We start from the raw sequence: 72,089 nt of genomic DNA on the forward strand, positions 1-72,089 counted from the left end.
CTAGCTGCACTTCTGCAGCCGCGTGATCTCAGACTGGCCACACATCAGCCCATCATTGTACTGTATATCAATCAAGTGGCATAAATATCCTAGACTTAATAACTAATAGAAAAGGCTTGTGACCAATAAATGAGGTGATATCTCAGAGGGAGGTTTCAACATTTTATCAAGAAACTGAGGCTGAGCCACCAGCTGGGTTTACAAGGAGACAAATATTCTGATTAGAATCAGTTTAAAAAGCCAAACTGAATATAAACGCTCCATATGAACACCTCCGTCAGAATAAACAGGCCCAAACAGAATTAAATTTCACTGGGCAGTGATGTTTCCACAGGTGAAAATATGTCTTTCTGGTCTTCAGATGGCTGTTCTGATTAAATGTAGTGGTACATGTTAACACCAGATAGGAATAGACCACCTCACATGTAAACAGTTGACTCGAAACCTTCAGTCGGAATGAGAATTTGTTGGGACCAATTACTGTTTATACTATGGACAAACCCATCGTTCCATCACCCATTGGATTCTGAACCTTGAAAATGAAACCAAAAGTGGCCCCTGTGCAGCAGTCATGAATTTATTGTACCAGGCTGTAAACATGTTTAGTAAAAGTTGCTGTAAAGTTGGGCTTTTTAACATGGAGCTCTGTGGGGATTTGCTCCTTTTTGGAGCCTCTAGTGGCCACTCGACGAACTGCAGCTTTTTGCACTTGTGCATGTGTTCAGACCTGAAGGTTGGCGCTTGGTTGGAAACCGATTCTGCTCCTGCAAAGATTTGCAAGGCCAATCAGATCGTGTGGGCGGAGCTTAATGCGGTCATGGACAGAAGACTAACATGTCCGTACAAGTCATATTTAGTCATTTACGGCTAAATATTTCTGATTAGTTTGAAGACAGTTGAGATTTTCTGTACTGGCTGAAACATGCACCATAACTCCAGCTTCTAATGCGCATGTTTGCATCGTCTTATTTTAACCATCCTTTAACTCCTGCATTTCTTCTGAGGCCGTTGTTGCATTAATTAGATTAGAGGAGGATTACAGGTTGTTTATCATCAGGCGTGTCGGACAGAAATACCTTCTATAGGGTGTTGTGTATCAGAATGTGTGATGTGAGTGTGTGTGTGTGTGTGTTGGGTTACAGCAGGTGCTAGTTCACTGCACCTGAACTTTGACCCCTGTTTTTATGAGGATGATCACATGGACACACACACACACACAGCTACCCTGTGACCTTGAGCCATATACATATATACGCTTCCATATACATGTGCCCGTGCGCACACGTGTGCTATTGTGTGTGTGCATATTCTGAATGTGAACACATCTGCTCTCTCTCCGTCTATTAATACGCAGCAGAAGCTTCTCTCTTAAGCTCTATTAGCGCTCGCACAGGAAGTGTTTATGAGTGTGCATGTCGGGGGTGAGGGGGTGAGGGGGGGTGTGAACGGGTCCCATCGGCCTCATCGAGGCTGACCTCGTTCTTACACTGGGGTAAACTATTGCATTGCACACAACCAGTGATGTTGGATACCATCCTTTAAGACAGACTGAAGTATCGAAAGTATTCATATTTTGATTTGAGAATCGATTTTAGGGCATAAAGACCTGGTATCGGAAGTATCGATATTTCAGTATCGATCTGCACATCACTAGTAGAAAGAAAAACTCAATGCAGTTGGTTCAAATGGTTCAGGATGGATCACAGTGACGTCTGCAAGCACATGAGATGAAGAAGAAGAAGAAGAAGAAGAAGAAGAACGTGGAGTCATGCAGCTGATGAAGTTTCTGCATCCGTGCACCTCAAAGTGCATTATAAGAAAAGAAAAAATTTACAGGAAGGTTTGTTCTGTTCTGTATCGTCTGGACTTTTTTTAAAAAGCCTTGACACAAATGAGACCTGATGGGATTACTGCAGCACGCTTTGGGGCAGATTCTCCTGAGAGACTCTCGTGGTGATAATGTGGGTTGTAAACATGAAGAGGAAGGACGGATGTAACGAGTTTAACTGACAGAAATCAGTTTTAAGGCAGATTTCAGAGGAGGACGTCTCTTGCATCCACCCAGTGATGTTAACAAGCGTGACTCACGAATAAAATCCGTGCTGAACCGTAGACCCCGTAGACATCCCTGACAGCCAACATGATAACGTTGCTCGGCAACAAATAAGTTATTTTCCAGTAAACCCAGTTTTGTTCGGTGCTGCTAAGCAACAAACTTTATTTCCATGAGTTGTTTCCTGGAGGGAACACCTGAACCAACAGATCCGTGAGCATCAGTGTTGGCAGAACGCGTAAAACACTGAAATGGAAATTGTCCTGTGGAAGAGGAATGATGGGGTTTATTCAGGAAAACTGCATCTGCCTCTGTGATTTTATTAAAAGACAACGACCAGACAGTCTGGTGAATTTACCGTCCTCAGGCTCAGTGTTAGAAAGAAAGAGATAAACGAGAAGTGACTCCAGGCTTCGGAAATAATCTGCAGTTTGAGATTATTAAACATCTCTTTCAGTCAAAGCTAAAAAAATGAAAAAGAATAATGTTTGGGATTTATTTTAATCCCTGGAGGACACTGATATATTCTCTCTCTGTTAGGATAGGCCTAATATGGTGATTGACAGTAACAGTAGCCATACACCTAATCTGAATTAGTTTCAATTAAATTATCTTTTATTATCTCTTTAATCATAACTTTCACCAGTCACATCTTATCGTGCCTTATTGTTTCGTCTCTTATCATTTTGTATCCTTGTCTTATCTTATCATAACTTATGGTACTTATTTCATTTTGTCATATCGTATCTTTACATACCTTAGCATATTGCAGCATATCTCCCTTAGCATATTGTCCTTTAGCACATCATATCATACCTTATTGTATCGTATCTTATTGTACCTTAACATATTGCATCACATAGTATTAATTGGTACCTTAGCATATCGCATCGTACCGTAGCATATTATATTCTACATCAACATATCATATCATATCTTATTGAACCTTAGCATATTGTATCCAACATTAGCATATTGTACCTTAGCATATTGTGCTTTAGCATATCATATCGTACCTTATTGTATCACATCATATTGTATAACTACCTCATCATTTTGCATCACATCATATCTTATTGTACCTTGGCGTATCGTATCGTACATTAGCGTATTGTATCATATTGCACTTTGGGATATCGTATCGTATCTTATTGTACCTTGGCGTATTGTATCGTATCGTATCGTACCGTATCGTCACGTATCGTATCGTATCGTATCGTATCGTATCGTATCGTTTCATATCGTATCGTATTGTATCGTATCGTATCGTAACCTAACTTTTTATCATATCATCCCTCCTCCTCCATCTTCTCGCGAGTGTCTTGAGACAATTTGTGTTGTTATTGACGCTAAATACAAAGAACTGAATTAAACTGAATTAAATTGAGGTGTGAGTGTGAGTGTAAATGGTTGTTTGTCCCTGTGATAGACTGGAGACGTGTCCAGGGTGAACCCCGCCTCTTGCCAGCTGGAACAGACTCCAGCAAACGCCACGACACTAGTGAGGATAAGAGGTAGTAGAAGATGAATTGAATATGTATATGTATTACTGTATGTGTGATGGAATATAGAGGCTATGATGAGAGTTCAGTCGACCGTACATACATGTAGAACCGAGCCAATGACCATCTCTTTGTCTCCTTTTCTTTTCAGCATAAAATCACCTTTAAATCCGTTTGCTGTCAGAGTTACAGCTCTGTCAGGCGAATGGCTGGCGGACAGTGTGGTGGTGGTGGTGGTGGTGGTGGTGTGGGGGGGCGGCTGCAGAGGCTCCAGGCTCTTGTCAGAAGGCAAACAGTGTTGTGAATTACGACCGGACGGTTTGTCTCTCTGAGTGAAGGATTATCTTCATACGATGACACCCTCGTAAACAGTGCGGGGCCGCCGCCATCGATCTGACAGATGCAGCACCCCCTCACCCTCCGCCACCCAAATGAGGATAGCGGGTGAGAGGAGGATTTACACGGCTAATAATAGAGTAAACTAGATATATTTCCAGAGAAGGAATTCTCCACGGGTCCTATTTATAATTACAGAATCCTATGATGTATCCCTCGGGGTTTAATGCCAAACCAGGCTGCCAGGACGCCTCTGACCAAGCTGCACACACTCACATTTATAAAGATAGTGTCATCCTCACACTCTCCTTCAGCCCCGCTGACAAATATTCTAAAGATATGAGGTGTATGTGCTTAAGTGGAGGGAGTGGCAGCTGAAATAGGCTCGTGGGACGTTATTTTTAGGGCCTGCACCTCTTTTCATTTAGTCACACTGTCGGTACCAGGCACTGATCGAAACAAGATGATATTTCTGTTCCTGTTGTGCTCAGCATCACGGAACAGAAATAACCGGATGAAAGGTTGTTGCTTTGTCGTCTTGTCTGTCCACAGCTGCTGGTCATTAATGGAGGACAGGAAGTTCTCGTGATGGTTATGAGACTCCGACGTCTCCACTGGTCTGACGCAACCAGCTGAAACGCTTCCTGACACTGTAGCTGCTGCTGTGAGGTCACATGGCTCCTTCCCTCCTCTCTCCTCCACAGGTAACGATGGATTGGGTTGATGGTCAAAGGTGGCCTCTTCAACCCTTTAGGTCCTCAGCATCTTTCAGGCTAAGGACCCCAGACTGATGGAGAGGTTAAGTAGCGACCCCTACCTACTATATGTGATGATAGCTCTGCCTAGTATGTATAAACCAGTGTCTGGAGACACTAGGGCAGTTGGTTGGTGCCAAACGTTAGCACGACACTCATCGCGTCCACATGACTGCTGAAATCTTAAGTCCACATGAAAGTTGCAGCATTGTGACTCTGCTGAACTGCCTGTTGCGTTGTCGCTGTCCCCGGAAACCATGAGATCCCATCATCTGCATCCACGCGGCCTCCATCCGGGATGTGTTTGGAGTGAAAAATGACCAGCGTTGGGAGTAACACGTTACAAAACTGATACAAATACTGTAACACCCAAAATTAATTAAATTAACTGAGAAAAAGAAGACATGGGTCTGACTGATGGACAGATGCTCATTATTTTCAGTTAGGTTCAGTTTGTGTGTGAAACCAAAAGATCTGTCACGAAATTGCTCAAGTAATTTAAGGAAACATGTAGCGTGGTGCATCTTTCTTCAGGTGTTCGGTTACAATATACAGCAATAGCTTCAAGCTACTAGCTATTTCAATATGAATACACCTAAATTTACAGCATCTCTATAACAATATGTATTGAACCATGAACCATAGCTGCTCCATTATATTGTACTGTTGTTAGCGTTAGCCTAGCTTAGCCATTCTACTGGATGTGGAAATGAGCTGCACTGAATGTAATAAGATCCATTGAGGAGAAAAACAACAATCCATGTTTCCAGTCATTTTGGTGAAAGTAACTTAAAAGTAATGTAATGCCTTACAATACAAAGACTTGTACTATTATGATGTAACTAATTACTTATTACAGTAATAAGTAATCCATACTTGCCCAACACTGAAAATGACCTGATGAGTCTTGACTTATACTCAGTTATGAGATTTACTGCACACATGACATGATTTATAAAAGAAAATTGAATTCATTTTGAATCTGTCATCATGTTTTATGCAGTGTTTCTAAAAAAAATAAAAATAAAATAAAATAATGGGCTTGCAGATAAGTCGTCTTGGTTTCATGCTCAGATTTTGTCATTGACGTCTTTATGAAACATCTACTGACCGTCGCTGGTGTTCGACCTTAAACCATCTTCTTCAGACCCCACGTCAACGTCCGTCTTTTATATCCAGTTAAACGTTTTGTGTGTCATGTTTGTAATAAAGAGAAATGTTTGGGAATGTTTAAGTGTTTTCTGCTTCGTCAACGCCGCGTCTTGTGACTTTTATTTTTTCATCCGACTAAGACGAAACACCTAAACAGAAGAAAAACGTCTCCTCTTCTTTTTGTTCAGAGGTCAACGTCCACATCGGCTGAGGCTCCGCCCTCCTGCCAATCATCATGTTTAGGTTGAATATAAATGACGTGAACACGTCTTGTGTTCTGGATTCACTCTTTAGTCACTGTCATGATTTCCTTGGGTCTAAAACATGACACCATTAACAGTACGTGTTATTCCAGATCTTAACGCTTTGGGCCGTGTCTCTAATCTGGGAGAGGTGTCGTATGAATAATAGCGACGACTCGGACGAAGCTTTTAACGTCTATTTCAGCCACAAGGTCGATTTCAAAAATAGCCCCCGGTTATGAATTCAGCTTTGAGAAGGACTCGGTGCAGACGGGATGTGAGCCACAGTTTGATCTGAATGTTAATAGTTGTATCATTCACTGGCTGCAAACTGGACTCCTCTTCTGTCTCATTATTATGTTTTTATAATTATCACTGATCTGGTCGACTTTAACACAAAGTAAAGGATGATGTGCTTAAAGAGGGAGTCCAGGAGATGTTTCAGGTCAGAGTCGGTATCAGCTGAGACGGGAACCAATGCAGAACAAAGACGTAGAAAAGTAAATTAATGAATAAATCCATGGAACAACCTGAAATTAATATTATTAGTCAACGTAAAACAGCATCATGACGTGCTCATGAACAACCTTGAAACCTTAAATATTGTGACCATGTGTTTCTGGTTATGTTTTTAACTTTTGTTACTTTCTTCTGAATCATATTCGATAAAACTGTATCTCAGTAACGACGATAGACACAATAAGCCAAGACTTCAGCCTGCACCTTCTCAGTCAGTGTATATTTGTATATTTGTATGTTCAGAATCAGAATCAGCTTTATTGGCCAAGTATGAGTTCACATACAAGGAAAAGCACTTAAATACGGGGATAATAAATATGGTTAGTGTGTACATACATACATATGTGTGTGAGTGTGTGTGAGTGTGTGTGTGTGTGTGTGTGTGTGTGTGTTGTATTGGTTGGTTCTACTGACTGAAATAAATAAATAAATAAATACAAATTACAACACCAGCCTCTAACAGTGACTGTGTTGTCATGTGTGACATGTGAGACATGTGTCTCCTGACGGATGGAGACCAGTGTCCTCACTCTCACACTATGTGCTGTATGTGTCTCTGTGTAATATCAAACATATTTACCAGAAAGACTAAATGACGAGCACCTGACGTGATGTTCCCGACGGACGGACAGTCATTCATTCATTCATGCAGGAGTGAGTCGGCCGGTCTGCTGACCTCTGACCTCCATCTGTGACCGGAGGCTGTGACAGTTTGACTATTTATTCCTGGACCACCCTGAACCTCCTCCTCCTCCTCCTCCTCCTCCTCCTCCTCCTCACGTTGACATCACTGAATGTCCAGGGACACATGACGAGACGCCCACAGAGATTGTCTGAGTTTGAGGGGACGTGTCACTACGCATCGAATGCATTTAGCGTTTAATAACATTTAATAACATTTCCTTTTCAGATCAACAGAGTTTAGTGCACTTTAATTACTACCTTTAATTCTGGTCCTTTCGTTTAAATTAAAATCCGAGCCGACACGTTCTCTCCTCGACTCAAAAGCAAAAATAAAACCACGAATAAAACTAATGAATCTCACCTGATCTTGTTTTGGGGTGAACATTTGATCATTTATTAATTTGTGATTAAGTCGTTTTCTTCCAACAGGATGAATATGCTCCTTTTATACAGCATGTAAATATTCTTGTCCTTTTTATTCTTATTTCATTCACTGTTTGTATTTCACTGCTGTTAAACCTTCATTCCCTCACAGGGATTAATAAAGTCTTATCTTATCTTATCTTATCTTATCTTATCTTATCTTGGTCCTTAAAGCTACAGTCAGGGACAGTTATTATTATTATTATTATTATTTGTTGTGTTAATTTTCTGCACAGTTTCATACATTTTGTAAGTTCTTATGACTGTTCTGTTTCTGGACTGAGCATCATTCTCACCTGGATACGATGAACAAATAAAAACCTTTTACGTCTGTACAACACCACTATTTAAAATGTTCCCTTATTAAAACTGTACAAATGTTCATAGTGAAGAATCACCACCAATTAATACATTCTTATATATACTGCATATTACCAGCCTTCCACTTGCACTGCTAAGTATTTTTCTGTTCTATTGGAAACGTTTCTCTGCGTGTGTTTTAATGAACTGAACATCATTTAATCACGTCAGTAAAAACAGATGAAATAATCCAGCTGAGGCAGAGTGAGACCTCTCACCTGTGACCCGTCTTTGAACGGTGACACAGAGGTGCCCAAACTGGGCATGACTGGGGGGGGGACGGAGCGTGCCTCATGAGCACATGAGGACAGTAATGCAGTAATACGATCTGAGTTGAGTGACAGGTTTTTTTTTTTTTTTTTTGTTTTCTTTTTTTTTTCTGCAGAGGTCTGACGAGCTATAAAAGAGACGAGAGGCTCCGTCTGCAACAGAACAGACTCTGAGCATCACAGCAGACGGACAGACGTCCACTGGACTTAAACCTACCGACTCTAAAACATCCAGAAGAAGAAGAAGAAGAAGAAGAATGGGGCTGCACAGCGTTGAGGAACTGGTACGTAGCTGAATAACAGCAGAAAATTAGACGATGAACAATTTAGTTTCTGAAACAACTGAAGGAGCTTTGAGTTTCTCTCCGACTGAAATAATAAGAAGTAAATATACTTTATTATACTGTTACACTAAACTACAAATGGAACATTTTAATGAATCAGATCAAATATTTAAATAATTCTGAATTCAAACTAATGATTCTTTACTTTGACATGAGCTGATTAACTGAAGTTCAAGGTAATTAAACAGTGAAGTAATTAAGCACCAAAGTGTTTACTGCACATTTCTCCTCTGTGGTTTTATTAAATCCAGTGTTTGACAGCTACAATGACTCACAGACTACAGGCTGTTCAAACCATTATGTTCAATAATTGGCCGCAGAAGCAGCTGCAGCTCATTAAAGAGCTGAAGGCTGGCGTGTTCTCGTTCCTCCGCTCTCAGCGGGACGCGATGAGTTTTAACTCCGGAGCCACGGAGAAGTTAAACGCTCGCTTCTTCACACTCTTTGTTTTATTGTAAGTCAGGAGTTATTTGTCCTCGCTGAGAGGAGAGGCTTCTGGATCAGCTGAGATCAGCTTTGGTTTGCCGTGCAGGTTTAATTCCTACAAGGTGTTTGGGATCAACAGGACCTAAGACGTAGAAAAACTAAAATAGAAAACTGCTCATGTTCACACCTGAGCAAAAGCAGAATTGCAAACAATGAAGTCCCAATGTCCTCTAAGGAGAACTTAAAATCTGATGTGCCTGATGTGCCACAGAATGAAATGTCCCCATATGTGGACGCAGGGTCTCAGGAGGTTCAAAAAGACTAAAAATATTAAAAAATATAATCTTTGAAAGACGCTAGAAGCTGCAAGTGATGAAATTAAACACTTAAGTTCAAGCTCTAAGATCGAGCAGATGTTGTGGAAGTGATAACGAGATCTGATCTCAGAGGAAGAAACGTTTTGTTTTTTGTTTTTCCTCCTGCAGGTGACCGGTAAGAGGTCAGAGGGCAAAGAGGCGGCCGGCTTCCAGGGCGGCGCGTACGAGGCGGCCGTGGGTCAGGAGAAGCAGGACGAGCGCAGGACGCGCCGGGAGCTGGAGGAGAGCGACAGCGGCAGCGAGCAGGAGGAAGTCAGCGTGGCCGCTCTCAATGTGAGAAAACACGGCCGTGATGCTGGTTTTACATTTACTCACAGTTTGTGCCTGTGCGCAGGTGTGACCAAACATACCGTGCCAGAGCTCACATTAGACACAGAACCTAGACTTTAGTGCCTGTCAGCTGGTTCCCTGCTAAAAGTAAAACAGGACTTTCATCATAGTATCTTGAGCTCGTCAGCATTTCTTTGCTTTCTTCTAACCACTACGCCTTCTCATGACTTATTCTGTTGTTTGAACGGCAACAGGTAGATAGGCGGGTTAATTGTCCACCTTCTGCCCTCTAGTGGAGGAGGGTTTAATTGTTCTACCTTTCACTACACGTCACCGGCGTAGATGAACCAAGACTAATGATTTGCAGTAAATAAATAATACATTTCTGACCAGTTAAGTGACATAGCATTACTCTAAACTTTTACATGCTGAAAGTCCCAGATGCCTCAGAGGCTGAAGGGTTGAATGTTGAATGAGGCTTTGTGAGGTTTACTGTGAGCTCAGAAAAGACTGAGCCGCCTCGGTTTGAGTCCAGTGATTCTGGAGCACATAGAGAGCGTCCTAACATTTCATCTCTCTGCTTGGTCGGGTCACTTCAGCTGGAAGAGAAAGAACAAATTAAACGGGACTGTGAATCCTGGCAGATAGCTCCCGTCCTCTCTTTAATCAGTTTGAACCTGAAGTCTGGGAGGCTCTGCCTTATTGTATTTATTATCAAGTCTATGCAACGCTGTGTAATTTTACTACTGTCTGTCTCCTGTGTTGGTGAGCCCGAGACAATTTTCCACCTCAGTGGACAATAAAGTTTTATTCTATTCCACTCTCTGTCCTCCTCTCAGACGGACAAGAGCGGCCGACTGAAGCTGGAGACGGTGGACGACCTGTTCAACATCCTGCAGCTGAGGAAGAGGAGGAGGGAGAGGAAGGCTCCTGCGCACAAGAAGCAGCAGCCGGAGCCCGAGATCCTGGTACGAGTCTGAACCGAGTCGGCCTCTTTCGTTCCCTGCGCTCCTTCCCATCATTCCAGAGTCTTTCATGTTGTCTGGCTTTGAATCGTGACCCGCTCCGAGGTGGTGTCCTCCTTCCAGACACGTCTAATGAGTTTGTCTTTGCAGCCAGAGACGGTTTGTGAGCAGCTGTTCCTGACGGCGGCCATGGAGAACAAGCTGCCCGTGGTGGACAAGTACCTGAGCGACGGAGGGAACCCCGACGCGGCCGACAACGTGAGTGGAAATACGTGAAGGAGCAGATACTTTCATGCCGTGTGGTGATTGTGTGTGTGTGTGTGGAGGAGTTTTAATTGTGTTCTGCTGTGGTCACAGTTCCAGAGAACAGCTCTGCACAAAGCCTCCTTCAAAGGACACGTGGAGGTGATGAAGAGGCTCCTGGAGGCCGGAGCAGCCCTCGAGAAAAAAGACAAGGTGAGAGGTCCAAAGGCTGCTTCTTCTTCTTCTTCTTCTTCTTTTTTACCCTTTGAGGATAAATAAAGTGCTTGGACTCATGCACTGTGTGTGTGTGTGTGTTCCAGCTGGAGGCCACAGCGGTGCACTGGGCCTGCAGAGGAGGCAGCCTGCCGGCCTTACAGCTCCTCCTGGACCAGGGAGCCAAGTTCACCTCCAGAGACAAGGTGGGTCCACGTCCTGAGGTCACTGCAGGTCTGCTCTGCTCCTAGAGGACCCCATCCACAGGGTCTAATCTGGCAAAGTGCAAAATTACACTGGAGAAAAAGTAGGCAAACGCATAAAGCTCCAAAGAAAACATTTTTTTCCTCTGGCGCCATCTTGTGGTCATGACGGGCGCTGCACATCCCAACTCTGAAATTATGCACTCAGGTCCCGAATTATTTCACATAGTAACTACAATATATAGATACTAAGTAAACAGTGTGGTTTTAAATAAACAGTATAGATAAAATAAAGATAAATAAAGAATATAAATATAAATAAAGCTGCAACACACAAAGTTTGTGCAATAAAATGTGCAAAACATTGTGTAACATTGAGTTTCCTGCAATAATCAGAGTCTAGGTTAAAAAAAAAAAACTGAATTCCTTCCTCGTGTCCTCAGTTGCACAGCACCCCCCTCCATGTGGCCGTGAGGACGGGACACTGTGAGTGTGCAGAGCATCTCATTCACTGTGGAGCAGACGTCAACGCCAAAGACAGAGTAAGAGAAACACAAAACTTCCACAAAACAACTGTTGCTCCTGATTCGCTGACAGATTTGAAGCGAAAAATTCCCACTTTATGCACAAATAATGAAATCCTGTTTGCCCTGTAGGGGCTGTTGACTCCATATTCTGAATGTGTTGTGTTTTCCTCCGGGCTGCAGGACGGAGACACGCCCATGCACGATGCCGTGAGGATAAACAGGTTCAAGATGATCAGGCTGCTGATGATGTACGGCGCCAGTCTCAACACAAAGAACTGTGTAAGTAGGAAACGCGTGCATGACTCCACTCTGCAAAAACTGCATCAGCACAAAGACGCAAAAGATTCTTATATTCAATCAAATCATCTTAAGAAAAGAAATCTACACAGAATGTTGTAGAAATAAAAAGCTCACGACTTGAACCAGAACATCCTCAGTTTGCTTTTTTTCACCATATTTCTGTCCTGATGTTTGGGTGCTGAAGAGTAAAGTGGTGCAGCCTCTAAAGGAACCTCACTCTACTCTCTGAGCCTCCTGCTCCTTCATTCATAGTCTGCTCGTTTCCTCCGTGCAGGATGGAAAAACCCCGATGGAGACGCTGTACTCGTGGCAGAGCGGCGCCAAGAGCCTCCTGTTCAACATCAGCGAGGAGAAGCCGTCGCACTAGAACAGAACTTCCAGCTTCACCCGACACATACGGACTCGGGGGCTCTGGTCCCCTCAGGCAGCGTCGGGGGTTTGAACCCATCACTCTTTCTGTTTCTGTGGTAACATCTGAAGCGTCGGTGTGGAGGCGCCTTCGAGCGACAATGTGAAATCTAATCAGGATCTCGTTAATAATGTGATTATCAGCTCTGATAGATTCGCCAAATATTGCTGGACAATGTCTCGGCTGACGGGAGGAAGACGAGGGTTTTCTTAATTTTTACTTTAAGCTGAGTTGAAGTCAGCGGCACTGCATCGAGAAGGTGACTTATTTATTGATTAATGACGGTTCTCGTTATTGTCATGTTTATTAGGTTTGACTGAGGAGTTATGCTGTAGTTGGTTTAATGATTTTATTTTCTGTCTAAGGTCATATTTAACCAATTATTGATTTGATCTTCTTACTAACAGGAAAAACTTAGAGATACTACTTTAGGTTTTCCAGGTGTGCATCACCTGCTTTTCACTGTGGAGCAAATCCAGTGTAACTCATTTATTTAAAAGGGCTCCCTGCCCTCCCCCTCCTCCTCCCCCTTCCTCTCCCCCTCCCTTCCTGCTGTTTGATGACGAGTGTTGTTGAACATTCAAGTGAGTTTAACCGAGTTCTTCGGTCTTATTAACGTTGAGAAACGAGACGGAGCAAAGTAAGTCTGAGAGTCAGGTTGAGAAGAGTCTCTCCACTTCCTGGATTATTTCTGCTGGAGATAAAATCACAAAATACTGAGAAGCTTCTCCTGCAGCAACAAGAGTTTAAGTTCCATGAGAAGTGTGAGAGAGAAGCAGCTGAAAAGTCACTGTTGGTTTTCGAGGATGTTTGATAAGTTTTTACGTGGCTGAAACGAGTCTTTTTGATTTTTTTTAAAGGTGTTTGTTAATTTCTCTGTATATCTGAAAACTGACTAAATAAAAATGGTTTTTGAATTTCACCTGACTTCTATTGATGTTGTAAACTTCCACCGAAACGCTCTGCGGAGACATCGTGAAACAAAAGAAGAGAAACATTTTCCGCACACTTGGAATTTCTGCAGTTGTATCACTCTAATATTTTTAGGCTTTTCCTTCATCAGAGCGTTCACAGTCAGTGAAATACACCTGTGCACACGCTGCTGGAAGACGCCGCACCTTCTGGGAAGTGTAGTTTAATGTTCCTGAGGTGCTGGGAAATAAATACAGGGCGGGTACATTTTTACCACGGGACAAACGTTTTAGGCAAATAAACCTGTTTTTATTAATCATTATTCATCATTGACACGTTAGTGATTAGTCCCAAGGCAGCTACACAACAAAGACAGAGAAGACTTTAAAACAACAATCATACAACAGACACAGACAGAACCAGACACAGACAGAACCGGACACAGACATGGTCCGAGAACCCAGAGAGATGCATCACATTAAGAGAGATGAGACAGACATCCATAAAGACTTGACAGAATGAAAGTGAAGAGGTTGTAACTGCCTCCTTGAAGAGACACTTCACTTTCATGTCCAGGTTGTAAAACAGTAATTTATGTGTGAAAATATCATATGCAGCATCATGCATATAGACTTTAGCTGCTTTGGAGCTGTTTGAAGTTTGATAGATTGAATTTAATGGTGTTTGTGATGTTTTTTTTGTGATATTTAATAGACAATCAGAGCACGAAAGCTAATCACGACATATTAGAATAAAAAGGAGTTTGGTAAAGAAAGAAAAGATTGATTCTGCGTTATGAGGCTCACTGTTTTAAACTGTGCTTCAACATAAACAGTGATGTGAGAAATAAAGCTGCACCGCTCTTTGAAAACACATGAGGTCTCAGTGGGGAAAGAACAGCACGCTGGGTATCGCTACTGATGGTGACGGCGCATGCGCACCTTTCGCTGGATTCCCATTGGACAGTTAAGCCAATTTAGTAAATTTGTCGCCATATTTATATTTAATTTAGTTCTCAGGCCCAGGTTAAGAGCCCACGAGTGATTCTTTTTTCCAGAAATTAAAAAATAAAGCGACATATCCAGAGACCTTTTCGCGTTTTATTGGACTTTTAGGGAGATTTTATTCTTTTATTGACACTCATAGGTGAGTCAACGCTTCGCGCATGCGCAGTTCGTTGTTATTTTGCAGTTGGACGTGGACTTCTTCTGCTCTTTCAAAGGTTTCAAAGTTTTTTTTTTAATTTTTTTATTGTCACATGAGAGGGAATGAAACTTAATAGAAAACAAGAGGATAAAAAAATACATTTACCAAGATCAATAAACCAAATTAGACGAGATTCAACTTCATTATCATTGCATATAGTCCAGACATCTGCATGGAAGCACAAATAGCAAAAAGGTGCAAAATTAACCCGATAATAGACAACAAGCCATGACTGCTGTAAAGAGTATGACTAGACTAGACAGATAGATAGAAACAAGTGTAATACTAATATTAATATATGGATCGTATATGCAGCAGGGACAGTCACACCACGTGTAGCATATACAAGCACTTATATAAGCATGTCGTTAAATGTATACAGTGTAGAACATTACACAGTATTATACAGTATCATGTAAAGTGATGGTGTCCCAGGTAGGCAGATCACTGAATTATATATTTATATTTAAATGAGTGAGCATGTTTAGTTACACACAGTATGAACATGTGCCTGGGGACACAGTGGGTCCTCTCTGACCCCTGCCACCCCATCTAAAGACTATTTACACTCCTTCTGTCTGGAAGTAGCCTTAAATTTAACGTTTTTGCTCCATTTAGATCGTTAATGTGGATTGTTTCCAAAAAAAAACTGAAAAATGTCATGATTACTAAACCAAACTTAAGAAAACTACACTAAAAATCCATAAATTCACTCTAAAACCCTCGTTTTTCTATCTTCTGCGTTGAACCCTCTCATCGCTGTTTATTTATGTTACGCGATGACGTCACGTAGCAGCTTTCAGGTCAGCCAATAGTGACGCTCCTTACTGAGGAGTTAGCGGCGCTGCGATTGGTCCGTTTCAAACCGAGACCGCGGCGGCTTTCGTTGTTGTGTTTTACATAGCTCAACATTAGCAAGAGCACAAAAGAGCATTCTTCCGTCCCTAAACGTACTTAATGTCTCCGGTGCAACCGTCAGGTGAGTGTTTCTGTTCAGTTTTACTCCAGGTGAGAACGTAGACCCGTGTCTGGGCGCATTTTTCAAAAGATTAAGTTAATATTTGTTGAACTAAGCTGCGGATTGTTATCAGTTGACAGGTGTCGCTAGCCAGGTAACGTTTTTTTTTTTTTTTTTTAAGCTAACACGTTAGCTTTGTGGCACAAAGTAACTAAGTTTTCTAAATCAGCACTGAAGCTGTGTGAGTTTTTGTTTTAACGGGAGATATTTTTGTAAATTATCTGTTTATTGAATCCAGATCCGAAGCAGCGGTTTAGTTTTTTTTGTTTGTGTGTTTTTTTTTTTGAAGGGCGTAGACGCTGATAATCACACACGAATATCTAAATATTTACGTTCATCTATAATATGTAAACAGTGATTTTAAGGTGACGTTTCGATCTTTTAAATAATCAGCTGGGAAAAGTTGGCGAAGTGGCCTCATGAATTTCATGAAGCGCATATGCACCACACACCGATTAGCCACAACATTATGACCACCGACGGGACAAGTAAACAGCATTTAAACCATCTTGTGACACTTCATTGTTCTGCTGGGAAACTTTTGAACCTGGCATTCATTCATGTGGATGTTACTTAGACATGTAGCCCCCACCCCATAGCGATGACACCCCCAGAAACACCCAGCCACAAGGTGTTGACCTGGCCTCCAAATGAGCTAGATCTCAAACTGATCAAGTATCTGTGGGATGATCCACTGAGGAACCTCTGTTATGCCAAAGCGGTACTACATGTTGAATCCGTAAAGAAAATATTCATATTGAAATATCAGCAACAACACAATTGATTTTCTTGCTGTGACCTTTTTAGAATTAGCAAAAATGTAAAAACCCTTTTTTATATATATATATATATATAGGATGAAATGTAAATTTCCTTTAGTAAAGTGGTATTTTTTCTTCTTATATAGTCTAAAAAACAAACTTGAAATACCACAATGTGCACAGACCGTGTCTCAATCTCTGGCCAGAATAATTTCAGTCACGTAAAACGCAGCCACAGATAATTCCTCGTCTATGACGTCAGTTTCATTTTCACGTTTGCGATTGTGTTTCACAGGATGATGGACTCATCCCTGAGCTACAACCCTGACAAACAGGAGCAGGTGGAGGTCGACAGTTTGAAAAGAGTTGCGTCGCTGGAGCTCAGCACCTTACTGGACCCGCAGGTAAACGTCGACCGTGTCGAGACACTGTTTGCCACATGCAGCCACATTTATTATTATTATTATTTTTATTTTTCAATATGCATCAAACTTGTGTCTGTTTGCAGCATTCCTGCATCGAGGAGAGAGAACACCTTCAGGTCTACCTCCGAATCCGCCCCTTCACCTCAGCCGAGACCAGCAATGGAGAGTCTCAGGTGAAAACAAGAACAATTCACATGCATGGACTTGAACAGCTGACTAAAGAGGCCTCTTTAGTTTTTATTCATCTTAACAGGTTTTTTTTTGTTGTTGTTGTTTGTCTTGTCCGTTCCCAGGACTGTGTGACCATCGAGCTTCCCGACACGGTTCTGCTGAAGCCTCCCACTTTGTCCCTCTCAGCGAGACTTAGCTCCGACAAATCCCTCCCGCAGACCGGACAACGCTTCCAGTTCTCTCAGGTTGGTGTTTCCTGGTTGGATGAGTAATGTCTATCCACTTAAATAAGCTACTGGTACTTAAGATCTGAAGCTCTGACTGATTTTTTCCTTCTGTAGGTGTTTGGTCCTGAGACAACACAGAGCGAGCTGTTCGATGGAACCGTAAAGAATCTGGTCAAAGATGTTCTGGAAGGAGGAAACTCTCTGGTTTTCACTTATGGAGTCACAAATGCTGGGAAGACCTTTACATTCTTGGGTATAGTACAGTCCCTCATGTATTTAAGTTTCCTTTTAATAAAACCTATTACCTGTGCAAGTCTTAACACCGAGCCCTTTCATTGTGCTTTGGTAACTCCAGGTCCAGACACCGATGCCGGTATCCTACCCAGGTCTCTGGATGTGATCTTCAGCAGTATCGACGGGCAGGTTTTCCCAGGGATGAGCATCAAGCCTCATCGCTGCCAAGAGTTCACAAGACTCACCAGAGAGAAACAGGCTGAGGAGGCGTCCTTCAAGAAAAACCTCCTCCGGCAGCTTAAAGAGGTAGAAATAACCTGTTTGACCAGCAACTTATCAAAAAAATCATATTGCACCCAGGTATTTCATTAAGGGATCCCTAGATTCTTCCCAATTATGTCACTTTGAGTTGTTAAATTATAGTTTCTCCATGTGAATGACTGAAACAAGCTCATGCAGCCAGTTTCTAAAACAAGGTGGAGTAGGTGGAGCCAAGTCTTTGTCTGGAGATAGTTTTCAGTTACTTATCACAGAATATAATTGTGTTGTTTTGAATATTTTTTTTGTTCTTTGCCTTTTCAGAATGAGAAAAGTAATGCCAGCCTGTTGAACGTGACCAATAAGACTCTTCTTGAAGGTGAGATTTGTGGTCGGCTGCGTCCATATTTATATACAGTCTATGGAGGAGACGTGTTTAATTCATATTTATATACAGTCTATGGAGGAGACGTGTTTAGTCCGTATTTATATACAGTCTATGGAGGAGACGTGTTTAGTCCATATTTATATACAGTCTATGGAGACGTGTTTAGTCCATATTTATATACAGTCTATGGAGGAGACGTGTTTAGTCCGTATTTATATACAGTCTATGGAGGAGACGTGTTTAGTCCATATTTATATACGGTCTATGGAGGAGACGTGTTTAGTCCATATTTATATACAGTCTATGGAGGAGACGTGTTTAGTCCATATTTATATACGGTCTATGGAGGAGACGTGTTAGTCCATATTTATATACAGTCTATGGAGACGTGTTTAGTCCATATTTATATACAGTCTATGAGGAGACGTGTTTAGTCCATATTTATATACAGTCTATGGAGGAGACGTGTTTAGTCCATATTTATATACGGTCTATGGAGGAGACGTGTTTAGTCCATATTTATATTCAGTCTATGGAGGAGACGTGTTTAGTCCATATTGATTATTTGAAACATCCCAGATTACATCATAGAGCATAAGGACTAAATTCATAATGTTACCGTCTGTAATACTTCTTGTGCCCCCCCCCCCCCCCCCCCCCCCCCCCCCCCAGGCTCCTCCATGCTGGCCGCTAATGTAGCAGCAGAGGAGAAAATCAGCATGGAGCTGGAATCAAACACTAAGTTCTCAGTCTGGGTTTCATTCTGTGAAATCTACAACGAGAACATTCACGATCTTCTGGAGGTGGCCCCCAGCGGAGCCCCGAGGAGGACGGCACTGCGCCTGTCCCAGGACGTCAAGGGCAACGCGTTTGTCAAAGGTCTGAAGACACGAGAATCATTTCACATACAATTTTTTACAAAACTTCGATTTAAGTTACTAGACACTGAAGTCACCGAGTATTAATGTATTTGCCATCAGATCTGCGTTGGGTGCAGGTGAACAGCGCTGAAGAGGCTTACAGAGTCATGAACCTGGGCAAGAAGAACCAGACCTTCTCCTCCACTCGACTCAATCATCTCTCCAGCAGGAGGTGAGGGCGGCGGCCAGCAGCAATGACACAGCTGGAGAGTTGAGGGTTTTCAAATGAATTAATTTACCATCTATGACATTATGAAAATGTCAGATTTTTTACACTTTGACTGTGTTTGATATGAATGACTGTCGCCTGTTCCAATAGGACAGTGAGGATATTGTCAAGTTTGAGCAGTCAGTTGAGTTCACTTACCCATGGAATGATAGTAAAGCAGCTTTCTCTCTCCACTAACATCACTAGCCAATCAGAAGTAGGGTGGGGGTGGTTCTTGGGAAACTAGGTGGCGCTGCATTCAAGACAACTTGGGAAAAAATGAGCTCTAAGTAAAATTACTGCTGCACATATTTTAATGTTCAGCAACCGCTGACAATCTACCAAACTTATGTTTCCTCCTCTGAGTTCACCTGCAACACTGGAAAATGTCGGAAGTTGGAATAGAGAATTTCCGAGTTTTCCACGAATGCATCATCTAAGCCAACGTCTTTTTGAGAAATAAATTCACAAAGCTGGGAGAATGTGTCCTAACTGCAGACAAAGGACTAAAAATAGTAAAAAATAATGACTAATATTAAATATTAGGATGTAAATTTATCAGTTTAGAGTTAAAATATGATCTAAAGTTGTTTTTCTTTTGTATAAATTTAAACTGTTGCTAATCAAATAATTCCTCAAATGAACCAGCTTGAATTTACCCTGCTTTTCTTACACACAAGTAGGGACCAGGAAAAATGGTTGGGAACCACTGCAATAGGAGATTACTTAGTCTTAGCCAGACTTAAATGATCCACAAGGGAAATTTCTTGGTCACAGTAGCTTAGTTGCACATAAAAGAATCACTCTTAAAAGCCAGAGTAAAAATGGAAATAACATAAAATAAAATAAATCTTTTATTTATGGCACAATGGGGAAATCCACTTTATTAGCAGCAGCGGTACAGAAATATTCAACACACACATGTAAGAAAAAAAAATGAAAAGAATTTATGTCAGACATGTTTATCACAAGAAAAGAAGAAAATACAAATAAGATATTTTGGAGTTTGGGCGGCGGCTTTCCAGCTGTTCTCTCTGTGATTTATTTCTCCACGTTAAACAGTTTATAAAGGTGTTTGTTTTGTTCCTCTCTGTTTTACAGTCACAGTATTTTCTCCATTCGAGTTTTGAGGATTGAGGATACTGGGCCGTTACCGAGGGTCCACACGGTCAGCGAGTGAGTAGCACTTTAACTTTAACTGGGACTTAAATTTCTCCCACTTCTTTTAATGTGACTCTTTTACCTGTTTGATTTGATTTGATTTGATGTTTCTTCTGTCCAGGCTGTGTCTGTGTGACCTGGCCGGATCAGAGCGTTGCGCCAAGACGCAGAACAAAGGAGAACGTCTGAAAGAGGCAGGAAACATCAACACATCGCTGCTGACTCTGGGGAAATGCATCAGTGCACTACGACACAACCAGCAGGCCAAGTGAGACTTTCCATCCTGCCTCTGTCTCAGACTCACCCTGGTTTGACTTTCAAGCCTCGGCTGTGGCTTCAAAATGAACCTTTTCCTGTTCCCTCCTTCTCAGGCTTCTGCAGCACGTCCCCTTTAGAGAAAGCAAGCTGACCCACTACCTGCAGGGCTTCTTCTGTGGTCGAGGCAAAGCCTGCATGATGGTCAACATCAACCAGTGCGCCTCCATGTACGACGAGACCCTCAGCGTGCTCAGATTCTCCGCCGTGGCTCAGAAGGTTTGTACATCGGCAGGTTTACAGGTTTCCTACACAAGTATGGGAAAAGTGTAGGATCTGATTTTATAGATTTTTCAGGTCAGGTATGCTGCGTTCAAGATAACTTTGGGAAAAATGAGCTCTGACTTGTCAAACTGAGAAATTACTGCTTCCAAAATAAAAATAAATGTTCAACACACGGCGACAATATATCAAAATTAACCTACATAGATGATCATGGGTGGAATTTATCTGTGTTTGATCTAATTATGTGTATGAGCTACATTACCTTATTCAAATGTCAAACTATGACATTTTGTAATTTCAAAGGTGTAGGAACCCTGGATTTAATTTTAAAAATGTTTCCACATCTAAGATTTATTTCTTCCTTTTCCTTCTCTTTCCTCAGGTTGTAGTTCTGTCCTCCAGACCCCTTCCCCTCATGCCACAGAGGTCCACCAGTGAGGTGTCCTTCATCGTGGACGACGCTGAGAGGACGACTCTACGGAGCAGCAGGAGGAGGAGGAGGAGCAGCTCCCTGAACGGCTGGGAGAGCAGCCTGGAGGACGTACAGGTGGGAACTCACCGGTTAAACTTTACTGTCCCGACGCTCTGTTTGTTTCTGTTCACCAACGTTATTAAAAAATATCGTGTGCAGGAGGATGAGGATGACGAGTACGAGGAAGACATGAGCCTGATGGAGGACACACTGGACCAGACTGGCTGTGACGACGATGACAACGATGATAAAGTTGTCATCTCTAAGAAGACGCACCAGGTTGGTGCATTTTAGGTTCATTCAGCGCTTTAACAAAGAGCTAAGCTTAAGGTTATTTATCATCTGAACCACTGGCTTTGAGAAACGTTGGGTAAAGGTTAAAGTCTGATGGAGGGAACGGGATTTAATATAGTTATTTATGGGCACTGATTTTCTCAATGGATTCAATTCTAACATTTTCCCATTTTTCTCTAGTTTCTTATGTTTCATGTGCCACTGCTTCTCTGTCGTCTCACTTTTTAAGTGTCTGATGATGTTAGAGCTTCATGCTCCTGATCTGTCATGAAAACCCGTCTTGGAGTTTCCAACGAGAAGATGCAGGAAATAGCGTATATCTTAAAATTCAGATTTAGTTTTATTGTCCTTAACTCTTTTAATGGGAAACTTTTCACCCATTGATCAATTTCGAGTTATTGAGTTAAAAAAAAAAGTTGACAAAGACACATTTAGGTGTTTATTTATTTGTCCGTGTTGCAGCTCTTACACAAACCAAACTTTCCAGATTTATCCATAAAGCATTCAGAGCCTGATTTATAGAACATTTTACTCCTAAAACAAGGACTGTTGAGAGTATTTTGTGATTTATGAGGTGATAAAAAGAGATTTCCAAAATTCCCTCTGTAAATACTTTGAAATCTAATATGTTAACAACATGAAACAAGAATTTAGAGCCTGTTTTAACCATTATTCATATTTCTGTTCTGGAAATTTATAAACATTAGCTCATATTTAAGTATATAGCTCCACATTTGTTAAAATGAGCCTTAGTTTGGTCTCACACCCTCACTTTTTTTTTTTTTTCAGAGAACCTGTTTGAAGAATGAGAATATCTATTCTAATATAATTCCTACTTTAATCTCCTAATAATCCGGCTGAAAATGTTCCTTCTGTGTGTGTCCCGTTCGTCAGAGGCAGGTGGCGCTGTTGAAGCAGCTTCAGATCCAGCTGAAGAAGGAGCGAGCCGAGGGCCTGCTCATGGAGGGACGAGTCAGGCAGGAAATCAGCACCGAGTTCTCGGAGCTCTTCTCCGAGATGCAGAAAGACTACGAGTGAGACGCTTTGGTGTTCGTACGAGTCTCCAGTAACGTGTCAGAGACACTTTTCTTCCTTTTTGAAGGAGCAGATAACGTCATATTAAGGCTGCACAATTAATTAAGTTTTAATCGTACATTAGATGTGCAGCAGGACATTTTAAATCAGCCACTAGTGAGTCAACCACCAGGGGGCGACACGTGGTTAAGGCTTCATTAAGATTCCCAATTAACAAGCGAGTGCACGTTGGAGGTAATTCCTTAAAAACATCTACGTCCATTGTCTGGACTTGTTTAGGATTTAGGGCGAGTGACATGAAGCAAGAACAAGTTAAACGCAAAGAGTGTTGTGTCTGACCAGCAAAGTAACACAACTAATCTAAAAAAAAACATCACAAACCAAAACACATGAAGGCCAGAGCTAACACAGCGTCACTAAATCCATATCCATCAGCAACACATTCAACCTTTTGTGTAATTTTTATTATTACGCATTTATTCTAACTTAGAATATTGTTCGTTTAAAAGTAGAGCTATAAAAATACAGATGTTTCCCTCCAACATAATGAATAATCGTGCCGCCCCATGTCATGTGCAGATGTTTCCAGTAAGAATCTTCACAGAATTAACTCCTAACCATATTTGTTTACAAGCCGTTTCTAAGGAGCTTGTCTAACGCTGAGTGTGTTTGGGTCAGTGACCGTCTGGCCAGGGAGAGGGAGATCATGGAGGAGCGAGCGGAAAGGAGGATGGAGATTTTGAAGAATCTGTTCGGCAAAATGGCCGCACCCGGAACCAGTCAAGACGCACAGGCCATGGTAACAGAACCTTTCTGTTTCTAAGACCACAACCTGTGCATGAAACGCTTTGTTTACTAGGTTTGATTAGCAGCTCAGCTCGTCTTTGACCTTTTTTTTGCAGAAATGTATGAAAGTTGTGAAGGGTGTAGTAGCAGTTTTGAGTTAAATACCTGTACAGGTGTGGTTTCACAGCCTGGCTGGTTCCTCTGGTTGTGTCTTTCCTCGTGCAGGACATATCGGTGGATTCCATCGGGGCCTCTCTTTCCCGCCCAGGTTCAGGCCGAGCCGGATGTCGTGCTGACAGACGTGGTGCGGTAGAGGAGCTGAATAAGAACGAGCACGAGCACAACGGTATTTAGCTGAGCTGATGATAACTTTCATGTTAATGTTGTATCATTTTAAAGCGATAAACGTCAGGTGACGTCTGTATTTCCTGGTTCTTTTCCAGCCTGTGAAGCTGAGGATGAGGAGAAGACGATGCTCGTCTCTCAGCTCCGGGACAAGTCCTCAGAGGTCGCCCGGCTACAGGAGCTGGTGGACGAGCTGCAGAAGACGGATGAGATGAACTCGCGTGAGGGAGAACAGCTGCAGGTGAGAATCCTCCAGAGCACAAACCCACCTCACCTGGGAGGAGGCGGAGCTCTGGAAGCTCTGGAAGCTCTAATAACTCTGAATCTGAGCTCGTTTTCTTCTGCACGCTGATGTTTCTCAAGCTTCAGGGAGTTCAGTCGGGGATATTTTTAGAAGCTGAACCGTCTAAACCCCAGACTCCGTCTTTTTTTTTATGCTTTAAGATGTGTCACGTGTAATATGTGATAAATATTTGAGCGACACAGAATTATTTCAGCTGGTTATGAACGTTGTACAACAACAGAGAGACTGCTGCTGGTAGGGCTGCGAAGAAATATCGATATATCGCGATTTACCTTTTCTTCCGATACAATATTGATTTTGAATGTTTTAATATCGATTGTTGGGTCGATCGTGAATGTGAAGGTGTTGCTGTAGCGCCGCCTTACTGCAGCGTGTCCTGTAGTGGTGAGAGAGGCAGTGGACAGGAAACCTTAAAATCACATCAACATTTAAAGCATTTGCAGGCACTTACGCTTTCAGATGGAAGGAAATAACAAGCTGGACAAAGAGGAAGTAGTTTGCATTGGAAAGAAACTTGATCCACTTTTCCTGGACAAGTGCAATAAATTGGAAATGGATAAAAATTAATGTTGTTTTTGACACAATTTGTCATCTGATGTACATACAACTTGTATTTTAAGCTGCATTTAAGACGAGGCAGCAACAGCACAATTTTCTTTCATTAACTGAACAATTTTGACATTTTTGGCTATTTTGCTCCATTAATATGTCTTCCATCAAACTAGTTTAAAACAGTAAAATTTGTTTTTTTTTATGTGGTTTATGCAGAGATTAAAAGAAATATCCAAAATCCCCTCCACAAATACCTGGGAATCTAATATGTTAACAACATGAAACAAGAACATTGAACCTCACCTCATCATTATTCAGATTTCTGTTCTGGAAATGTATGCAAATTATTATTATCAATATTATTATTATTTATGTTGATATCTCCTCATTTTCATATTTAAATATAAATATTATATTATAAAAACCTTGTATTTACGTAAGTATCAGTTTCATGGTTATAGATATTAGTTAAAAATGTCACCATGTTCACCTGTAGTGTCTCGTCTTCTCCGTGAACCATGAAGAAATGAAGAATATTGCAATATAATGTAATATTATAATAATGTATTGTATCGTGATGCGTATCATAAAGTCCTCGCCAACATCCACCTCTATTCGTTGGGCTTTTGCAGCGTTTATCTGCGTTCTAATTCGCTCTCAATGCTTTTGTCCAGTTATGATTTAATTTTGTTGAAGTGGCACTTTAATAAATAATAAATTAAATATTAACATAAGTTCTCGTTCTTCAACCAGGAGGCGCTGGCTGCCCTGGAGCAGGAGAGGAAGGCCAACCAGGAGGCTCTGTCAGCTTTGGAGTATCAGACTAAAGGGAAAGAGGAGGCTCTGGCCTCCTTGGAGGAGGAGAGGAAAGCGAGGGAGGAGGCTGTCGCTAGGCTTGAGGAGCTGAAGCGAAGTAAAGAGGAGACGCTGGCGTGTCTCAGAGAGGAGAGGAAAGACAAAGAGGAGGCCCTGGGAGCTGAGAGGAGAGCCAAGGAGAGGACGGCCGCCTCCCTCGCAGAAGAGGAGGAAGAGAAGAGCGATGTTCAGTCGGCTCTGGACGTGGAGAGGAAGGAGATTATCAGGCTGGTTGAGGAGGGAGACGCACTCCGACTACAACTGAAAGACACGACTGACAAGCTCAAAGCCGCAGAGCAACAGGTGAGACACGTTTAACTAAGGTCTAAAAGAGGTGACTCCCTGGAGAATTACTACATCTAGGATATTTACAGAGAGAGGGTTTGTATGTGATGTCACAGGAAGAGGAAGTTAGATTAGCAGCATTAGTTTGTATCATAGGCTTTAATAGCATCTAAACTGTAAAATGAATGTAAAAAAAGGTGAAGAGCTGTTGTGTGATTGACTGAACCAACATTAGGTACAAACATCTGGAATCCAGACACACAAACCTGGTGTTGTGGTTCACATTTAGTGTCAGGTAAAATTAATTATGCTGTATTTTTATTTATTTTTGTTTTGATGAAGTCATACTTTAAGTTACTTCTTACGTTAGCGTCTTTTATTTAGCTACTTTTCACTTTAATAACTGAAATGAAAACTATAAAACTATGGAGCTGTGTTGTATAAAGTACTAATATGTCGTACTTTAGTATCCGTACAGTATTTTTCCAGAAGTTAAAATCCATATAAATATCAGGAGAACTGATTTCTGGCCACGTGTCAATGTTTTGTTATTTTCTTATAGATGATTGTTGAGTCCTTCATTTGATCTGATAATCACATGTTTTTCTCGTCGTCCATCTCGTCAGCGCACACCTGTTTATACAGGTGCTCTTTGTGCTAAACCGTTTAATAAAACTGCTCCATGTTAATGTCATCACAGGTCACCACGGAGACGGAGAGAGCTGGACGAGCTTTAACTCAGCTACGAGCTGCTCAACGCTCCGAGGAGGAAGAGCAAGAGAAATCCTCCCTGATCCACACCCTGACGCAGGAAGTGGAGCGACTCAGACAGGAAGTGGCGACACCTGGTGGCGTCACGGATCAGCTGAGACGAGAAGTGTCGGAGCTCACAAGGAGTCTGGCTGAGGAAAAGGAGAAGCAGCGACAAACACTGGATCAGGAGCTGGTGCAGGAGAGACGCCGGCTGGAAGAGCAGCGGCTGATCTCGGACCAGAAGGAAGAAGCCTGGAAGCAGCAAACAGACGAGCTGAACAGGAAGCTGGAGGAGGAAGGAGAGACACTGGAGGAGCTCAGGTCTCAGCTCAGGTGTCAACAACAGGCCTCAGAGGACGAAGTAAAACGGTGGAAAGGAAAACTCGAGGAACAAACACGAGCTTCAGAAAAGCAGCTGCGAGAGCAGGAAGAGTTAAAAACCAAACTGAGCGAAGAGAAAGAAGCGTCCAGTCAGCTGGTGGACGACCTCAAGGAAAAGCTCAGCCAGCAGGAGAAAAGTTCAGAGCTGCTCAAGGCTCAACTGGAAGAAGTTAAGGCTTCGGCCGCTTCCTCCACCTCCGAGGCTGAAGAAAACCTGAGGAGGGCGAACTCCGACCTCCAGGCCGAGCTCACCTCCCTGAGGGCGAAGGCGGAGCAGGCGGAGGAGGCGAAGGAGTCCGGTCTGGAGGCGGAGAGGAGGATGGAGGAGGTGGAGGAGATGGAGGAGGCCTCGGCACAGAGGGAGGCGGCGCTGAGAGCGGAGCTCCTGGAGAAGGAGGCGCAGCTCGCCTCCCTGCAGAAGAGTCTGAAGGAGGCGCGGGAGGAGCGGGAGGAGGAGGAGTTCCGGGCGGTGCAGGAGGCCCGGCAGAGGGAGGTGGAGCGGAGGAGGGAGCTGCTGGCCGTGGCCCACGAGGCCATCGCTCACAAGGACGAGGAGCTGGACCAGAGAGGCCAGGAGATCAGCAGGTCGGTGGTTTGACAGCTCACACGTGTCTCCGCTGGTTCGTCCTTCACACTAAACACCTGCTCAACCTGTCACACACAAAACATTTCTCATGCTTCAGTGTTTAAATCAGCTCCAGCTTCACCTTTAACACATGAATACGTGATTTAATGATTTCAGTTTTCAGTTTTTTATTCCATTCATTGATTAAAACACAACAGTTCAATATGAGCACAAACTGATCTGATTTAAGGCTAAGAAAGAATAATAATATATATATTATATATAATAATTATATATAATCTTTACCCCAAGAATTAATTCACAAAGAACTTTAATTAAAAAATAACAAGAAAATGAGCAGCAAAATAATGATAATAATAAAGTAAAGTGAAATGAAATAGGCTGAACACTGAGTGTCGAGTTCCCATTTTAATTCCTAAGATCTAATTCCATCATACAAACAAATAAAAAAAGACCTTTCATGACCAGACAACGTGTAGACAATCAAACTCACATGTTTTCGTCATATTTCCTGAACATTCTGGCTTCAGTTGTTGTTTTAAATGTAAATTCTTTGTTTTCTTTGATCAGATTCTTCCATAAACTGGTTCCTTTCACAAAAACACAACGTTCCACAAGTTTATCCCTGAATCTTGATCCTTTTAAGTCCTTTTAAGTTCTATTTGCTTTTCTCTCTTTTTCAAATCTTTTCCGAATGTTGAATTAATTTTTTTTAATGAGCTTTAAACATAATTTGCAGAATCTACTTTTAACTGAAGGATTAATGGATTCGTTTGATCTCTGTATCTCTGTGTTTTCTACTAATTATTCTTATGACAGTTTTTTGCAAACTGAAATCACAAAGATCCTGATTCTCACTGGATTAGTTTCATCATAGAACGTCTGTGTTATGAGAAGTAGGCGAAGACATTCAAGGTGTTATTTTTACTTTTTACAAATCATGGACATGGACATGGGATTAAGATCATATATTATTACAAAGGTCCCAGATTAAACTCCCGTGTAAATAGGACTTTAGATCCAGGATCAGCCTCATCAAACCATGTTCTAAAAGATAAATGTGAAATATTCCCTGTTCTTCAGAAAAGTCAGGACTGACTTTGGTTTTGGGTCAGTTCCAGACTCACAGATTTCTCTGGCGAGTCTTAAATATTCTCAGTGTTTAACCACTAACTTCTGGATCAGTGACATAAAGCAGAAAATAAGAAGCTGCCTTAATTCTTCCCTGTGTGACCGTTTTCTTTCCTTCACTTACCTGAGAGTCTGGATATTAAAGTCGTTCATCCCCAGGATTAAAACGGTTCAGTTCCCTCAGTGCTGGTTTCAGCGCTTTAATATTTAGTTTGGTTGAGGTTCACATACATATTTGATCATTTTAGGACTGATAGTTGTGTGGATTTCCCTCTTCCTTTTTTTTACTCCGTCCTTTGAAGGGAAGTTTAAAAACTTCTTCTTCTTCTGCTGCAGTCGTTTTATTTTTACTTGTGTGTAGACGTGAACCGGTGCCAAAGGAAATCCAAACTTTCTTTGTGTCCACGTCCAGATTTAATCAGAGAACTATATTAAAAACAATCTGTACCACATTTTATTTCTTTAAAAAAAAAAAAAAAACTACTGGTATTTTAAGTTTGTTGTGGTTTTTCCATAACTCCTGCAGGCTGAAAGAAAATGCCAAACAGGACTCTGAGAAAGTGAAGAGCCTCAACGTGGAGCTCCAGAGGAAAGAGGACGAGTCTTCAGACCTCAGAGAGAAAATGGCTGATTATAAGAAGCAGATCCAGCAGGTCCAGAAGGAGGTACGTGTTCTTAAATGTTGCAGAGGCACAGGGAGGAGTACGTTTCATTTATTTAGTGCAAACACACGTTATATAAGTTGGCATATTTTCCACACGGTACGTTTTAAAGTCAGGCTTCTTTAATGATCATCATCTGAACCATAAATCCATGCATACGGCTCATTGAGATGTGAAAAACAGCCGACGCGTTGAACGTTTTGTTCTGTTCTGCAGATTTCAGCCATGAGAGAAGAGGAGAAGGTCCTGAGGCAGAAGCTGACGGACGCAGAGAAAACCAAGAAGCAGCTTCAGTGTGACCTCGCCACCAGAGACCGAACCATCCAGCAGCTCAAAGTGGTACAAAGAAATAAATAAGTCATCAGACTCAAACCTCGGGGGGCTTTATATTTGTGTGCCGGTTAGAAGTCGAGCAGCTCTCTCCCTCGGGATGTTAACGTGTCGATTTAATTTTCTCTCCTCATCGTCTCCCTCCAGGAACAGTCTTCAAATGCAAAGTCAGACGAGTCGCTGCAGCTCTACCAGAAGGCCTGCAAAGGTAAAACACGGAGAGACGTGTTCTGACATGTGCACGTGCAGTGGAGGACGTTACAGGTTCACAATGCACAATTAATTCAGTTTTAATTGTGGTCACGATTAAATGAACCTGATCATCGACCGTAATCGTGCAGCGATCCACGGTGCACGTCCAAGGTGTCTTTGTTCCTAAAAAAGTCTTTGCTGTTTTTGTTCGTTGGTAGACCTGGAGGCTAAGGAGCGTGTGATGGAGGACATGCGTCTGGCTCTGGCGGAGCAGGAGGAAACGCAGGAGCAAATGGAGCAGGTCCTGGAGGAGAAACTGGACGCCATCCAGGAGCTGTCCAGCGGTAAGTGACACCTCAGAGGAGGAACGTGAGCGGAAAACACCAACAACGCTGAGAGAACAAACCAGAATAAAACACGACTTCATATCACAGGCTGTATAGAAATATGCAAGACGCGTCTCCACTTCCTTGCATTGGCCAAACTGACACCATTTTCCCGGGAGTCTGATCAGTACGACCACATTTTTATTAAGTTAATGCTAAACTCTGCTCTACCTCCACCAGTTTCAAGGAAATGTTGGCTTATACACTGTTCTTATTTATTCAAGTGTTATTTTTCCCAGCTCATCTTTACACAGGGTGAATCTGCAAAGTGCACATAGAAGAAATGACCCATTCATTCCTTTATTCATTTTCCATAATCTATAAAACTAATTAGTTCACACTGTTTTAGTAGAGTTACAAACATAAGACAACACTGAGAGCCAGAACTAAACTGCAGGTGGCAGTAATCTGCTGCTCATTTTTCTCAAAAGAAAAGTTTCTTTAAATGTAAACAATTTCATAATGTACTTGTTCTTTTTTTACACCTCAAAATAAGGAAAAAAATGTCCTTATTAATAGGTTATTGTACTCATCATTTTAACGGTCCTGGACAACACATCCTGATTCTATAGCATCAAACAACGAACTAAAACCAAACTTCAAGAAACCTTCCTTGAAACGTGTGATGTTTCCTGTTTTAGTTTCGCCCAAGTCCCGCCCACTAACATGGAGGGGGCGGAGCTTATTACCTATAGCCAGACACCAGGGGGAGCTCCACATCCATCTTTATACTTCTATGCTTCACATTATGACAGAATTGAACTCGCGTGTCTAATGGGACCTGTCTGGTTTTTGCTGATACTGATCCTTTGGGGGGGGGGGATTCTCTGGATGGATATAAACTCAGACTGTCAAAGCTGACAGGACGAGGCTGTAATTTCAGTCCTCGCAGCGTTTTTCTGAGAATCAGCATCATTTCTTGATAGTTTCCAATCAGGTGAGTGCGTTCGCGTCCCATAACAAACCCGCGCTCAGCACTTTGTTACTTATTTATTTATTTATTAAAGAAGCACTTCCATGTGGATTTCCTTCTTCCCACAAGAGATCAGAATACTTTGAAACTTGCAGACTTATTAATTTGAATAAAACCAAAATCAAACCATTAAATCTATTAAATTAAATCTCCAATTAAACTATAGGATTAGATTAAATCTCTGGTGCTGATGAGATGAAACTTGAGAAAGTGCACACACACATGGAAATATAACTTTATCTGGTTTGTATTTTATTAATAATAAAAGGGAAATGAAACACACACAGACGTGAGCCTGAGCTTCACGTATTACACATTTACCAGTTATCTGAAGGTCGACTGAACGTAGATGTTCTTTGCTAAAATAAACGTCTCCATTGGACCATTTTCAGAGGTGGAGAAACTGAAGGGGATGCTGCTGCAACAGGACGGTGGAAACAAGACCCACCGTCTGGTCGACAGCCCGTCAGACGAACTCAAAGCGGCCAAGAAGGAAAGCGCTCGTGCACAGGAAAGCTTGAAGGTACAGATCCTTTCTGTGTTCACATGAAGGGGGCTGATGACATTATACAGCTTTTAATGTAAACATGTTCAGGAAACTATACTTTCTATTCAAGTGTCCATTTTATTTATTTAGGGTGTTTAAAAGTTCTTCACATTCCAATTGCAATGTTAAATACTTCTGAGAAATAAATGTTTAATGTTTAATGGCATATTATCATTACATTAATGAAAAGAAATGGTCTCAGTATAATGTTGATGGTAATAATTATTAGTTATTGTGACAGGCCAAAGTGGGACTAAGTTCCCATAAGAGCGCTGATTATTAATAGAGAATAAAGTTGGTTAAATATTCTTTAAGAAAAAGGAAAGTACAGTTAAACCAGGACTGAAGTTAATCTGTCAGACACATCGTTCTTTTTTTTAACCCTAATAGATGTTCACTGAGAAACACCAGGGTGAGCGTAAAAAGTGGCTGGAGGAGAAGCTGTCGCTGATCGGCCAGGCCAAAGAGGCGGAGGAGAAGAGGAACCAGGAGATGAGGAAGTATGCAGAAGACAGAGAGCGCTACAATCGGCAGCAGAACCAGCTGGTGAGAAAAACCACGATATGCTAAATGCTACCTGAAACACGTTGTGGCTATTTTCTCTTCAGTAACAAGAAACGGTCAAAATGCACATTGATGTGTTCATTTCACTACATTTTGTCTGTGTTGAGCGTCTAATTTCCTCCTAAATTCTCTAAAAGTCGTCTTCCTACTGTCGCCTCGTCTATATCTGGTATATGAGGAACTGTTGTGAAGCTCTTTATCTCCTGCATAAGTCAGTCAGGTCCAAATATGGTCACATCCTTTCTATTGGAAACCAATGGTGAAAGTTAAAGGTTGATCCAAAGCTTAACTCTCATTGGTTGGTGTCGATTTCTGACGACGTGATTGGTTCTAAAGTGACCGGATATTCTGCCTCTAGTCTGAGTTTATCTGAGAGCGACATTTAAAAATGCTGTGACGTCTGATATAAGAAGAACTTTACAGCTCAGATTAGCAAGAAAAGTCAAAGAGAAGTCAGCTGAGGGAGAAGAGAAGTCAGACCAATCATGAGCATTTGATACGTTAAACATGTATTGTTAAGATGAGTAGTGCCAAAAGAAAAGGAACAATATGTCAGACGAATTCACCGAACTTACACAAACCAAACTTTCCAGATTTATTCCTAACTACCTTCTGCAGGTATTTACAGAGGAGATTTTTCACATATCATTCAGAGCCTGATTTATTTTTATATATTAGTTTGTGGAGTGATAGGAAGAGATATCCAACATTCCCCCGAATCTGACATGTTAACAACATGAAACTAACAATTTGAACCTCACTTTAGCCATTATTCAGATTTGTGTTCTGGAAATATATGCAAATTAGCACATATTTAAGTAGATAATTAAATATAAATTCACAGAAAACTTGTAGTATAAAAAATAATGAATTTATTTTAGTAATGAACTGGAGAAGTTTCATGGTGACATTACCTTAATCTGCAGAATCATTTCTGTCCATCATGATTCTTGTTTTTGGACGTTGTCCACTACAGAGCTCTAACATCCTTCTTCTACATTTGTTATTCCTGCACCGAATCCTTGCTCTTGTCACCAGGAGTCCCAGCTGACAGAGAAGGAGCAGACGATGGAGAAGTGGAGGAAGGAGAGGGACGCTCTGGTGTCGGCCCTGGAGGTCCAGCTGAAGAAGCTTCTGTCCAGCCAAGCAGAGAAAGACAAGCTCATCCAGCAACTACGTCAGGACAACCCACCGCCGCCGCCACTAGAGGTCAGTGTAACATAAAGATGAGCCGACGAAACTCAATCCGACACAAGTCGAGATGTATTGTAGCCATTTTAGTGTTTTACATGTTGTCAGAAAACCAAATGAAATACTTGGACTATTTAAAAAAACAAAATGAAAGAATCCTTCAGGGATGTCAGATTTCCATCAGAGCCCAATACCTGCATGAACCTTTATTTATTTAATGCTCCAGTTGATTGAGTTTATTCACAGTTTAAATGGGGTTTAACCAAGGAAAGAGACTGAACAACATTCCTGCAGGAGGAGAGACTCCTTCCATTGTGCTCTCCTCCAGGACGACTACAACACACACAGTGTGAACACCAGACTGCACTGATTCACCAAATGAAATTGATGCCAGTCCGTATTGATTTATAAATTTGGTGAGAGGGCTGCAGGTGATGCTTATGCAGGCGTCTCTCGCTGCGTCGGACAAAGCTCCGAAGGACACACCGGATAAGTGTGAAGGAGGGAATTAATCCAAGCTGCCGAGCGACTCGTACCGCGATAATTGATGGCGATGTTTTAAATAATTCTAGGACGCCGTCGTGGTTGTAAACGAGGAAGCAAAACGTGTTTTAGTAGACGGCCAATTAACATTAGTGGGAGAATCAAATTAACTCAGAGCTGTACTGAGCTCTACTGCCTCTTTCCTCTAAAATTACCAATGAGCAACGCAGCCGCCACTAAAAAACAACTTAAATTAGACTGTTAACGCAACCAGGTGACGCAACCAGGTGACGCAACCAGGTGACACGCTGGTAGTTAAAGATTTGAAAACCATGGTGTGAGTTCACACAGTCCTGTTTATATGTTTAAAGAAAAAGAAGAAAGAAGAAAAATCTGTTTAATTTGTGCAACTCTCACCAACACTGAGTCATTTCTGTCTAATCTATTGCACTCTACACCAATCAGCCACAACATTATGACCACTGACAGGACTAGTAAATAACATTAAACCTCCTGGGACTCAAGCATCTTAATTTCTTTAAAATAAGCAGCATCTTTGAACTGGAAGTTGTTTTTGGAAAAAAAAATAGGAGGACAAATGCAAAAGCAGAATTGGAAACGATTAAATCCCAACGTCCTCAAACGAGTACTTGTGAGTTTGTTAATTTTTCATGTCACATCAAACTAGAAAAGTTAATAAGAAAAGATAAACAAGTGTATTGACCCTTCACTACCAGTAGATGGCAGATAGAAGTGTCAATAAGTGACAACAGGTCTAAATGAAGCAGAATAAGAAGCTACAAACCAAAAACCTAACCTCCCCATATGAGGACGCTGGGTCTCGGTAGGTTAAATCATGTTGTGATAATTCAGTGTTCATTGTGGGAAACTTTTGGACCTGGCGTTCATTCATGTGGATGTTACTTAGACCCTTTTCTGTCATACGTTTGGTGATGGATAATATTGTTTCCTTGCATGTTCCTTTTCTCCTCGTATATTATCTGCACATCTCGTCTTTCATTTTAGTAAATCCAGTCTGCGTCATAAAGCGTTAGGACATAACCAGTGTCAGGCCAAGTTTCAAATTGCGTTTTCTTGTCACTTCCTGCTACAGGTGGATCCGACTGGTCCCAGCGTGGCCGAGCTGAAGGCCGCTCTGTCTGAGAAGGAGGCTGAGATCCTGAGACTGAACCAGGAGCTCAAAGCTTTAGCAGACAGACAGAAGGTCACACAGGTCAGTACTAAAAAAAAAAAAAACAGCCACCCAGGCTTTCCTTAAAGGAAACTTTTAAAGATATGCGGTTTAACCTTCATGAAAGGCTTCAAATTTCCATCATTGTCCTTTATTTATTTCTGTGTTGCTGATTTAAGCACTAGCATAAGATAATGTTCTCTGAGATAGCTCTGAAATACAAATCTGAAATACACAGTAGAGGCTGTAATTGAACCTGGTAGATTCACCATGTATGAAAAAGAGTAAAAAAATAAGAATATAAAGCCCATGTAGGGTGAGTTTCCATCAGGTCTGGATGCTCATTATCTCATTTCTCCTGCTGCAGACTAAAAGCAGCGAGAGCCCTGCAGCGCTGGCCGGGGACCCCAGGCAAACCCAAGCTATTAACAGGACGTCTGGAAGCAGAGATACCAGGGCGTCAGTCTGCAGCCAGGTGAGCTCATGGCCGTCCACTACACCCGATCACACTGCACCATCCTACGGACATTAAAAGGGGGTTTGCAGGGAGATTCAGACACAGTTGCGTTCATGGACTCTAGGAATCATAAGTCAAACTGAGCTTTGATACAGAAGTGATGTATATGGTGCATTCATGAAGTAGTGCATCACTCTAAGACAGGATGTTCCTAATTCTGACCACTCCTGGTTACTGGTTGCTGCATCTGTGAGTAAAAGGACACATCCTGCTCAGATTAGATGCTGCATTCACTCACTGTCTCATGAACGTCGTGGGAGTTTTTTTAATTTTAAGAACATCTGTGGGTGGTGCTCACTCAGAAACTCTCATGACTCAGGGTCTGTACCAACCAGACCATCTCCAGATGCGTTCAGGAGGTTTGTGTCGAGGCAAATTCATTCTGTTCCTGTTTTAAATTGTGAACAAATCCTACAAATGTTCTCTGAAGAGATTTGGACGTCATTACTCAGACGATGGAACTGAAACCTTCCTGCCTTCAGGTTTCCAGAGATCAGGGAAGGTAAATAGTGTCTGGCAGGGCCACACGTTGTCTTTGAACCTGGACCAGACCACGTTTATGACTCATAAACACAGTCTGATCCACTAGTAGTGGAAGAATGTGTCGCCACTTCTCGTCGCTCTTCTTCAAAGTAACAGGTTCCGACTACATCCACCAGCTCCACTTTCACAAGTGCAGCTCCAGCCTTCAAAGAGGCTTCAGATGCTCGTACCTGTCTCCAGGCCTCAGGCCACTTATTTCAAAGGTTAACTCAGTACTACAGAGCACCAGCTGACTGACTGACTCCTCCTCCTCCTCCTCCTCCAGCAGCAGCAGCCCGGTGGTTTCATGGCTCCACTTGACATGTTGTGTTTGATGTGTCTTTTATCTGCGTCCTCCTGAACCTCAGCACTTTAAAACAGAGAAGGAACGAAGAGAATCAGAGACAAAAGAGTCGGATGTGACTGGACGATAAGTCTGTCTGGGATTCTTTCTTTCTTTCTCTCTCATATTCTTCTTTCATTCATTCTTTCTTCGTAGCAGCAGTGACAGGTGTGATTACTGTTGTCGTGGCGACTGGCCGTGGCTCATATATTTCCATGTATCTCTAGTAAACCGTTTAAACCCTGACCTCCGTCCCACGTGTCCCCTCCCTCCTCCAGAGCTCCACGGGCTTCCCGTCCGTGCTGGACTCCTCGGAGATCTCCACAGAGAACGGCAGGACGAGTCGCTTCCCCCGGCCCGAGCTGGAGATCTCCTTCAGCCCCCTGCAGCCGAACCGCGTGGCCCTGCGGCGCCAGGGGGAGGACAACGCCGTCACCGTCAAGATCACCCGCTCGGCGCGCAAGAGGAAGAGCGGCGAGATGGAGAAGGTGAGAGCTTCCACACGTTCTCCGCACGAAAAACCAGCAGCAGATTTGAATTAATCAGACGCCCTCATGTCTTCTTACTATGTGTCTTGAAGAATTCCTCGGTATGAAGCTGCGTTTGTACACCACGCACCCCTCTGTGGTTACAGAAATAAACCTTCCCTAGACGTCAAAAAAAAAAAAAAGACATGAGGCTGAGATGAGAAGAGGTTTTACAGTTATTTTCAGAGATGATCGTTTTTCACACATGTTCCGTGGAGAAAATATCACAGAGGAACCTTTACCTCCGCCTTCAGCTACCAGCTCTGGTAGTGTGGATTTTCTCCTCGGATGTGGAACAGTAGCAGCCGACGAGACCTCAGGGACCAGAACAGGCGGCAGTGAGGTTATTCATTTATAGCCAGACAAACACAAGCAGCCACATGAAAATATATGCAATCATATATGTGTAAAACATGTGGAGGACAGGTCACATCAAATATTTTGCAGGTGCACAAACACATGGAAATGTAAATGAATATTTGAGTGTTTTCCTTGGCCTCACCAGGCCCATGATGACTTTGCCTGAAGCGCGACATGTGCCGTTCATACATCGTGTAGGGAACCACTAACGAGGTCAACAAGTCACATCCATCTGTGCGCTTTGGAAATGGATTGCAGGGGTTTCACGCTGTGAGCCCGGTCAATACTACAAATGTTCTGTGAAACGATGTCGCGCGTTGCCGTGGAAACCAGTCCCGGCACAGACCGAAGGGGCTTCCAGACGGGGTGACGTTTTAAAAAGAGATCACTCCACCAGAGGGTGAACAGTGTAGAGGTCGTTTCCAGGACGCCGGCTCCGACTGGAGCTTGATTTAATGCACAAGGAGCTGCATTTATGCAAATGTTGGACTAATGCTTGGGAAGTGGGCTACTGCCTGGTCCCAAAGGCATGTGACACATGTGCAGCTCAGACTAACATGCATCTGTGCATCCTGGATGTTCTGCAAGGTTATTTATTCAAAGGAGGGAAAAAAAAAAATCCAAATGAAATGTATTTGCATTTAAACAGTGAGGGTGAGGACTTCATGATACTTGAGTCATGATACGATATGATCCCGTGATATTATGATATTGCGGTATAAGTGCACCTTAAAATACAAGTTGCATACATGTATATCAGACGACAGAATGATAATTCACTGGACAAACTGAGCCAAAAAAAAAAATAAATCCATTTCCAATTTATTGGACTTGTAGAGAAAAAGTCCAAGTCAAAAATCCATATTAAGACTTTCAAAATCAATATTGTATCAGAAGAAGAAGTATCTCAGTATATTGCCATGTCGATATTTTTTCCCACTCCTATTAAACGGACACTTATGCAGTTTTACTGGACACAAACACTGGGACATCCCTGATCTTTTATAGTTATTTCTTCTGCCATGAATGAAAAAAATATCGTCTTCAGTTTTAATGACTAACATTGAAAAAGAACACGTGTCTGATCGTGTCTGCTGTGTAAAGTGAGTCAGGCAGCAGAGACGAATCTTCCAGAGAGCGTTGGAGGACCACAACAGTTCTGGGGTGAATCCACTCGACTCCAGGAGAATAAAAGGAAAGACTTTAGGAGGAGGAACCTTAAGATTGGATCAGGACTCCGTATTAAAAGGTTGTTATCAGATAAAAAGCTCAATCAGGACAACTCTAGTCTTAAATCAGCATAGATTCAGTAAAATATGTAACTGCAACTAAGATCTGTCTCTACATATGTTCTAATCTGAAGTAAAGCATTCTTGGCAGTTACTCCTGTGAAGTTGTTAAAACATGCATGTGCACACACGGTGTGTGACTCTCATTAATCATTGCTGAGCGACACACATCCGTCCTCCCACATCTTTGATGGTTCACACACATGCAAACACGCATCAGCCCCAGGAGCACATTAAACAAGCTTCCCACTCATCGGTACACGAGGTCGAGCGCCGTTCATGTGTCACATCGCTCTTCTTCTTCTGTCGCTGTCACAATTTATTTTTTTTCCCCTTATGCAGAAACGTAATGAAAACATACCGGGCCTTCTTTAAAGGAATGCCAAAAATACGAGGGCAGAGCGGAAACTTTTTTACATCCAGCATGTTCGCGCTGCGTGATTCCCAGTATAACAGCAGTGACGGTTCTGTCTGACATGCTCATGTCACATATCATTATTATTTCAGTTTGACAGTCTCTAAACCCAGAATCGTCCTATTTCTACATGATGATCTGTAGCCGCGTGCTACGCGCTCAGTGTTTCAAGTTTACCTCCGACAAAGTTGCCCCCGAGAGGCATCTTGCAGTTAGAGCCGACTACTTTTGCGCCTGGGTGAGTTTTTTTTTTTTGTGCAGATGATGAGAGTCAGGATTTCATTTCTGCATCAGTGTAATGAAGCTTCACATGGGATGTCTGAGGCAGGACTGTGAGAGGCTGGGAGCAGGGGAGTAGTGTCACACTATCAGCTCTACGAAATAGAGAAATGTGCAATGTTTAAATAGGTTATTTCTAACTAAACTTTAAATGTTAACTTTAGAAGAGAAGGAAGATGCCGTTCCAATGACTTAGCTTTCCAGGAAAACCTTTTTCCTAACGGTGGCGTCCGCCGTCCTGGACACGTGTTGGCAGATGTGCGTTAGCTTCACATCCTCGCTCTGGGACTTGTAGGCAATATTTTGACAACAGTTTTCACACCTTCGATGAATGAAGATTCCCTGAATAATTAACGTCACCGAGGGCCTGAGTATGAATGTTAACACGAAGCATCGTGATCACCTGTAGGCGTTCACCTTGTCAGAAACAATAAACCTGGCAAAGCTAAAACTGTTCAATATTTTATTTAGATTTTCAGTGGCTCAGCAGAAGAACATCGAAGAATCATTTAAATAAATGAACAGCACCGGTGTGCACATTAAAATATAAACTGTGAAAGGTGAGCATTTAACTACAGTCAGGTTTCCTTGCAGCTACTGACTCGTGTGAATGTTCTTGAGGCTCAGTTTCTTAGTTGCATCTTCATAGTCCACAGAAAACAAAGAATGAGTCAACTCTGTGATGCAGCAGCTCAAAAACATTTGTTCACAACATGTTGAGACATGGAGGTGATCCACAGGGCGACGCTCGGACTCGCAGTGTTTATGGTTTTTAGTTTTTAAGACCTGTGGCACAATCATGTTGGAATTCAGATGTGTTTCTAGTCGTTCGACGGCCACATCGGAAGATGAAGACGTCTCCGTTCTGACGTCTTTAAGTCGCAAGAGAAACTGCATTTGAAGTTTGTCTCAAAAAAAAGTCAGTGATTGGCTTTGAAATATGAGTCAAACTTTAGTTTTAGAGTGATTGCCTGATATAAAAGGAAAAGCAGAGCAGTGAGAAATGCTTTCACATTTACTGACCTCAAGGAAAATAGAAGAATTTATTTAGAATTGGTGCGTTTGAAGGAAACTGTGGTTGTTTCCCAGAAGTTTAGCTTCTTAAAAACTTTCTTTTTAACCTTCTGGCCAGTAAATAGCCAAACTTTTCATTTGGCCTCATCTGTGTCTTAAAACAGTGACTGGTTAGATGTGTGTGAGGACATGGTGGTGATGTGTCTCCGTGCTGTGACAGAAGCTCATTAGATGGAACATTTTAGGCCTTGTTCATGTAACAACCCTCCTCCGTCGTAGCTCTTTTGACTCTTGTAGTCTGCTTTGATGCCGGCAGCGGGGCGTATTCATACACGGGTGAAAGCTGTGCGATGAAACCCCAAAGTAATTCCACTAATGACTGCTGTTCTGCTGACTGGGCTGATGTTGAGAGAGGGAGATCTGGAACACAAACTGAGGGGAGGTGGATTTAATGAGAAATCAACAATAAGACGTACGTGTTTGTGTTGAGTTGAGCTTCTGCAGCTCATTGAAACTGACGTGACGTTACTTCAGACTTTACTTTTTGTCTGGGGATCTGGAGCGCTTCACTCAACATTTATAAACATAAACACTTCATTTTGAAAAGACTGTCTTGGGAAATTCTCTGTGAGTATAAAGTTTTTCTTGACATAAAAATCTTTGAAAAGTCGGACTTTTGAAACTTCAACATTTTTCGATGCCATTTCTGGCAGTCTTTTTCATTTCATTATGTTTTTACACGCTGTTCTCTGAGCATCACCTCTGTTATTGCTGATGCAATGACCCAGTTTCCATTTGAAAATCCACAGAGTCAAACTCAACTCAACATATGAGAGAAATAATGACACGAGGGGCTTTGAAATGTCTAGAGCCAACAGATCATGAGTGTGAACACATCAATGGTCCCGTCATCCCTCATAGAGTAGTGGACCAGTAAAGACAGGCTGAAGTAAAGTCCTGTACCCAACAGCAGGAGGGTGCAAAGAAAAGAAACGGGGAAGTGGGCCAATATAAACTTTGAGAAAAGAGTACAAAGGGAGGTGCTCAGAGAGAATAAATTGAGGGAGATTGGTAAGGGGTCTGGGGGGGGGGCAGCCAGAGTAGAGAAGAAAGCGAAATGAGGAAAGACTGGTGAAGAATAATGGAAGAAGGGAGGAAAAGAGGGAAAAGCAGAGCGGAAGGAGGGTGAATGGGAAGATGTAAGCAGGGAGGAGGGAAGTAACATGGCAGGATGAAAGAGCAGGAGTTCTCCATGGGAATTCTCGAAGAGGCTGAAGAAGAACCTGACGTGGCTGCAGAGAGAGTTTAGAGCAGAGTGGAGTCTGACTGTGCGGCCTGTACTTAATGTACGCGTCCATTAACGTGACATCTCCTTCAAGCTTTGGCTTTGTCACGCTCTTCGAAATGAAGATGTCTACACTTACTGCCAGTCAGTAAACAGCATGGCTTGTGATTATTAACTCTCAGACAGATGGAAATATACAGAGCATGGACTAATCCCATTGTACGCGCATATAGTACTCAGAACAAACGTGGGATTGTCATTGATCCCCCACATTTACGCACTTAAACGCTCTCAAATTCCGCACTAAAACTAGACTCCCCCTTGTTTCTACCACAGATTATAGTACAGTACATTTAGTTTTTTTTTTTTAGTTTTTTATCAAACACTGCATTCCCTTTCCCATGTCAACATTTCTGTATCTTGTAAACACAGAACCAAGCCCCGACTCGTGCTACTCAGACTGTACACACTTTAGTGCAAACACATCTTCATTTAAGAGAGTAACCTAACAAATGAAAAACAATACGAAGTGTAATTCCTTGTAGCATTAGGTTCCAATTTTAAAATAAGGAATGTTAATTTATGAAATCTTCAGATAGATTTTTAGAAACTATGCGATTTCCTGCATCCTCTCGTTATAAATCTCATCTTTGTCTTCAACGACAAGATCTCGCAACAAGATTATTCCACATTTAACATTACAAGCCTAACCCTGAGAGCACCGTCAGGTCCAAAAGTAGTTTGGATTAAAAAGATATGACGACAAAGAACAGAAAGCCCAAATGAACGATGTGAAACTAGAGGGAAGATAATGTGGAAATACCTCAGATCTTAGGAACCATTGGCAACATTAGACCTGAGTTAAACCGATTCGATTTGGGACCCTGTGAATTGAAATTGAATCAATCCAGGAAATCGGTAGTGATATTACAACCCTAGTAGCTGCACTGAATGAGCCCCAAAGGAAAGATGAGCCAGTTTTGTTTTTCACTCTTATTCTAATCATAGATCCTGTGCCTATTTTTAAATTGAGGCTTTTTGAGTCTCTGGCCCACTGACCGTCCAGAAATAAACCTCCATCCAACTTTTATTTTACCAAACAGCTTTACAGATACGCAGAAACCACAGAATATAAGTGACCCGACCTGTACTGACTGTAATGGATGAGCCATGACCGTCCCTCTCCTGTCTCCCGTCTCCCTTCTCCTCCAGGCAAAAAACTTGTAATTGAGGCTTTCCAGTTCCATCACAAAACTCAAACCAACTGGGGCCCCCGTCGTCATGGAGGCTCAAATAAATGTGTGGAAATAACATTTAGACATAAACCGAGACTGCCATGCAGGACAAATTGAACCCATTCAGGAGCAAAATTCCCAAACTGTGAACCCAAGTTTTTATATTTGGAAGTGTGGAGCAGTTTGACAGAAAGAATCTCTTTAGCTGAAGTCTGTGGCCCCTTTCACATCGCAAGAAAAAACCAGGTCGACCCGGATCCAATGACCTGGCAATCGACCTGGGATTTTACCGGCTCGGTTTCGATGCAAACAAGTATGTCTCGTCGACCTACTAATTTACACGATTACGTTGATGCACCTGTCTGATTTTGTCACTGGGCGGCCTGTCAGACTGTGTCATTGTAGAAGCTCCAGGGCTGCGAGCAGCTCAAAAACAGAGCAAAGTTTTGGCCCATAAGAGACTGATCTCATTAATGGTAGTGCACTGGCAAGACCGTGACATCCACAAGCTGCTCTGCATCCGAGGAGAAGAGGAGATTAGGCGGTAGATATCGGACACTGTGCAGGACACAGTGATTTATTCGAACATCGCCAGCGGCTCTCACAGCGGGAGGTCAGACCCGGGACTGCTTGCTTGCTTGTTTGGAAGATTTTGCAAGATTTCCCACAACGTATTGACTTACATCCAGCAACTCTTCTTAAAAAGCAAAAAGTACGTATAGAATATTGTTTGAAACAGAAGTTCTGCAGCGCCAGGTGTATATCTCCTCGTTAAGCTACTTAGAGCCAGCGTTGCTTTAGGCTAAGAGACGAGCAGCAGGTTGGCCGGAGGCTGGTTCAGATACTCTTTAATTGAACCCATTGCGGGTCCGATGCCTGCATAATCTTGGCCTATCCTTGATCCAGCCGCAAGCAGAGAGCAGCTTTGCCCCTGATTAATGGGACGACACTTGTGACCGAGGTCATGGATAGAGTGAGTGTCAGGGAACAGACGACTGACAGACGGCGAGGTCCTCTGAGAGGCTTCCGGCTCAATTCTGATCTTTACTTCTTCAACACAAACTATTGTGCGTTGATGGAGCTCAAATACACTTTGTTTAACTAATTTGACTAAGCTGGGATTTGTTATTGCCTCATGTGACATTGATAAACTCAATTTATTCAAAGCTATTTGTCAACACGGCACAAAGGTGGAAAGCGGAAGCCATTAACGTCTTATTTGTGTCGGAGTTTACAAATGCAAGAGTGTGCTTTTGTGTTTTTAATAAGGTTTGAATGGCAGCAGAGCTCCATCGGGTGGAAATACCAACGAGACGTGACAGCCCCGACCAATTAGTTGGTTTAAGAGTTTATGCTTATCTAGTAGGGAAAGCTCTTACCATTTAACTTCTTCAAAGATCTTTTTATTATAACAGTGTACAATAGCCCCGGTACTGCAGTTCTGTTCCATTATAAAAAAAACTTAATAGAAAAAGCTCTAATGGAGCATAACTAAAAAGAAATGTTGTAGCCTCAGAAGACACAGACACTAACGCTCCTGGAGCTACACAAGCATTTAAATCTTTAACAATTCTTCCACTTCTACTCTGGCTGTGTCTTTCCCTGTGACACTTAAGTAGTTGTGCTTTGTGGCTTCGTCACAGGAAGCGTTGTTATAAATACCCGAATGTATATGCATACTTTAAGCTCATGGATATTAATGGCCTCCCTCTGCGACTTCCTACTGTATCCTCCCTGAACAACTCGGCGTTATAATACAAGTAGTATGCATCTCCAAACACACACATATGAGATGGAGTTGAACATTAAACATGAATGGTGCAGGGAGTGAGGGACGCTTCACATCAAACCCCACCAGGAGCCTGAACTCTATAAACCTTTAATGCGTCCTCTTAAAATGCCTTAAAACATTAAACCCCACCAGTGCTTCCATTTCTAATGATCTAAACTGGAACGCTACACATTGTTAAGCAGACGTGTTTTCATGTGCTCCTTTTTCTTGGTGGCGATGGAGCTGTGATCAGTGTGATCAGTGTGATCAGTGAGCCGCCAGCAAATAAACAACATGTAGTCAATTCATTCACTAGAAGCATAAAAGACTTGGTGCAGGAAACAGACACTTCAACAAGTTCTCACTTTCCTGTTAGATTAGTTGTGAGATTAAAAGATCGATACAGACTCCAGAGCTCACTAACGAACACAAAGTTTAGTTCGAGGCTGCGTCAATACCACTTCTCGTCTCACTAAGTGGGTATACCTGTCGATACTGAGTGCTAATTTGAGGACGCGCTAATAAAATTACACTTGCAACAATGCTGTTTGAAATGTGTGTTTGTTTTCAAATGACCTCTGTAGCTGTATTGATGTTTGAATCCTAACGCAGAATATTTAACCCTGTGAAGTCAGACACATGAAGTAAGTCTGAAAATCCAGTTTATTAATGCTAAAGTACTTAGAAGATAAAGATAAATAAATTAAATTAAAAATTACACTTTCCACTTGTGATTACTTGGAATAATTATTAAAACATAACACGTAACTCTCCTATAGAATAAACTAACACTGATTTTAAGATTTTAACATTTTAAATTGATATTTTAATTAAATCATAAATAAAACAGGTATGCCTGATATATAACCTGCTGTATCATATTTGATAACAGACGAGGTAAATCTGAAATTGCCAGAATGAATGTCGATGAAATGTGCAAATTTCTGAAAGCAAAATTCACACGACACTCTTTACAGACATGTTTTTAACCACATTTGTTTTTGTTTTTTAAGTCTTACATTTTCAGGCGGAGTAAACGAGGAACAACACGTCAGGTATAATTTTCTTTTCAGTAAATAGCATCTCATTTTCATCCTCACAAACTCATGAACACATTAAAAAAAAAGCATTATTTTCACTGCGGTCATCCCATTTCTCCCCATCATTTATCACACTAGTGTAGCCTTCACTCCTGGGCCTAAAAGGGCATCATTTGTCAAATGGTTTCATCCAAAAACTACCAGTAGCAGTAGTGGAAACATAAAACGCTTCCTAGATGTCGTCAGTGAACAGTTTTAAAAACAGACACTTCACTGCTCAGCTTTTCAACCACGGAGAATGAAGCAGAGTGAGACATCATAGCGAGGTTTACATCCTCTGCCTTTGATTTACCCATTTTCATGCTACATGATAAGTGTGTGAATAACGTCTCAAGATTCCGTCCGCTCTTCACTTTGAGCTGTTTTGGTTTCATGTTGTTGTATTGAGCAGAACGGCTGGTTGGACCCATTATGTTAAATGTTGTGGGTATTGTGGAATTAAATGTGATTTGCATGAGCTGAGCAGAAAATGAGAATTCATACATTAATGTAGGAGATCAGCTTCAGTTGTTGATGCAACATTCCGCTTGGAGGAAGTAGTTTCTGCTTCCCTGGCTGCCTTGCATCATGCAGAGAGGTGTTTCTCGTTAAAAAGCTTCTTCTCTTACCTTTTACACACAGTTGTTTTCGCCTCCTTTCTTTGTCTATTATTCTGTCTGTTTTTCAAACATTTTCATTCATTCTGTCTCTCATGATGACTCGCGTCTTAGAAAGGCTACTCGTTGCTTGTTTACCCTGTTAGAGAGGATGAAGTAACCTGGAGTTTTTAGACTTGACGCCATGTGGATTTCATTTTACCCAGTGCATCAACTGGATGCAGCCAATCTGAGACGTTTGCTGATGGTCAGATGGCGTGGAGGTCTCGTAATGTGTCCATCACAACATAGATCTTTGTCGTGACATAATCCGTTCCCAATGGAACGGCTTCGTACTGACTTTCCCCAAACAAAGTCGTTGTTACCCCTAACGTTGCACATGTCACTATGTAGGTGTCATCTCTCTTGGGGAGGTTAGTCTGAGCTCAGAGTGGAGACTGTTTTCCTTCATGAATACTTAAGCAGATAACTTGGAGGTCAGAGTGTAAACTGGTTATCACAGGGTGGACAACATGTAGCTAGGATGGCTCTACACAGGCCAAGCTGAGCTTTTTATGAAACAGAATGGTTAGTAATTCATTCCAGAACATCAGTGAAAAGTCACAGGGTGCTCCACCTTCATGTCAGGTACCTGATAAGATCCTGCTAACAGGAGGTCATGTTGCTCTTTGAAGCAGCCTTAATATTTAAGATGAGCATTTAGCAGCTAACGTGCGCGGTATTTCCCTGAGGACTTGTTGGAGACCAAAGATGGAGCAGATTGAGAGTGAATACTTGATGCCGACACCACTCCAGATGCATGATAATGTCGGTTCTCGCTGAACGTCAGTTTCAGTCTTCACGGCTCGTTTCCACCACTCCAAAACAAGCTGTTATAGATCTTTTACCACTTCATTTGAGTTTGTTCCCTTGTGCTAAATCTTATCTTATTCAATATTCTTGTCTGTCTGGTCATTTGTATTAGCAAAGGCACAGCCAGTATTTACACCAAGCAGGCATAACATTATGACCACTTTCCTGATATTGTGTAGGTCTTTCTTGTGGTGGCTCATTGGAGAATGGACATGGACCTTCTGAGGGTGCTGAATGTTGTTAGTGGGGGGGGTCTTTGAGGGGAGGGGTCTCTGTGGATCATCCCACAGATACTTGATCAGTTTGGGATCTAGTGAATTTTGAGGCCAGGTCAACACCTGGTGCTGTTCATTCCTAAAGTGTTTTTGTGTCTGGGGATGGCTACTGCCATCAAGGAGTGTCATTGCAATGGGGGGAGGGGGTGGGGGGGGTCTGCTCTGGTCTAGGTGGGTGCTACATGTCAAAGTTTGATCCACATGAACGAATGCCAGGTCCAAAAGTTTCCCAGCACAACAACTGAATTGCCACAAGATGGTTCAAATGTTTTTTTCTTCTCCTGTCAGTGGTTTTAATGTTATGGCTGATCGGCGCATATCAATAAACCTATTGCATTTATTATTATTGTTATTATGATTAATTATTATGCATTTGCCGGTGATCATGCGACAAGTCACGGTTCTGAAAAGCACTCAAGTGTTTGTCACGATGATGAGACCTGATTCCAAAACAATGTTAAATGCAAATTGGAGGCTTCCAGCGTTCCTGTCATTCACGTCGCTTTTGCAAAGTAATTAAACTGTCAAAAAATCAGTGGGATGATTTACATTTAATTGCTGCCTCTTGAGTGGAGTGCTCGTACTTCATGGTGGTGACGCGTGGTTGGAGTGGCTTCTTATCTGCTGGATTTGCCGTCTGTCGGCCGTGACCCAGCAGTGATACGGCAGCTCATTCCATCAGCCACCACGGACTCCTGCCGCATTCAGTCTTCCTCAGAGACCAGCCGGGAGCATGTAAACCGGCACAGCATGAACACGCGCCGGCAAATAAACGTCTTCTCTTCGATGCTCTTTGCAGTCGTCTCCGTGGCGTCTGTCTTTGTCTCTTGCTCTTCGCTCGTCTCTCATCTCGACTGGCCTCTCCCAGCCTGCCGTGTCTGTCTGTTTAGCCGATGAGTTCCTAATGATTTATTGATGACGGTGTGGCCTCTCTCTAGAGGACACATCGCTGCTGTCCCAGAAAATCTTTATCTGAGTTCTTAGCTTTTATGTTGGTGTGGGGAGTTTTTGTGGCCCTGTCCATAGAAGTGCTGTGGACGAGTGGAGTGCACTTTTCCCCTTTTCACTTCTTTTGTTCTCACTGCTTCTGTTCCAGTCCTCCTTGATGAGAGAGGAATCATTTATCAGTCATTGGATTCACTGATGAGATAATGATTGTTGCTGTAATTAGCTGCTAATTGGTCTGAATTGTTCTTAAATATGAGCGTTTATCCTGCGCCTTATTGACTCGGATGTAACCAGAGTTTTAATGATGCCAGCTGCGTCGGGAGGGTGATAGATGATACCAGTGCTTATTTTAGCCCAGTTTATCCAAGTTTAGTTTACTGCAAACATGTGGTAGATGAAGGAGATTATTATAATTGGTTCTATGAGTGATTAATCTATTAATTACCTGCATAGTCATGTAATCCTTTGGTTAACTGGTTATTAATTAGCATGCAGAAGCTGCTCTCATGTGTCATGTCTTTATGTGTTGAAACAAATGGAAAGCAGCACTACAATTAGTATCACCATTAGCATCACCATTAGCATCACCATTAGCATCACCATTAGCGTCTGCTCTAGAGTCTTTGTTGAGTTCTTGTCTCAAACGTGACGGTGACTCCCGCCCACCAATCAGACTAAACTCTCTGGAGTCGCCCAGATACTGACGCTGCTGCCTTGTTGATCTGGTTTGTCTGTTACCAGACACTGTGATGGAGCGCATCACTTTCCTTCGGTCACTTCTGACGACCAGGTTCAAAGAGAAATACCAAAAGTAGTAAACCTACTACATCAGTAATGATGCATCGCCAGACAGTTAAAAATCGATACAAACGTGAGGTGATTCCAATCAGCTGAGATTCCCCTTTTAAACAGCAGAGGGCGTAATCTCTTCTTGAGTTCAGTTCATCGCTGTCCTACGTCACAGTCAGGTTTGAGATCTGCTGATCTTCTGTAAAAATGTAAAAATCCCAGACTAGGAACACGTGCAAGCCTCAGTTGGTTTATTTGAAGAGATTTTCTTCACTTGTATTGTTCATTAAGTTATTTTGATGTGGGATTTGTTTTAAAGATCCGGTTTTTAATTTATTTTCTGTGAAGATAAAGTATAATTTTAGTTGCACTTTTAAGAGGAATTTGCGTTGCAGAATTTACGCTGCCTCAGAAATAAAAAATGGATGCTCTTTAATTTGTTAAAGAGAAAATATAAGTTGTAGTTTTTCTGTATCAGTTTTTAAACATGAACTTACAGTTTGTGTTTTGAAGGAACATCCTACCTCAAAAATGTGTTTTTTTTCTTTGGTCTGAGAACTAATTAAAGGAAACTTTTTCAGTCATAATTTGTCTGCGAGCTCGTTCTGAAAATCGTGAGAAGATGGTATTGAATCGTGACTTGAGTGTATCGTTACGTCTCTAATACGTCTGTAGAATAAATACGATAAGAGCCGAACAGCTGGGAATCTGTTTTTCTTTCTTCAGCTCTGCAGCAACTCTGTCTCAATTCACATTTACCTCATGTCTCATTTACTATCATCTAATCTCTCCCTGTCTGACACACACACACTTTATCTTCTTTATTTTCTCCATGCACCCCATTCGCAGCTTATCCCTTATCTCTCATATACCTTCACACTCTTTCTTCTTAACCCTGTCCACGTCTTTCAGTCCAGCTGCACCGTGTCATTTCTCTCACACTTCATTCTGTTTCTCCACTTGCTTCGATTACGTTTTTTAAAAAATATCCGCTGACTCACTGATGACTCTACATGTCGTGACTTCTGTTTTTTTTTTTTTCTGCTTTACAAAGCAGAACGAGTTTATCTCGCCCACCACGCCCACTCCTCTGCCCGGCCGGCGAGCCTCCCTCTCAGGTCGGCTCCTTCTGAGTCACAGTCGCTTCATTTACTAAAGAGCCAGAACATGTTCGGGGATTTGTCGTAACTGAAACTGATGCAGGAATGCGCCGTGGCCTGAACTCGCTGCTTCTTCCCCCTGATGACCTGGATAAATCCTTGTATGGTCACTTCCTCGAACAGGAACGGCACAAAGACACGATCCCTCGCCGGCGTCCTCGCCTTGAAATGATGGCAGCTGCAGGATCTTGAGATCTTGAGGGTTCTTGTTTTCCATTTACTCAGTTCGGAATATGTAGTGTTACATATTTCACTTCGAGGCTGCCTCGTACAATTACATCCTGACTTTGACTCCTTTCTCTTTGTGATTTGTTTTTAGCTTTCACTGAAATAAAATTTTAAGCTGTGTGGCAAAACATCCTTTGTGCCTTCAGATTACCTGGAAACGGAATGAATAGGCCCTTTCACAGGTGCAGTAACGGTTCTCAAAGAAATATCATTAAAAACTGTCAAATATAAAGGTTGACATTCACATCCTCGTGTAATTTAACGCGTCCCTCCAGCAAACCAAGGAGTAAAATAGCAGAGCTTCACTTATCAAACCTCCATGATAGCTGGTTATGTGGGACATACCTTCAGAGCATTCATGACTTCCCTCCTAAAGGTATTGAACCAGACCTGGAATAAAAAAAACAAAAAAACATCCCATTTGTTTTATTTGTTTGCCTTAATGAAAGGTTTTCCACTGGCGGTTGACAATCGGTCTCATCATGTTGTGAGAAAGAGCAGTAAAGACAAATTGGATGTTGTGACTGGTAGCATTTGAGCTCGTCAACACTTTGTGCCGCTCCGTCGGGTAAATGCCGCTAAATTGGAGCTAGTTTTCTCCCCTTGAAAATTATTCAGAAACTGCCAGTCAATGGAAAGGCGGTGCACCAAGTGTGTGATTGTTTTCTCCCAACGTCTACATTAAATTAATGACCGGCTCCATCTCGTCCTATCAGTCTTGTCATTATGAAGCATTTTGTGGCTGTTTTTAGTCCCTGTCTTAGTCTCTTTCTAACCGACTCGTTGGTTTCGTACTAATCCTCTGCTGTGGGCGACTGTGGCTCGTGCCTTCATGTTATGTCTGTTGTGTGTTAATAGGAAGAAGTGGAGGCCGAGAACAGAAGGAACACAAGAACCAAACTGACGCCAAAGCTGACGCCACGAAAAGAGGAGGTGACGACCAGAGACGCACAAACACAGATATTCACACTGAATTCTTTAATCAAAGAAAGAAAACATATTTGTCAGTAGGAAGGTCCGATACTCATCTTTTAATATTAACTCTTCTTTCTCTGACTCTTCTGACTTTTCTTCTTTAGATTCTTCTTCTTCATGCTGCTTCCAACTTTTTCTGTCTGACTCTTCTGATTCTTCCTCATTTGACTCTTCTTCATCCGAGTCTTTTGACTCTTCTTCATCTGTATCCTCTGACCTTCCTCGTCTGACTCTATCGACTCTTCATCTCACTCTATTGACTCTTCTTCATCTGAATCGTTTGACCCTTCTTTGTCTGACTCTTCTGACCCTTCCTCCTCCGACTCTTCTTCATCTGACTCTTCTGACTTTTCCTTGTTTGACTCCTTTGACTCTTCTTCTTTGGATTCTTCTAAATTTTCCTCGTCTGACTCTTCTTCATCTGACTTTTCTTCATCTGACTCTTCTGACTTTTCCTTGTTTGACTCCTTTAACTCTTCTTCTTTGGATTCTTCTGAATTTTCCTCTTCTGACTCTTCTTCATCTGACTCTTCTTCATCTGACACTTCTTTATCTGACTCTTCTGACTTTTCCTCTTTTGGATTTTGTGGCAGCTTTAATGCCAACCAACCACCACTCTAGGAGCATGTTTTTGGTTGCGGCAGGTCAAGAACAAACAACTACAAAACATCAGACTTGGCTGTGGCCCGATACTGATCCAATCACTTCATCATTTTAAAGTTGCCTTGATCAGCCCTGATATGATCAGTGCGTCGCTGAAACATATTCTTACACGAGGTCACGTTGTCATATATATTTGCCTTCGTGATGACGAGGAGTTTTTTACTACTAGGTCAAAATACAGTTTTCACTTTAGTATTGTTAACACAAAACAAACACATGCACAGAGCCTGGAAGTGGTTTACAATCTAACTGTGGTTCATCTTTCTGTGATCAGAGCTCTTCCCCAGCGGGGAACCACGACTCCCAGAGCAGCATCCGCAGCAGAAAGGAAGGAACGCTGCAGAAGATCGGAGACTTCCTGCAGAGCTCCCCGACTCTGCTCGGCAGTAAAGGTCAGTGGAACAGTGTGGGACTCTTTGCTGTGGGGAGATACTTGGGTTTTATCTGCCTCTTCGTTGGAGAGAGTTACGGCGGTGAAATGTTGTGAAGACCAAGAGATGCAGTCGTTCTTTATTTCAAATGGAAAGAGCAGTTTAAATCCCACAAAGCAGCAGAGACGTTTGTGCAAGAATGTGATACAGATCTGTATCAAACGTTTTTATTGTCACTGGAGTGGCTGCAGTGCAAACAGTGAAATTACTCGAGTGGTTTATTCATTCAGCGTAAAACATTCGGCTCGGAGCGTTCTGATAAAAGGATAAAATGTCACAAGAGCCCAGTAATTTATAATGCACATAAATGGTCAAAATTGCACAACGTGAAAAGTGCAGCCCGGAGCGAGAACAGCAGCAGTTTGAGCGGTGGGAATAATTTACGGGTTTATTCGATGTCACTGAGGCTGTGTGGGAATAAAACAGAGCATCTGTGAGTGTGGTGCCAGCCCCGTAACTTCTGACAGAGGGTAGCGGTTCAGAAAGGTGGTGAGTAGGGTCCGTAATGACGTTTGCACCCCTGCGACGGGGCAAGGTCTTCCAGCGGGGGCAGAGGGCAGCAGACAGAGTGCAGTATGTGAGGACACTCTCAATGGTTCCCCGGCAGAAAGCCACCAGCAGTTATTGTTTTCTAGTAACGGATGGTTAAAAGACGTCCACAGAGATGCAGGCGCTGAGGAATTTAAAGATGTGCACCTTTTTCCAGGTATTTCCTGTTGATGTAAAGAAGAGTCTGTGGTGCATTTCCTTCTCGAGTCCAGGAGGAGCTCTTTCGTTTTATGTTTGACTAAATAAGACTTCAGTAGAAAGTTTTCTGTTTACTAAAAAAAAAAAAAAAGCCAGTTGTCCTCCTTCTTGGTTATATCTTTGACTTCTTGGTGCTCTACACATTTACAGCACCTGTCAAAGTCACACTTAGGTCAGACAGCCCCCGGCGCTGAGTGATTTCACCCGACGCTGCCTCTCTGAGTGTTTCTGATACAGAGGAGGTAATAACCCTCATGTCCTGGCTGTTGTCTGAGAACAACTAGAAGGTCAGCATGTGAATTTATAAAGAATGTCTTCCTGAAGGAAACCGGGCGGACGCGAACACCAGCAAATCCCACAAACTGACCAAGAACTGTGAAGGATCTAAGAACAGGTTTAATAGTCCAACAAGTACAACATTTCATCCTGATTGAGACCAGTAAAGTGACGCTACAGTAATGTCCATCTTAAGTGATGTTCCGTTTATCTAGAGGCGTTCTAGAAAATCCACCAAAGTGTGAGCTGCTGAATGAAGCTGAATGATGAAAGTCTGCATCAGCCCATCGTCGCTTTACTGATGCAACATTTCTGAGATGGTAAAAAAACCAGTTCGACGATGTTTAAAACGAGTTTTAATTTTCTATCCGCTGAGGTTATTCCAGTGTAAAATACCTGTATGTAAGCTCCTCGCTGCAGTCTGCCTCCTGAACTTCATCAGTAAATGCACCAGCCTCAACTCCCAGATGAAGCTCTGTCGAATTTTTTAAATGTCACAGTCGAAAACGTGTGCGTGGGAAACGCGTGGAGGATAACACGTGTTTGACAGAGGAGCGGGTCAAGGGCAGCCGGTTTTGGGACACTAATGGCGGCTCAGAGGAGGACGTTGAGACGGTGAACACGCTGGAATCCAACCGGAGTCGACTCCGTTTCATCCTCAGGGACGGCCCGTTTCACTCGGCTAATTTATCGCCGCCTCAGGGTCCCAGAGCAAGGATGGCGTCGTCCTTGTTTCTGCCTCCCCTCCTCCTGTCCCTCAATCATTCATCTCTCACCTTCACTCTCCTTTTAGACGTGTTATTTTAATCGCCTACTCATTCTCTCCCCTGCCTGATTCAGAAACGTCCCCCCCTCCTCTACGCGCTCCTAATTTGAGCGCTGAATTAAAACCATCTATTCAGGGGAAAAGTAAAAACTCTCTCCGTCTCTGCAGCCAAGAAGATGATGAGTCTGGTGAGCGGGCGCAGTGAGATGGAATTTTCAGCGTCCTCTTCGTCTTCCTCCCTCAGTCTGACGGGCAAGAAGAAGAAAAGGAAACTCTACAGGCCGGATATCTCCTCCCCCCTGGACATGCCGGCCCACTCGGTTAGTGTCACGGGTTCACGTCTTCACCTCAATACATCCTGGTCCCCATTAAAAACCAATTAGCTTAGCGATCAAATCAAGCTTTATTGTCACTTTGACGTACAACCATAACACAGATTGTATGTCTCTATCTCCATCTGTGCAAACTTGGCCTAATAAGTTAAAAGTTAAGTCAGTGCAATGCGCCCTTTCACCTTAAGACCCAGTTCAGTCACATTAAGGCTCCTTCAGAGTCCTGCAGCAGTAACGTAAACTGGTACGAGCCGTTTATTCTTCCACCTCGTCTGTAACAACTCCACCCAAACACTAGTTGGCACTGTGACTTTTTAACCAGTCAGGTTAACTTTTTGTTTTAACCAAGGTTACTGAAACTTTCGTCAAAATAACACGTTTATATAATAAATGCAGTACTTTAAGGCCTCGTCCACACGTCTCAAAACAAGGTTTTCTTTTTTTTAGAATTTCTCCGTAAAAAGATGGATCCATTGCAAAACCACATCCAGCTGTAGAAAGATTGTAGTTCATACTCCTGACCTGTGTGTGGCGCTGTGTCTGTGCATCAACCCTGGGTGCTGTTAGATACAAACATACAGTCTAGATTTCAGTCCCTAATCCTTTTTAGTTCATCCCAGTGGTGACGTATCAGTATATATTGGTCCTAGTCACCCAACAAGGGTCAGTATCTGATGCAGCACCGTCACCAGCCTGTAGTCCACCACTGATGATGATGATGTTATGAGGTGTCGGGGTTTGTATTTGTCTTTTTCACCCTGAGACCTGGATTTAAAAAGGTTCCAGTCACTGAAAAGTCTGCATCCGTCAAACATCTTATTTCTATATCAGTCGTATTCATTACTATCTTTGCTATATGCTATGCTAACTATGTGCCCATGCACCAGAGACTCCCGGGCTCAGACTGAACTCGGTGGGACAGTTCAGATATCGACGCTGCCGTCTCGTTGCTTTGACGGCAGGAAGCGGTGGCGGTTGTTGATCTTTCATATCTATAGTTTCCTGACTTTTTCCACATGGATTTATTTTCCCCAGCGTGTCTGGCGGCGGTGACAGCCGCCATTAAACATTAGGACGTATTGATGCATTTACATGATCGATTATGTTGATGCATTGTTGCAGCCCTGATATCAGTCTGCTCAACTCTGCACACGTTCACCGAGTCCAAATCAAAGCGCGTTCACTCCGACATCAGAGGTCAGGATGGATTTATGAACTGACCCACAGGGACACGGAGCTGATGGAGTTCTTCTCCTTTTTAACAGCGAGTGATGCGGGTGTCGGCTGGTGCCTTTAATTAAAAGCCTGCAGCCGTACACCAGGAAACACGTTTTAACATTTGCTTCTTTTCTGGTCTCAGATCATCAGCAGCGAGCCGGAGGAGAAGGAGAGCCACCATCAGGTTATTAAGAGGTGCCTTCGCCCCAGGAAATAACTCATCTCCATCTAACTCTTTACCAAACAAGTGAAGGGAGCGTTTAGCTGCTCATAGCTCGGCCCAGTCCCAGGACACAGAGGCACATACTAACATTTAATCTCAAATCATCATATCTACATAGCCTTAAGAGTTTTAGAGCAGAAGAAAGTCACTGACATGTTTTCAGTCTTAATGCTAAGCTAATCCGTTATCTCAGACGTGACACTTCTCACAGAATCAGCTGACATTCCTCCAATGGTTAAACATGTTTTACTCTGTTTATGCATCTACTTTAAACTAGTGAGCACTCTGTGTATCTTTACTAACCACTTTATATTTAAACCACACTTTCATGTGCAATTCTTTTTTTTTTAGATTTTTGTTGAAATGACCAATCTGAGCTGGAGTCTGTTTGGATGATTCTTTTTTTTTATTATTATTATCTCTAAACCATTAACTCGTTGGTTTGTTGTTCTGAAAAGAGCTGCTCGTCTCACTCCACGCTCCATAAACTCCGTCTGCACTTTGATTTAAGAAACAAGATCCGAGCTGAAGAACAAATGGTTACTTACACAGATGCTGAATAATGCAGGACCAATCCACGGTGGTTCCACCGTGACACACCTTCTCTTCAGGTTACCGTGTTCTGTTCTGGAGAACCCTCGTTCTTTTGTACGGTGCATTAAAGGTTTCTTTCATTACTGAAGTTTTGTTTCTGTTAGCTCATTATAGGGCACTGTGATTAAATACTGGACGTACTGCACTTCAACCCCAGAGTGTTTATTTATGGTAGGACCAGATTAGTGGTCACACACACACACACACACACACACACACACACACACACACACAAACACACACACACACACTTTTTTACTGGTTCCCCGTAAAATTCTGCATCTCCTACAAAAATCCTTCGTTCTCCCCTCGGGTTCCTGTGGGTCCCTTAAAAAGTCTTCAAATGTCTTAAATTTGCTGTGGGTGTTAAATCTTTAGCAGGTGCCCAGTGGGCGACCGGTGACGTTTAGGTGAGTGGTTCCACATTCAGAGATGAGGAAGTGTAAGTTCAACAAGTGGCTGGAGGAGAATTCATTTAGGAGCTGGTTGGATCCAGTTGAAAGCGAATAAGAGGCAAGGTTCAAAATCTGCCAAAAGACTTTTCATCAAAGCTGTCGAGTCGCACATGAAAGGAGAAACGCTGAAGAGGCCACAACGTTACAAGTTCAGAGTCAGACGCCCTGATGAGATTCATTTATCCACCAGACACCAGAAAGACAGAGGACGTGCTGGTGGTTCTCTGAACTGTAACGAGGCTCCGTTCATTTAAATCCAACGAGGACGTTCGTGTCTTTGCTGCCATGTTCCCACGCAATAAGTTGTTTATTTCAAAGAAACTGTTAATGACATTTTTGGGTCTTAAATTAAACTTCTTAAAGTCTTAAAAACAGTTTTTATTTGACCCATAGTCACCAGTCTTTACATTCTCAGTTAGCTCACCTGAGACTTGAAAGGCGTTATATGAATCACATTTATCATTATTATTATTATTATTATAAGGTCCCTTTTTCTTCATGGTTCCTAATAAACCAGTTCAGAAAGGGGACCTTGTAGACCACATTAGACCCTGATTAGACCTGACAATGTTTCCTTGATCGTCTCTGATTGGCTCAATGAAAACCACATGACAATAAACCTCACTGAGAGGAACCAGGAACCACGTTACCACATATGGTTCCTGGACCCATGAAGGGTTAATACTGTATCCTGATTGGCTGCAGAGTGTCCGTTAATTCCTGATAGAGGAGATCTAGTAGAACTCTGCACTGGTGTAAATGTATCAACATGCTCCACCTACACGTTTTATGTGATGGAAATCTGAACTGATTCAGCTCCTGCAACGATCTGTCAGACCAATCGGATAGTTTGGGGGCGGGGCTTAAGGCGGTTTAATCAGACATAGAGGTGGTGGTGGTGGAAACCTCTGATAATCTGCTTTTCAAGAGTGATTCCTCCTCATGGAGTTTGTCTTTATTGGTGATATTCATCAGCTGAGTCATTGTTATATATAAATATATATATATATAAATATATATAAATATTCAGCCTCCAGTAGTTCAGTAGTTAATACTGTTGGACCTTTAACGTATAGTTTATCTTGTCTTAACTTACCTGTTGTTTCCTGCTGCTGTAACTCCAGCATTTTCCCACAAACAACAAATAACAAGCAGCAACACTTCTTCTTAGAAACGTATTTAATGATTATGGAATCACGGAGTTTTTTTTTTAGAACAGAAGATGAAGCAGTTCCACGTGTGCTCTCCTTTCAGTTCCAGATTCGTGCTCACGTCAGAAACATTTTAGCCGCGTGAAGCCGGACTCCGTAGGACTCCATCAGCCCGAGCCCCCGGCTGTCAACACTAATCACTCACCGTACAGAAATTAGGCAACAGCTCAATCACCTACGCGGTCGCACATTTTACAGAAGGGCTCGAGAAGCTGTTCTGATTTCTGACGTTAATGACACTCTGAGGGTTTCAGGATTATTTATTTCAGCCTCTGAACGAGTGTGGGAGCAAATACAGAAAGTCCAGCGGAGGAGGAGGAGGAGGAGGAGGAGGAGGAGGAGGTTTGGTCCAGAAGCTGATCCGACCCTCAACAGGTTTCCTCCACAGAGAGGTCACCGTCAGTCTGACATGTTCAGGCGCTCTGAGCTCATCACAAAAATATCTGGTGTTTAGAAAAGGTTCTGGAAGCAGAGTTACAGAAGGTTTAACCCGGCAAAGCTCCACCAGGACGACTTTATGGGGCGAGTTTTAACTGATGCAGAGGAAAAAATATCCATAAACTAATCAGAGCAACATTAACCCTTTATGTACTGTTCAAAAAAACCTCCTTTCATAGTGTTTAATGGTTATATAGAGCTTAAATCAGTTAATCAGGCTCAGAACTGATCAAACCTACTAAATATTTTAAAAAATATCATATAATATAGGAAGAAGAAATACACAAAATGACCTATTTTCAATATAAAAAGTGTTTGAAAAGTGATTGGTCTCGGTCAAAGATGAGTAACATCATTCACTTTTATGCATATTTCGTTTTTGTGGAGGTTCAGATTTTAATTAAACTCCCTCTCGTGCTGTTTTTGTCCCGTTGACTCCCATTATAACTACATTTTTTAAATGCACTAAATGAAAATACATTTTTACAATGCTGGTGATTTCCTCTGTTCAGACTAGCTCAGATTTTAAATTTCAAATCTCACCATTTAGTCATTACATGGACCTGTTGTAGACCTGTATAAAAGCTTAGGAGAGACAGAATCAGCTCTTTGTGTGGAGGTTTCTTCTCATCCTCCCTGTGGAGCTGTTTTAAATGTGGGCTGTGATTTACATGAACCATCGTCTGCTCGTCTTTCCTGGAACTCTGCCTGAGTCGATCTCTTCATCGCAGCTTCGCAGCGCTGTCAGTCAGAGTCGGAGTATTCAGAGCATCGGGGTAAAGGTGTTCAAAAGTCTTATATCTGCTGGTGCTGACGTCAGAGTTCATTTGTCCAAACTGACACAGAGGGTTTTATTTTTGAAGGCTTTTATTCAAAAAGCCAGAAGTGGAAGCAGCGTCCTCTGAGGACCAGCTCAGGCCCTGAAGTCGTCTTTGTTCCTCTGCTGTGGAAACATCCTTCTGACCGTGACTCCAGGCTCCAGCACAGCCTCCATCTTTTATTCGACTCCAGTCACTTCGCTCAAAAGCACAGAACTTAAATAACAATAAAAATAAAACTTCTCCACTTCCATATTTATATACGGTCTATGTGGAGACGTGTTTATTCCATATTTATATACGGTCTATGGAGGAGACATGTTTGGTCCATATTTATATACGGTCTATGTAGAGACGTGTTTAGTCCATATTTATATACAGTCTATGGAGGAGACGTGTTTAGTCCATATTTATATACGGTCTATGGAGACGTGTTTAGTCCATATTTATATACAGTCTATGGAGGAGACGTGTTTAGTCCATATTTATATACAGTCTATGGAGGAGACGTGTTTAGTCCATATTTATATACGGTCTATGGAGGAGACGTGTTTAGTCCATATTTATATACAGTCTATGGAGGAGACGTGTTTAGTCCATATTTATATACGGTCTATGGAGACGTGTTTAGTCCATATTTATATACGGTCTATGGAGGAGACGTGTTTAGTCCATATTTATATACGGTCTATGGAGGAGACGTGTTTAGTCCATATTTATATACAGTCTATGGAGGAGACGTGTTTAGTCCATATTTATATACGGTTTATGGAGACGTGATTGAGCTGAATTCATTTGTCCTGTAAAGAAACAGCAGTGAAGACAAATGTTTCCTCTTCTGTGCTTGTTTACTTGTAGTGATTTAGGGTTTGAATATGTGCTTTCAAGAGGAGGAGGGTGGGAAGAAGAAGAAGCCGTCACACAGAGTAAATAGAGAGAAAATATGGAGACGACAGAGAATGCATGAGACGAGAGTGGAGGTGTGAATTTAAAAAAGGAAAGAGGACATGTCCCTCTGAGACTGAGGCTTCCTCTCTGTCTCTTGTTTCTCTGCAGCCTGAGAGAATAAATAAAAAGCCTTGTTGTGTTCTCAAGTGATGGAGAAGCTGCCAGGATGAAATCTTAGCATCACTTCCAACACAGCTGTGCTCTTTGTGGCTCTTTGTGGCTCTTTGTGGCTCGGCCTTCCTGATCCTTCCTGCTCCAGATCCACTCACACTGACATGAAGGAAACTTTGTTCTCCTCAGAAAGTTCCTTCTAACTCAGAGATGAGGGAGGTCCAGTTACAGCATCTTCACCAGAAGCTTTTCTCTGGATTGACCTTTTTTTAAAAAGATAAATTCTCATATTTTATGGGTTCGTGCATTTTGGTTTTCGACTCTAAAATAAGAAATAAAAGTTGTTAAATGCTCAAAAAGTAATTAAATATAAAAGCTACAGGAAGATGTTTCCAGTAGTTTCTCTTTAACAGGAGTCCTGAACGTACATTTGTTTATTGACAAATAAAACTGTTCACATCTGTGTAAAAGTAACATGTGTAATGTTTCCAGTAACTGCTGATCAGTCGTCTACAGCAGCTTAGTTTCATCTCATGTTACATGTTCGTATGAAATGTTTTCCAGGTGGCAGTAGTTAGGGTAGTAGTTAGTAGTTAGTAGTTAGTAGTTAGGGACATTCAGGATGTTGATAACTTCTTGCGTGCACTGATCTCCTGTCTGCTGCACACCAGGATGTCTGGGCACTCGCTGGAGCGGCGGTAGAAGCAGTTAAAGTTAATCTTGTTGCTCAGAGCGCTGACGTTGGTTGTGGTCTTGTAATTTCACACATGTGGCTTCAAGCAAGTTTCACTTTTAAGATAAATCTGTTCTTCTTTCACAGCCTCAGTGATTTTAGTTGGTTTGTCAGACTCAGTGAATCCTGTGACTTATTTGTCCAACTTTAAATCTAACTGTCCTGCACGTTGTCCATCTGGCCCCAAACATGATTAAACGTCTACGTCTACACACAGACACACACTGAACACACACAGCGGCCAGCGTGATGTATTAAAGTCTGGAGACAAAGTGACAAAACTCCCATCTGGACCCGAACCTCAATACGCTGCACAGACCTCGTCTCTTCACACGGAAATAACAGCAGCAACAAAACTCCCTGAATATAAATATGAGAGCGGCTTCAGAAACGTCTGAATGTGTCTCTGTCCAGCGGGTTAAAGCGTGGGAGACGTTCAGCCCGTTCCCCTGGTTTAGGAGAAAGAAAACCGCTGAGAAGCGTTTCTTTTTTTTCCAATTACTGTCTGTCCACAGACGGGCTGCAGCACAGCTCCTGTTTCCTGCTGCATTCATCCGTCGGCCGGCCGGTGAAAGCCCAGAGCCTCGGCTTTAAATTCAGGGTCATCGCTTCATTTTAAATCCAATGTGTGCAGGAGAACAACAGAAAACACATCAGGGTCGTGATAAGCTCCGGCTGCACCGTCCCCCCCGAGCCCGAGTGGACCGGTCCAAAGAAATGCTGCGTGCCAGGACCGAGGACAAACAAATCGCCGTCTCATTTCACTTCATTACTCAGTCTGACATGTTCATTTATCCACTGTCCTGGTAGGAGACTCGTCTACGGTCCACACAACATCACATATGAGTCTCTGCAAGTGAACATAAGTCGTCAGCCTGAGAGCATAGCTGTCATATCTGAACATTTCAGAAAAAAGAAATGAATACTTTTAGCAACACATTATTATTATTGATATTATTGATATTTTTATTGATTTTATTGGTGTTTTTATTCATATTTTAACAGTTTGTCAAAAACTTACTTAGGCATTAATGCTATTAGCCAAACTAGATGGATTTCTTTTGATGAAACCCTAGAAAACAAACTATCACACATTTATTAATGTAAAGTTCTAACATGCTGATTTAAGAGCCTGGTTTAAATTGATCCTTTAAATCACTGTTTCCCAACCTGAGCTTAGAAAAGCCGACACGTCTCTGCACCAGACACACCGAGGTCAATATGAGCTCAGTGTCAGAACATCCATGACTCATATAACCTGCATGGTACCTGTGTTTCGCCATGCTAGATTAGCATTAGCGAAGCGTAAAACAAACGGTGTGGATCTTCTTCTGTGGTGTGAAATGGCGCGTGTCACCTGCCACCTACTGACCGGTGGAGAATCACTGGCTTAAAGCATCGATGCGTGTTCTCACCCAGACGCGTTCGCATATCGAGCAGAGGAGCTGGAGATGCAACGAGGACAAAAACGATGCTTTGCTCATAATTCTCACCGACATCCTTCAACACTCGTGCATAACGACGTGGGTCCTGACAGACCTGGAGCCTCATTAGTCAGCGGGCGGCGTGCGGCCCGACCCTGCATGGGACCACCTGGAAAGACATGAATGTCACGATGTCTGATTCAGGTTAGAGTCCTGAAATCTGAATAATGAGTTCACAGCTGATCTGACTCCCGACGTCTGGGACTCGCACACAGACTCATGTGTCTCAGTTTGGACAAATCAAAGAATAAAAGTAAAGGCAAAATGTGAACGTGCTGGAGGCTGAGTGGGACGGAACAGGCGTCCTCCTCTTCCTCCTCCACCTCCTCCTCCTCCTCCTCCTCCTCCTCCACCTCCACCTCCTCCTCCTACCTCTTCCTCCTCCACCTCCTCCACCTCCTCCTCCTCCTCCTCCTCCTCTTCCTCCTCCCCCTCCTCCTCCTCCTCCCCTCCTCTCTCCTCCTCCTCCTCCTCCTCCTCCTCCTCCTCCTTCCTCTTCCTCCTCCTCCTCCTCTTCCTCCTCCTCCTCCTCATTCTCCTCCTCCTCCTCCTCCTCCTCCTCCTCCTCCTCCTCCTCTTCCTCCTCCTCCTCCTCCTCATCATCATCATCCTCCTCCTCCCCCTCCTCCTCCTCTCCCTCCTCTTCATCTTCCTCCTCCTCCTCCTCCTCCTCTCCTCTCCTCCTCTCCTCTCCTCCCTCCTCCTCCTCTCTTCCTCTCCTCCTCCTCCCCTCCTCCTCCTCCTCCTCCTCTTCCTCCTCCTCCTCCTCCTCCTCTTCCTCCTCCTCTCTTCTCTCCTCCTCCCTCCTCCTCCTCCCTCCTCCCATCTCCTCCTCCTCCTCCTCCTCCTCCTCCTCTCCTCCTTCCTCCTCCTCCTCCTCCTCCTCCTCCTCTTCTCCTCCACCTCCTCCTCCTCCCCTCCTCCTCCTCCTCTTCCTCCTCCTCTTCCTCTTCCTCCTCCTCCTCTTCCTCTTCATCCTCCTCCTCCTCCTTCTCCTCCTCCTCCTTCTCCCCCTCCTCCTCCTCTTCCTCCTCCTCCTCTTCCTCCTCTTCCTCCTCCTCCTTTTCCTCCTCCTCCTCCTCTTCCTCTTCCTCCTCCTCTTCCCCCTCCTCCTCTTCCTCCTCCTCCTGCAGCACAGATGGAGAGAGGTGCTTCAACAATCACATTACAATCCAATTATTTCTGACATTTTTTAAAAAGCGGTGTCAGCGCTGCAGAGTTATCAGCCGCCGTTGGAGTGGCTCTAAAACTCCTTCTCTCTGTTCTACAGATAAACAAACGACCTCTGACGAGTGTCATCACAGTCACACAGCGAGGAGACGCTGGCGTCCTCACCAACCTTTCTCTTATTTATTGTTTTAGCAGCAAACCTCCCTCAGAGGGTTAAATGAGAGCTGGATGTGGGACGGCAGCGATCCTCCAGATGGTTGTTACGCCTCTTTCATCAGAAACCTGGATTCTGGCTGCACAGTGTGTGTGTGTCTGTGTGTGTGTGTCTGTGTCTGTGTCTGTGTAATTTGTCACGGACCAATGAGGCTGTGGGAGCTGAAAACCATCAGGACTTTTAAAATGACCACACCGAGTGGGTTTAATGTTTCAGCAAAGTTACGGTTATAACCCAAGCTGATCACATGACTTGAGTGGCACGATACACTGATCAAACTTTTGGACCCGTCGTCTAGACTAGAGCGGACTGTTTCCTGTTCCTTCTTTGCTGTTTTTCTTGTTTTACTTCCTGTGTTTTCCCCTCATTGATTGGTTGATTGGTTTCTCCTTGTGGCTCCGCCCCCTCATTAGTTTCACCTGTGTCTCGTTAACCCTCCTGCCCTCCTGTGTGTGTACAGACAGTCCTGCCTCTGTGTTTTCTACACATGGACTAGACCACTTCTTCCTGCAAAATGATGACCAATCACAAAACTGTTAAATACAACTTTATAAAAATATTCTATCTACTCCCTGAATCTGTTTCACTGAGGACGTTTGACTCTGTGTGATGATAACATCTAGCAGGTGATTAATTAAAGACACGGATGAGTTATGTGAGGTTTAAAACCCAGAGAGACCCTAAAATGATCTCAGATTAAGCCTCAAAGACTGAAAGTGACTCCAAAGAAAGTGACCGAGTCTGGAGGAACAGACTTCACCTCAGGACTCACAGGTTTTTGCATCTAAATGCTCACGTCATCCGACCGCAAATACAATTTAAACAGCCACAGCTAAAATGAGCTGGTTTGATTCTACACATAATATAAAAATAGTAGTTCGGAGAGAGTTCATCTCCTCTGAACTGCTAAAAACTTTCTCTTGTGTTTGTTGAGGAAAGGTTTCAGTTTATTCCAGGTAATGCATGAACATGCTACTTTAATTCTGGGCTCCGTCTGTCGGTGTTAATCAGCTGATGCTGGAGCACACAGACTCCACGTGAACGTCTGAACTCGCCTGAACCGCCGGAGAGAGAGCGTCTGCGTCACTTTCCATTTTCCCCCTGGCTTCATCCGTCCCCACCTCTCCATCCAATATTCACCAGAAACGCTCCAGCCTTGTTCTGCTGCTGCACCTGTGCACTAAGTGTGTGTTCGCCGCCTGTTGCTGCAGCTTTTACACGGGAGAAAACAGACAGTGGAAAGTCACTGTGGTCACATCCAGCCATGAAAGATTAGAAGAGAACAGCCTGGAAAACCTTTGACATTATGATCGAGTGAAAGTCTAAAAATAAAGTTTGTTGTGTTAGGAAACGGGCTCATATGTGCTTCAGCAAACACGTCATCTTAAAAGTTTACAGTAGCTGAAATAAATTTGTTTCGTTTCATTTTTAACAAAGAGCAAAGGATTTTAGTTTCCACTTTTCTTCACTCAACATGTTTAGTGTGATCAATGCGCTGTATTATCATTTTGGAATAGAAAGGGAGAGCTTCACCTTATTGGTGCAGACGCAAACAAAATAGTACAAAAAGTACAGAGAACTGGAAATATGAAATATGACATAAAAAGAGACAAAATATATTTTACAGGTATCCCACATTTTGTGCCTATTGTACTAAACTGTGATAATAATTCGTTTTGTTGAGTGAAACTATGGTGAAATAAACGCTATTAGCGCTTAGCGTAGCATGCTAGTTGTAGCCGACCATGGCTAATTATGTACTTAAGTTAATAGGTAGAAGAAATAACAGAAAATAATTTTCTTTCGTGAATGATGTAATATGTGTAAATTTTACCCAAATCCATCACTTTTTCCCTTTTTTATTATATTTTCTGTTTTTTTATTTATTTATTGGGGGTGTATCTATTCAGGAGAAACACACACTAAGATGATTTATTTCATATTTAATGGCGTTAATGTTCAGTATGATTGATTTTTTTAATTACATTTTTTTACATTTTATTTTATTGTGCTGTGTAGGAGTTTCAGTAGCCAGATAAGTGGATGAGTTGAGGTTGAAAATGTGGCTAATTGTTTACTTTGGCGGGAAAACAAGTCTGGAAGCAACGAGTGTTAGCAACGTGTACATTTGAGTTTACAGAAGTAATCTAATGTTTCTTGAAACATGATTGGAACTTAATTTAGTTAATTATGTACACTATGCATTTAAAGTAAAAAAAAAAAAAAAAAAACAAGGCATGGAAATTAGCCACATTAGCTTGAATCATAGGCTTTATAAAGTAACTCATACTTCAGTTTAAGTGTAGTACAGTCGGTGGTTTTGCCTAAAGATTCGGACACAGAGCTTTGTGTTAGTGAGTTTTATAAAAGTCAGAATACTGTGAGGACCTGCCCTGAATTCATTTTCGTATTATTTTTTTTACACTGTTGTGTCCACTGAGGTCATGCAGGACGATCAAACATCCCCGAGCTCTTACAGCTGAGCTTTAGAAGAGACAAACGTGAAGCTGTGATGAGATCAAAGTGACAGTTGTGTCCGTGTTTGTCTTCCTGCCTTCCGTCCTCGTCTTCTCCAGATGGAAGTTTTCCACACGGACACCGTGCGATGGCGGCCGCCTCGCTTTGTTTCGGTTCATGCAGACTCTCCTCGCTGGCCGTGCTAGAGACAGACAGATGGTATTTGTTGTGCGACAGAGTTGGTGAGTCAGTCTCGGAGCCACGAAGCTGCAGACGGACACAGAGTTTGACCTCTGTCGCCCAGATCCAACTCAGAGTCGACGACGCGACCGGATCCGAGTTCAATCTGAGTCAACACTGACAGACGAACTTCGTCCCGCGTTATCAGGGACAACCTCAGCCGCCGCAGTCTGTACTGATCACTTTCAGCTACATCATTGGGAAGCAGCGTAGGAAATGTGTTTAGCATTTGTTGTTCGGGGGCTTTCCTAGCTGTCAGTGGGCGAGAGGTGGGGTACATCCTGGACAGGTATATCCAAAAAGTCCAGTTGCCTTTCTCAAGCGTTTTTGGATTTACCACGACCTGAGCGAACTGTCAGTCATCTGGTTCATGGTTAGGGATGAAATAGTATGTCCAAACACACTAATGCACGGGTGCAGGCTCTGTTCTCTTTTATAACTTAATCCATAGATGAGGTAGGTTAAATTTAGGAATACCAGGTTTAAAAAAGGGGGGAGCCATCAAGGGTAAATGTAGTCGGCAGAAGGAACCTCCAAAAATGTATTTTGCCTTAAAGACAAAAAATTATACATCAAATTATTTTAAATAACCCTGAATACCAACACATCTCCACAGCCAGAACTCACAACTGAATGAAAATTACTTCACGAGGCAATAAAAGTTGTGCTTAAACAATAAAAACATGCATAAAACAATCACTTCAAACCGAACCCTGTTAAATTTTGGTGACTTTACATCATGTTTATTTGACGCTGCCCTCACATGGGGGTATTTTGTGTTATGTTGGCACATGAGTATCTTTAGGGAGTGAAAATAATGCTCTAAGGTGAGGTGCTGTGGTTAATGTTAGTTAGGATTAGACACAAAAATAATCACTGAAGACAAACTCCGTAAAGATATGCAACCGTAAGTGTCATGGCAACAGTGAACACCGTGATTAACTGACAAGAGCAAGATTAAGTCAATTAGAGTTTCTAAATGTTGGGTTTGATTATTTCCCAGCCCTAACACACATGCAGATCTCACATCCACAAAACACTAACCTTTATCTTTATTAACACATTGATGCATTTTCATCCTCACCAACAGAAAACCCACCTCTTCACCGTCCACGGCTGCTCTTCCTCCCTGATCCCATCAACCCGTCGCTTGCCACATCCCGGTCTCTTCTATTAATCTGCACTTTAGCTGCACGATGTCCAGAAGTATCAAAAATTGAAGATGACATTCTGGCAAATAACTTACTTTGATGTGATGCAACAGGTTGTCAGCTTTTCTATGTCCCAAGAAATGGGAGCCGAGCTACTAGAGAGATGGATCATACACACGATGAAGATGCACTTAAAAATGAAACAAATGTGGACATGTGGTATTAAGCAGGAGATACCTGGACTGGACATCGAGTTGTTTCTTCTTAGTCAACTGGTGTCAAAACAAACGGGCCAGCCTCATTGGCTGAGTTGATGAGCTCTTCCTTGAAGTATTTGTGCTGGTCCAGACCCAATAATGTATCCACATTAGCCCTTGGCTAAGTCCGAATCTGGGAACACGGGATATGTAGCATTGTGTTTTGCTGATTCTATGTCCAGCACAGGAGAAAACCTCGTCAGAAGGTGTCGATGAAGGCTGGGACACACAAATACGTATCTGATAGGGCAGATAACCTCTTACCCCACCACCACCAGGCCGGCGTACCTCCATCACCTACCCAACACCTTCCTCTCAGCTCGTCGACAGCTCAGCCTGAACATTCACAGCTCCTCTGAGCCCGTCATCGTCTTATTGAGACGCAGCGTGAGTCCAGATCTGAGCCAACGTTCAGGCCGATAAAAAAATACACTGAAAAAAATATCACAGCACATGTTCTTCCCATCAAAACCGTCGTCTGCATCCAAAATGCCACCACTTCTGACGGTTTCTGTCGCCCGAAGCTCTCGGCGTGTTCTTGTACCTTCGCCTGCCGATGAGTGTGAGCGCTTCAGGGCGACCGCGCTGTCGATTCCCGTTACGTGACCTCCGCTCCCGTCGGCTTCCACCCGTGAAGCGTGTCCATCACGGTGAGCGGAGGGAGCAGGAGAAAGAGACGAGGGTCTATGAGGAAAACCTTAAACATAGCTTCAAATGTCACCGATTTGACCAAAGCCTCAGGGAGGAAGCGATGCCGTCACCTTTCCTTTTTGTCTTCACCTATGTATCGTTTCATTCAATGCATATCAGGTATTTAATTTATTCATTTCTTAAGAGCTACACGGCTTTAGAAGGTATTAGTCATCATTCAACCTCGACCACTTCAACCTGTTTTTCACTTAACTCCACTTAAATATTTCTTTTACCCTCAATATATTTAATTTTATATTGTGTTTTTATCTAACCTTTCTCTATTTAATGATTCTTTTCTCTTTTCTTTTCCACTGCTTCATTTTCCCTAGATCAGGGACGTCAAACTCATTTTAGTTCAGGGGGGTCACGTTCAGCCCAATTTGATCTCAAATCTGATCTAAAATAATTACATAAAGTTTGTTTTAGTGCAAAGAAGAACAAGTACATTATGTAAATGTTCCTTCCTTTTCCAAAACATTTTATGAAAAACCTGAGATGTCTTCAGAAAAAGACATCGTCATCAGATTCTACCATGTTTGCTTTGGTCAGATGACAGAAAAGAGAGAGAAGAGCAGCAGGAGAAACGAGATAAACGTCCGTCTGTTTCTACCCGGTCGCCCGAGGCACATGGGCGCTTTCATTTCAGCCTGGGTTCGTTTTCTTCCTGTTAGAACAGTCGACTTCAGGCTTGCTCTGGATTTTTTTTCTGGAGACAGTTTGTATTTTTATTGATGCTTATAAATAAAATTGAATTGTGGACAAATCAGGAATAGCAGATAGTTTAACTGGGACTGTTTAAGCCTGTAGGCTGTGTGTTTGCCTTAGGACAAAGATAAAATGTTGTGTAGATATGTAAATTATTAAGACAGCCCTCAACAGGAAATGTGTTTATTAACCAAGAACAAACCCAGCGTTATGTTCTCCTGGCGGAGGACATCGTGCCGTCTAGTAGGAACAGGCGATAACTCATCGTACACGAAAAACAATCCTCACGATAAATGTGATAAAGATGAAGACGACGGCGTGTGCAACGTTCTCACAGTCGTAGTTCACCTGTGGATAAACAAGGCTCCTCATCAATAATATGGAACCGGTTCAGATATCAGAAGGTGGATGTGGAATAAATACTTGTCCCATAAGCAAAAGACAATGGATAAGAACAACAACACAACACATTTATTCACAGGCTGGAGGACGATGAGAGCCAGAAGATGAGTCAGGAGGGAGGAAGCTGCCACATCCTTTGGTAAATTACGGGGACCAGACCAGTTCGCCCCGATTTCTGGGGACAGACCTCAGTGGGGATGAGCTGTCCCCTCGTTAAAGCTGTTCCTGAAAATGTCCCCAGTTTTAGCGCTTTATAAGTGAGAAAATGAGAAAAATGCTGACTACAACAACAGTTAGTGTTGACTTCACAGACACAGTAGTTTAAATGAGAATAAATGTCAAAATAAATGGAACCATCATGTTCCCTGTTTCTTCATTTAACCAAATAAAATAAAAATTAAACAGCTTATTTAACTATAACTGGTCAGTATCATGTTAGAGAGAATGCAGAGATAGATTTAGTCAAAAACACGGATTGATATTATAATATTTTTATCGTTATCATCAAAATGGCAAAATTTATTGAGGTAATATTTTCCCTGTTTGTTAACCATCCCCCAAACCTCACCCACATGACTGTGATTGACCCTTTTCATGACAGCTCATCATGAGTCCGACATGTGACAGTCATATGGTTGGGTTTAGAAATGGGCTGCGTGGCCCGAGAACCCGTTCACTTCTTATTCCGTCAGGAGAACCAGTGAGTGCTCCTCACCCTCGTGACTCATTGTGCGAACGCCTTTTTCCTCTTTCCACATGATGTCGTCTTGACCCAGCGAGACGTGTGATTTCTCTGAACCCCGGGGTCAAGCTTTCTCTTCCTCCAGCTTCATTTTCCCCCGGGAGGCCGACTGTGCTTCCCCCAGCTTCACCAGAGAACCGTCCTGTCGTCTGCAGGACTAACGCAGGGTTCAGAGCACACTCGACCAAAATTCTTCCTCTGGAAAAATGAATGTTAATGTAATTCAGGGCGTTCAATCACTGCAATTTCATCTGATCTCTGGCCCCGACCCGCTGCCTCCTCTTTCTGCCTCTGACCTTGAGCGGTACAATCTGCTGGTGTGAATTAGGAGGCGTCGAATGTGGGTCCAAGTGCATTAGCAGGCGAGAAAGTGTCTTTTTCCACTTAGAGTACATCACACTGTGAAAGTGTAAGCTCCGCATGGAATAAATCTACATTATTTCTTTCCTATGGAGAAGCTCGACCATCTGTTCAGTGATGAAATGCACATGTAAGGAGCTGGTGTAGCCTACATCTTCATCACCATGAGGCTGAGACGGAGATAAAAATAGAGAAACGTGCAGAGATATGGTTGACATACATCAGACGGCAGGGCTGCAGGCTGGGGCCGACTGGGTGCATTTTATTTAAAGGTGCGATGGAAAATTTGATTACATTGGAGCAGTGACTGTTCTATGTATAAGGAACAGGAAACGAGCAGCAGAGGTTGTGTAGGGTTTAAAAACAGTCAGCACATCCAAGAAAGCCTGAAAGCGTCGCCTGAAGAAACTGTATTAAAGAAAGGTTAAAAATGTCATCAGACTGATGACAGAGCCCGGAGGATAATTATG

The 72,089-nt window shown here is 42.6% G+C and overlaps 2 protein-coding genes across 3 annotated transcripts; both read left to right on the top strand.

Annotated features, from left to right (window-relative positions):
* Positions 1–8,430: 8,430 nt before the first annotated feature.
* ankrd1a (ankyrin repeat domain 1a (cardiac muscle)) lies at positions 8,431–13,494 on the top strand. The gene is made up of 9 exons (XM_047602624.1): positions 8,431–8,579; positions 9,551–9,715; positions 10,552–10,680; positions 10,828–10,935; positions 11,035–11,133; positions 11,241–11,339; positions 11,780–11,878; positions 12,044–12,142; positions 12,438–13,494. The coding sequence occupies exons 1-9, from the start codon at positions 8,553–8,555 to the stop codon at positions 12,528–12,530; spliced, it is 918 nt and encodes a 305-aa protein (XP_047458580.1). The 5' UTR covers positions 8,431–8,552; the 3' UTR covers positions 12,531–13,494.
* A 2,059-nt stretch (positions 13,495–15,553) lies between these two features.
* Positions 15,554–57,181, top strand: kif20ba (kinesin family member 20Ba). Of its 2 annotated transcripts, XM_047602601.1 has the most exons (35): positions 15,554–15,669; positions 16,765–16,873; positions 16,978–17,067; positions 17,188–17,310; positions 17,407–17,545; positions 17,648–17,832; positions 18,109–18,163; positions 18,845–19,051; positions 19,153–19,264; positions 20,402–20,476; positions 20,583–20,729; positions 20,833–20,995; positions 21,384–21,548; positions 21,633–21,752; positions 22,662–22,801; positions 23,481–23,601; positions 23,814–23,934; positions 24,032–24,174; positions 25,543–25,947; positions 26,630–27,648; positions 29,307–29,445; positions 29,659–29,781; positions 29,920–29,980; positions 30,183–30,308; positions 31,716–31,846; positions 32,261–32,416; positions 33,473–33,643; positions 35,223–35,342; positions 35,668–35,775; positions 36,961–37,170; positions 45,871–45,912; positions 51,664–51,738; positions 52,718–52,835; positions 54,832–54,983; positions 56,356–57,181. In XM_047602601.1, exons 2-35 carry the CDS (start codon positions 16,766–16,768, stop codon positions 56,428–56,430), a joined length of 5,445 nt encoding a protein of 1,814 aa, XP_047458557.1. In that variant the 5' UTR covers positions 15,554–15,669; position 16,765; the 3' UTR covers positions 56,431–57,181. The 2 variants fall into 2 exon arrangements, with proteins under 2 accessions (XP_047458557.1, XP_047458558.1); XM_047602602.1 differs by lacking the exon at positions 45,871–45,912.
* The last annotated feature ends 14,908 nt before the right edge of the window (positions 57,182–72,089 follow it).

Source organism: Mugil cephalus, chromosome 13, assembly GCF_022458985.1.
Source record: "Mugil cephalus isolate CIBA_MC_2020 chromosome 13, CIBA_Mcephalus_1.1, whole genome shotgun sequence".
Taxonomy (NCBI): Eukaryota; Metazoa; Chordata; class Actinopteri; order Mugiliformes; family Mugilidae; genus Mugil; species Mugil cephalus.

Excerpts from the sequence above, each read along its gene's own strand:
- ankrd1a (XM_047602624.1), top strand. The coding sequence starts at position 8,553 with ATGGGGCTGCACAGCGTTGAGGAACTG. Across the intron at positions 10,936-11,034 it reads ACCCCGACGCGGCCGACAAC|TTCCAGAGAACAGCTCTGCA; the intron begins GTGAGTGGAAAT and ends CTGTGGTCACAG. Across the intron at positions 11,134-11,240 it reads CCCTCGAGAAAAAAGACAAG|CTGGAGGCCACAGCGGTGCA; the intron begins GTGAGAGGTCCA and ends TGTGTGTTCCAG.
- kif20ba (XM_047602601.1), top strand. The coding sequence starts at position 16,766 with ATGATGGACTCATCCCTGAGCTACAACCCTGACAAACAGGAGCAGGTG. Across the intron at positions 19,052-19,152 it reads GGGCAACGCGTTTGTCAAAG|ATCTGCGTTGGGTGCAGGTG; the intron begins GTCTGAAGACAC and ends ATTTGCCATCAG. Across the intron at positions 45,913-51,663 it reads AACGAGGAACAACACGTCAG|GAAGAAGTGGAGGCCGAGAA; the intron begins GTATAATTTTCT and ends GTGTGTTAATAG.